The 72,089-nt window shown below is 37.1% G+C and overlaps 4 protein-coding genes across 4 annotated transcripts; 2 read left to right on the top strand and 2 right to left on the bottom strand.

Annotated features, from left to right (window-relative positions):
- Positions 1 to 15,321: 15,321 nt before the first annotated feature.
- On the bottom strand, positions 15,322 to 15,849 carry LOC138892850 (uncharacterized). The gene has a single exon (XM_070176597.1). The coding sequence runs from the start codon at positions 15,847 to 15,849 to the stop codon at positions 15,322 to 15,324; it is 528 nt and encodes a 175-aa protein (XP_070032698.1).
- Positions 15,850 to 26,978: 11,129 nt separating this feature from the next.
- On the bottom strand, positions 26,979 to 27,620 carry LOC138892849 (uncharacterized). The gene has a single exon (XM_070176596.1). The coding sequence runs from the start codon at positions 27,618 to 27,620 to the stop codon at positions 26,979 to 26,981; it is 642 nt and encodes a 213-aa protein (XP_070032697.1).
- Positions 27,621 to 41,482: 13,862 nt separating this feature from the next.
- On the top strand, positions 41,483 to 49,588 carry LOC104120866 (protein neprosin). The gene is made up of 7 exons (XM_009632736.4): positions 41,483 to 42,007; positions 42,116 to 42,202; positions 42,809 to 43,093; positions 45,067 to 45,237; positions 45,529 to 45,582; positions 48,175 to 48,321; positions 48,978 to 49,588. The coding sequence occupies exons 1-7, from the start codon at positions 41,786 to 41,788 to the stop codon at positions 49,353 to 49,355; spliced, it is 1,344 nt and encodes a 447-aa protein (XP_009631031.1). The 5' UTR covers positions 41,483 to 41,785; the 3' UTR covers positions 49,356 to 49,588.
- A 6,172-nt stretch (positions 49,589 to 55,760) lies between these two features.
- On the top strand, positions 55,761 to 60,703 carry LOC104087112 (uncharacterized). The gene is made up of 6 exons (XM_009591514.3): positions 55,761 to 56,033; positions 56,134 to 56,208; positions 56,911 to 56,999; positions 59,133 to 59,217; positions 59,617 to 59,698; positions 60,213 to 60,703. Exons 1-6 carry the CDS (start codon positions 55,854 to 55,856, stop codon positions 60,302 to 60,304), a joined length of 603 nt encoding a protein of 200 aa, XP_009589809.1. The 5' UTR covers positions 55,761 to 55,853; the 3' UTR covers positions 60,305 to 60,703.
- Positions 60,704 to 72,089: the final 11,386 nt, after the last annotated feature.

The raw sequence follows: 72,089 nt of genomic DNA, 5'->3' as shown, positions 1-72,089 counted from the left end.
TGAATATATGAATGCTCTTTATGATAATCCAACTATTGATGAAAATGATGATGAAGAAATACATATATACATCTTAAGATATACTATATATACTATACTATATATCCATCTTAAGATATACTATATATACTATACTATATATACATCTTAAGATATACTATATATACTATACTATATATACATCTTAAGATATACTATATATACTATACTATACTATATATACATCTTAAGATATACTATATATACATAGTATACTAGATATACTAGATATATATATAGTAGATATACATGTATATATAGTATATCTTAAGATGTATATATAGTATATAAATCGAATATAGCTTATATATAGTAAGATGTATATATATTATAGTATAGTATAGTATATATATAAGCTTATATATATATATATATATATATATATATATGTATATCGAATATATCGAATATAGCTTATATATCTTAAGTTGTATATATAGTATATACTATACTATACTATAATATATATACATCTTACTATATATATTATATATATCTTAAGATGTATACTATCGAATATGACTTATATACTATGTATATATAGTATAGTGTGTGTATATATAAGATGTATATATAGTATAGTGTGTGTGTATATATATATATCTTAAGATGTATATATAGTATATAAATCGAATATAACTTATATATCTTAAGATGTATATATAGTATATACTATAATATATTATACTATACTATATATACATCTTAAGATATACTATAATATATATACATAGTTTATAAGTCATATTCGATATATATATATATAGCTTATATATCTTAAGATGTATATATATCTTAAGATCTACTATACTATACTATATATATATATAGTATATCTTAAGATATATATATAGTATATTTTAAGATGTATACTATGTATATATATATATATATATATATATATATATATATATATATATATATATAGTATATAAATCGAATATAGCTTATATATCTTTATTACTATTATTTTCTCTAACTTCTACAAAACAAAATTAAAAATACAAAGTTTCTGTTGGGGCCGTTTGGGCCCGGGACCGGCCCACTTAACCCGGGACCGTTAGTTCGTAGTCCCGATCCCGAGCCAGTTTCATAAATAAGCCCGCGAAGCCCGGGACCATTTAGGATCGGACCGCATAGGACCGGCCCACTTAGGACCGGGCCCGCGAAGCCCACTTAGGACCGGGCCCAGCCTACTTGCCACCCTTAGGCTCAGTAGTTTCAGTTATGTGAGAATGTGCTTTTGGACTTATATGCCTGGTAATGTCCCTATGAGTGGGATTTATAACTCGGTGAGTGGTTGGATGGCAATGTGGTGAGTATGATGTGACTGCGGGATGTGTTCAGATGGTTTGGATGTGACGTGAAGAGTTTACTTGGGATGTGAAAAAGGACTATTGGATGTTTGATTTCTTTATTGATGTGTTGTACAATCCCGAGTTACGAGTGTGTTGGGGGGATCCTTCGGTTGTTCGTTTGTGGAATAAAGTGTATTCTTTTGTCTTGCATAGCGGTTGCAACCAGGATAAGGTCATAAAGGATGCCAGTTGAGGCTAAAAAAGTGGGTTGTCACCTGCACATGGATGTGTAATTCTTATGATGTTTTTGTGGAGAGTTTCTCTCTATCAATAGATTAGATGTATTGCAAATTGAGTTTGAATCGGTTGAGGAAGTTATCATGACTGTCACAGGGGTGAATGTGAGTTTAAAAGATGATTTGAGGTATGTTATGATTAGTGCTATATGAGTTCATGAAAGATTTGTCTAAATTACTGTGCGAGATCATGGTAGTTGTGTAGTAATATTGTGGGTTATCGGATGATGTGTTCTATGGCTTTGAGCCAAGTGAGGGAGTGTACTATCGACGATCATATTTCATGAATATGTGTTATATTAGCTGCGGTCTGAGACATATTTGTGGATAAGTTATGACTTGAAGAGTTTGATTTTGAAGATGAATTGAGTAAGGAAATTTCTGCATGGATGATGTATTACAATTTATGGCTATCTAGAAATCTCGAAACGACTTGGGTTTATTATTTGAGATGGATTTAATGTGCTAATAAAAAAGGAGTCACTCGATTGCATTAAGGTAAGGATTATTTCTTTAAGCGTTGGTCTGCTAACGGAGCACATGTCATTCAGATCGTTTTGGCGGTGCCTTTGGTATTTGAATAGGGTGGATGAATCTCGAGAAGGTTCTAATGGCTTCAAGAATCATAAGCGGTATCTGAGAAATTTCCGAATTTGTAAAATGATAAGAGATTTGCATTGGATGGTATCGGGACTGGCGATATTTCTATATCATTATTAATTCTATATTTTAGTATTTGAGAGGTTATAAAAATAGTTTCAGATTCAAAAAAGGCCCCTTCAGAGTGGGAATGGATGCTTAAAAGGGAATACAATGGCTTATGAGCTTTAGGTCGATATGGTTTCATGTTAGAATCTCTAGTGGTGAGCGTTGAGTTAAGGGTCGTAGTGTACTAGCAAGGAGAAATGTAGATTAAAGTTAATTCGGAAGGAACTCAAAGAAAAAGGATAGCTTGGTAGTAGATTGGATTTGCACGGTAATGGAGATTACCAAATACTTATGGTTCTTATGATATGGTGAGGCTTTGCCGGTATTTTGTGGCAATGCTCTTGGGTTTAGGCGACTTGCATGACTTTGTTGAGTTAGAGGGATTCAGTTCTGATGGTTTGGTTATGTGCATATGGGTTTCGAAGAGTTCTCAATGTCGACCTCAGGTTGAGATGTATATTTTCTATAGGTATGTGGGGTATATTACGTGTTGTGAATTTTTCCTGAATGGGATCAAGTGGAAGGTTTCAAGCTAATTGAGTTGGTATTATGCTAGTGACTCAGAGTTGATAATGTGGTTCTCGTATTTTTATATGATGGCCTGATAGATGCGGTACGTCGTGTGGGATTGAGGTTTGTATGTATAAGGTTGTAATTCAATTTTAAAGGGAAGGTCATGAATTTTAGACAACATTAACAGTCTTAGATGTTTAGATGAATGCTAGTACTACTTGGTATTATCTGAGAAGGGTGCACATTTCAGAAGGTGCATTGTGTTTTGGCTTACGGATGCTTCGTTGGTATTGTGGTGCTCTCCTGCTTGATCGACTGCTGATGTTCACATTTTGCTATGTGGCACGAAGAATGATAGAAGTATTTCTTGTGAGATGATTACAGAGGTGTTGGTCATTCGAGTGATGTAGTTAGGATCAGATATGGTAATTTCGGTATTCTCGTGATTTGGAGACTCAGACTCTTAGAGGCAGACTATTCCTTAGTTGTGGACTATAATGATATGACCCGAGTTAAATAGTTATTTGTTTGTGTTATGGAAATGTTTCAGTGGATCTTTGGGAAGGTGATCTATCTTTTTCGGGAGGATCGTAATTGATTGGAGGTCATAGGTAGGCCTATTGAGGATATATAGTCTACATCGGGTCGGGTTTGTTGACTCAACACTGCTATTATTGAGGGAGGTGTCATTCAGCAGTAGTTGTCACCTGCCCATGGATGTGTAATTCTTATGATATTTTTGTGGAGAGTTTCTTTTTATCATTGGATTACATGTATTGCAATATGAGTTTGAATCGGTTGAGGAAGTTGTCTTGATTGTCACAGGGGTGAATGTGAGTTTAACAGATGATTTGAGATATATTATGATTAGTGCTACATGAGTTCATGAAGGATTTTTCTAAATTACGGTGCGAGATCATGGCAGTTATGTAGTAATATTATGGGTTATCGGATGATATGTTCTATGGCTTTGAGCCAAGTGAGGAAGTGTACTATCGACGATCATATTTCATAATTATGTGTTATATTAGCTGCAGTTTGAGGCATATTTTTGGATAAGTTATGACTTGAAGAGTTTGATTTTGAAGATGAATTGAGTAAGAAAATTTCAGTATGGATGATGTATTACAATTTATTGAAACATGGAAATCGCGAAACGACTTGGGTTTATTATTTGTGATGGATTTAATGTGCTAATAAAATGGAGTCACTCGATTGCATTAAGGTAAGGATTATTTCTTTAGGCGTTGGTTTGCTAACGGAGCACATGTCATTCGGCTCATTTTGGTAGTGCCTTTAGGATTTGAATAGGGTAGATGAATCTCGAGAAGGTTCTAATGGGTTCAAGAATCATATGTAGTATCTGAGATATTTTCGAATTTGTAAAAGGCTAAGATATGAGATTTGCATTGGATGGTATCGGGACTCGCGATATTTCTGTATCATTACTAATTCTATATTTTAGTATTTGAGAGGTTATAAAAATAGTTTCAGATTCACAAAAGGTCCCTTCATGGTGGGAATGGATGCTTAAAAGGGAATACAATGGCTTATGAGCTTTAGGACGATATGGTTTCATGGTAGAATCTTTGTGGTAAGCGTTGGGTTAAGGGTCGTAGTGTACTATCAAGGAGAAATATAGATTGAAGTTAATTCGTAAGGAACTCAAAGAAAAATGATAGCTTGGTAGTAGGTTGGATCAGCACAGTAATGGATATGATCAGTACTTGTGGTTCTTATGATGCGGTGAGGCTTTGTCGGAGTTTTGTGGCAATGCTCTTGGGTTTAAGCGACCTGCGCGACTTGGTTGAGTTAGAGGGATTCAGTTCAGATGGCTTGGTTAAGTGCATATGGGTTTCGAAGATTCTCGATGGTGTCGACCTCAGATTGAGATATATATTTTCTATAGGTATGTGGAGTAAGTTACGTGTTGTGAATTTCTCCTGAATGGGATCAAGTGGAAGGTTTCAAGCTAATTGAGTATGTTTTATGCTTGTGACTCAGAGTTGATAATGTAGTTCTCATATTTTTATATGATGGCCTGATAGATGTGGTACGTCGTGTGGGTTTATTATTTGTGACTAGTGCTATATGAGTTCAAGAAGGATTTGTCTAAATTACGGTGCGAGATCGTGGCAGTTATGTAGTAATATTGTGGGTTATGGAATGATGTGTTCTATGGCTTTGAGCCAAGTGAGGGAGTGTACTATCGACGATCATATTTCATGATTATGTGTTATATTAGTTGCGGTCTAAGGCATCTTTGTGGATACGTTATGACTTGAAGAGTTTGATTTTGAAGATGAATTGAGTAAGGAAATTTCTGTATGGATGATGTATTACAATTTATGGATATATGAAAATCTCGAATTGACTTGGGTTTATTATTGGATTTAATGTGCTAATAAAAAAGAGTCACTCGATTGCGTTAAGGTAAGGATTATTATTTCTTTAGGCGCTGATTTGCTAATGGAGCACATGTCATTCGGCTCATTTTGGTGGTGCCTTTGGGATTTGAATAGGGTGGATGAATCTCGAGAAGGTTCTAATGGGTTCAAGAATCATATGTAGTATCTGGGACATATTTGAATTTGTAAAAGGCTAGGATCTGAGATTTGCATTGGATTGTATCGGAACTCGCGATATTTCTATATCATTATTAATTCTACATTTTAGTATTTGAGAAGTTATAAAACAATTTCAAATTCACAAAAGGTCCCTTCAGAGTGAGAATGGATGCTTAAAAGGGAATACAATGGCTTATGAGCTTTAGAACGATGTGGTTTCATGCAAGAATCTCTGGTGGTGAGTGTTGGGTTACGGGTCGTAGTGTACTGGCAAGGAAAAATGTAGATTGAAGTTAATTTGGAAGGAACTCAAAGAAAAATGATAGCTTAGTAGTAGGTTGGATCAGCACGGTAATGGATATGATCGGTATTTGTGGTTCTTATGATGTGGTGAGACTTTGCCGGTGTTTTGTGGCAATGCTCTTGGGTTTAGGCGACCTGCGCGACTTGGTTGAGTTAGAGAGATTCAGTTCTTATGTCTTGGTTATGTGCATATGGGTTTCAAAGAGTTCTCGATGGTGTCGACCTCGGCTTGAGATGGATATTTTCTATAAGTATGTGGGGTATGTTACGTGTTATGAATTTCTCCTGAATGGGATCAAGTGGAATGTTTCAAGCTAATTGAGTATGTATTATGCTTGTGACTCATAGTTGATAATGTGGTTCTCGTGTTTTTATATGATGGCCTGATAGATGCGGTACGTCGTGTGGGATTGAGGTTTGCATGTATAAGGTTGTAATTCAATTTTAAAGGGAAGGTCATGAATTTTAGACATCATGGACGGTCTTCGATGTTTAGATGAATGCTAGTACCACTTGGTATTACCTGAGAATGGTGCACATTTCAGAAGGTGCACTGTGTTTTGGCTTACGGGTGCTTCATTAGTATTGTGGTGCTCCCCTGGTTGATTGACTATTGATGTTCATATTTTTCTATGTGGCACGAAGAATGATAGAAGTATTTCCCGCAAGATGATTAGAGAGGTGTTAGTCATTCGAGTGATGGAGATGGGATCAGATATGGTTATTTCGGTATTCTCGTGATTTGGAGACTAGGAGTCTTAGAGGCAGACTATTCCTTAGTTGCGGACTATAATGATATGACCCGAGTTAGATAGCTGTTGGTATGTGTTATAGATAGGTTTCAGTGAATCTTTGGAAATGTGATCTATCTATTTCGGGAGGATCGTAATTGATTGGAGGACATAGGTAGGCCTATTGAGGATATATAGTCTACATCAGGTCGGGTTTGTTGACTCAACACTGCTATTATTGAGGGATGTGTCATTCGGCTAGAGTTGATCTTGTTCGTGTTCTGATATGTTCTATGTGTTATTTTGCTATGCTACAATGGTTTGTGATCTGTTGGTTATTTGCCCATAAGATGCATTTCTGTTTGGGCCTCGCGGCAAAATTCGAGCGTAACGGTTAGTGATTACCAATTTGATTAATTAGTAAAATATCTTTTTGAGGGGAAGAAAGGGTTGAAAGTGGAGGATTTAGAATATATAAGCAAATGATAGGTTATTTTTTAAGCAAATCCACTAGGCAGAATGCCTAGGGATAGTTTTATTAACAACAAAAGGCACCACAAAGGAAAAGTATAAGGGGGCAAAAGATACATTAGTGTGGCATCCATTTCCTTGGCAAGATGATCATCCATATGCGCCTCCAATATCTCATGAGGGCGAAGTCGCACGAGCGAGAATGATCTCACAACCAACCGGGGTATCTCCCAAAGGCAAAAAGGAATGACAACAACTATTGATCTAGACCTTATCCTACAATTCCTATTTAGGCATGAACAACCCCATCTACTAGCAAGCTAGTAAAATATAAGAACTTGAAAGAACTAAGTATTATATTATTATAATAGAGTTTATAACATATTCTATGACGATATTACAAATGATGATGCTAATAAAATGGTAAAATAATGCAAGAATGAAGCTAGTGTCAAGCTCCTTCTTCTTCAATCTTATGAATTCTTCAACTTATAGCACCTTAACTTCTTCTTCAACTATCTTCAAAATATTTTCAAACTCCATCATTCCTTCTTAGACCTACTGGATCTGGTGGAGATGGTAGAGACTGCCCCATTTTGCTTTGCAACTCTCATTATGTTACCATCTCAACTCTTCTTCCTTGTGTGTGCCTTCTTCTTCTTCTTTTCACTATGCATATAAAATAAATCTCCGCTTCTAGCATCCTCTGCCCTACAATGCTCTAACAACCTCTCCTTCTTCGTAAATGCGAAACCCTAAGTTTCCCTGTTGTGGATGATTGGCAAGTTCTTGTGCAACCAAATCACCTATTTCATGTCTCTTCGCAACTATTCAAATAGGTTTAATTATGGAGGGTTGAAATTAAGCATTAGTGTTAAGCTTCTTACCAGAAAAGTACATCTCTTGTGCATTCATCTTTGAACCAACCGAATATGTAATTTTATGTGCTTTTGGACTCTCCGAAGCATCCAAGAGTGCCCTATCATAGATTGAAATATGCATAGCCTTACTTGAATGCACAAAAGCAGGCCCATTGGTAACCTGATCTCACAATATAGTAGCACCACCTGGAGAATTCTTAGGAACAAAAATATGAGCTTTTGAGTTAAGCTTACTTTTTAACACTTGTACATGGAGAGATTATGTGGCTTGGAATTGTTGGTGATCCAATTGAATGTAAGGATTCATCTTCACTTTCTTGATCATCAATAGCATTGAGCTCATCTTCCTCAACTTGTCAGCCCACATTTTACGTTTTGGCAAGACGCTATCACCTACTCGATCCTTATGTTGATTCTCACAGATCACCTCCCTCAAAACATGATTTTCCTCTTTGACCACATCATTGTCATTCCCTGTGGATAGTAAAATCTACCCATATTCACCACCACGCTCACCAAATGACTTCAAATATTGGGAAGGCACTTCATGTGTCGAGGGGTTCAAAGTGACCAACGGGTTGCTTGATCATAGGGTTGGCATTAATCATCATGGAAACCTAAGTTTACATGATAATTTTTCTACTTTTGGACTAGAAAAATACAGCATAGGAATTTTTGCGCGATGTAATTGATCACCCCTCAAAACCTCAACCAAGTTATTCTCTGAGGCATTTCATCGAACTCGCACATTCTTTGTTTATGTCTCCACCCTTGACTTCAATAGTCACATCAGCACGTCTAACTTTAAGAGTTAAGCCCTTATTCCAGCCTGGACATCTCTAGAAATTTGGGTATCAACAGGACGATAAATGACATGTTGTGCAATTGCTAATTGCATTGCCTGTTGCCTAACCTTACTGTTACCATCTGCTACTTCATTCAAATTATCACGAACTGCACCTTACCTTCAAGTGTAATACCAGCATGAGGATTGGTCGTGTTTGGATCTTTCAGATCCCTAGTAGCATCCTGCATCTATAGCCAAAACCTAAGAAACCCTATCCAAAGTTGTTTCGGCTGGAACTTAGCATTAATCTCAGACAAAACTGCTGATTATAATGCCTTAAAATCCCTTAATCCTGACAAACAACATCTGGAACTGTTATATGCTGCATCAAATTCTGGCATGCTCATGAACGGCCTCTGACGCTCTCAAACCCTATGTAACAGCTATAGCAGTACGATCATTCAACTCTACTGTAAAATTATAGCATAAGGGTTTTCTACCATCACTAAAGTATCATCTTTTTTGTCTGTAGGGTTAGTTTATTCTCCAACTCTTCTATCACCCTCATTCAATCCACTCATCTTATTCATAAGTTGTTGCAAATCCCCGCTGAATTTCTCCCCAATCATTTGTTCCCGACGACCCTCAACTTCTTCAATCTCAACATCATCATGAGTTTTTTTCGAGTGAAATCGACATGTCTTCTCATTATAGCCTTGGTGCTTACAACAATTTCAGTACAAAGGTAAATTGTCGTAAATAATTTTCCGAAATTCTTCCATAATTGTACCAGAAGTTTTATCCTAACTTTGCAACCTTACACGTTTTAGGTGTTTGTCAAGTAGGTCTACGATCACCTTAACCCTAGGTCTGAATTTAGTTTGCATTTCTTTATCAATGGCAATAGGGTTTTCAACTTCCAATGCAATTGACAACAACGAACGCATTGCAGATAAATCCGATGACAAGTTTGGCAAAGAAATCCAAACCACTGTCATTGTTGTTTTCTCCTTTGGATTAAACCTATCATCCACGGGACGACTTTATATTAATGCTCATCACCATTTCATAGAAAATAATTTACTGAAGGAGATAGAGCATGTACATAATCTTCATATTGATCAAACCTTAAAAGAAGTTGTCTTTGGTGCGAGTAACCCTATAAGGCAGCCATCTTTAAAACCAAGGTGCTTTGGTAGTAACACTCGTAGTTCTTTGAGATCTGGTGCACCTGGGGGAGCTTAAGCTCTACCGCTTAATGTAAGCCCTCCTCCATGGCAAATTCTTGAAGTTCCTCCATGGTAAAACTCAAAGTTTGCTCGCCAGGTACATATTGAATTGATGCGTGTTACGACTCAAAATCCTAACATGTCGTGATGACGCCTATCGTGGTACTAGGCAAGCCAACATTTAAAATATTTCCAACTCTTTTAACAGAAAATGAATTAAAGCAGTTTAAGCAATAAAAACTTTCATAAACGGGATAGAAACCCAAAATACAATGCAGAAGTTTCCAACCACCGGGGTGTCACAGAGTACATGAGCATCTATACATCACAAGTATGGAAAATATTGTCTATGATAATTTGAAACTAAATACCATAAGTGGAAAGATAGTGAAGGAGAAACAAGGCCTGTGAAACGCCAAGCAGCAACCTCGATAGTCTCCGAGAATCCGAACTCCATAACTCTACAACCGTCGCGACAGGAAGCACCTGGGTCTGCACACAAGGTGCAGGGTGTAGCGTGAGTACAACCAACTCAGTAAGTAATAAGACTAAATAAAGAACTAAAAATAGTGGCGATCTTCACAATTATAGTTTAATTACAGTAATTTCAACATAGGAAAGTAGGCATGCTCTCAAGTTCGATAAATTAGGTAAAACAGTTACTCCATGATAAGTTTAAGTGAAATAGAGTGTATATCTTTCAGAAATTTCAAGACAGTGATACATGGCAGCTAAGTGCAACAATAATGAAATAAAATGCATCATTTCAGGGCCACAGTCACTCAACTCTCCTATTCACTCGGAACTCGGCACTCAGTAGGTACATGCGCTCACTAGGGGTGTGTACAGACTCCGGAGGGACTCCTTCAACCCAAGCGCTATAATCCGCACGGACAACTCACGTGCTATAGTATAATATTTGGATCCGCACGGATAACTCATGTGCTGCACGAAAAACTTACGTGCTATAATATCAATATCTCACAATCAGGCCCCCGACCTCACTCAGTCATCAATCTCTCCAGTCTTTTGGGCTCTCAGTGATCATGAAAGTCAGCCCCAACAGAAATGATATAATGTATCAACAAGGAACAATAGAGACTGAGATAAAATAAATAAGTAAAATTGTGACTGAGTACAAAACAATAATTTAGCAGATATTTCAACATGTACACGACCTCTGCGGGTCCCTACAGTGCCAACACATAGTCTAAACAAGATTTGTGGTTTAATTTCTCTACTACATGGAGAATGTACAGATAACAACAGATTATTCAACTACACGGTTCCACAAAATTTGACCACGTCATAATTCCTACGGTGCACGCCCACACGCCCGTCACCTAGCATGTGTGTCACCTCAAAACCAAATACATGACACATAATACGAGGTTTCGTACCCTCGAAACCAAATTTAGAACTCTTACTTACCTCAATCCGAGTAAATCTCTACTCCAACACACCTTTGCCTCGCGAAACGGCTTCTGAATGCCTCGAATCTAGCCATACACAATGCGATATAATCAATACGGGCTAAAGGAATCAACTCTATAAGAAATTACTAATTTATTAATCAAAATCAAAAACCGGCTCAAATCCGACCCCCAGACCCACGTCTCAAAATTCAATAAAAGTCACAAAATTCAAAAGCCCACTCAACCACGAGTCTAACTATACCAAATTTATCAAAATCCGACACCAAATCGTCACCCAAATCAAACTCTCCAAATCCCTACCCTCAAACTCCCAATTTACACCTTAAATACATACCAACTAGGTGGAAAAATTAATGGGGAAGCAAGATTATTGATAAAAAATAAGCACAAGGGACTTACCTCAAGAATCCCCTTGAAAACCCTCTCAAGAATCGCCTAAAACGTGCTTGAAATGTTTGAAATGAATCCAAAATCGCGAACCCTTGTGTTAATAATCTGCTCAGGCTTTCCGCTTATGCGGACACTTAATCGCTTATATAGCGTCGCAAAAGCGACATCACCCACACATCTTCGGTACATACCTCTCCTACGGTCCCTCACTCCGCTTCTGCGAGCATCCAAGACGCTTCTGCGGTCCTAGCTCATCTGCCAACTTCCTATTCTGTGGTCCTCCTGCCGCATCTGCGGTCACGCAGATGCGGAACTCCCTATTGCACCTGCGCGCCTTCCACTTCTGCGCACCTCTCGCCGCACCTATGACCACGCAGGTGCGGAAAATTCCTCGCACCTGCGACCACCAGTACGCTCCCCTCCAAAACCCGCACCTGCGCTACCCAGCTCGCACCTGCATTCAAAGCTCAGCAGGTGCGGTTACACCAGTAGAGGTCCATCTTCAGCAAACACTCAACTTTAACTTTTGATTTGTTAACCATCAGGAATCAACACCATGCCACTGGGACCTCAACCAAACATACCAACAAGTCCTAAAACCTCATACGAACTTAGTCGAGCCCTCAAATCACATCAAACAACTTCAAAAATACTAATCGCATCCCGATTCAAGCCTATTGAAACTAAAAAAATTCAACTTCTACAAATGACCTCGAAACCTATCAAAAGACGTTCAATTGACCCCAAATTTTGCACACAAGTCACATTTGACATTACGAACCTACTTCAAGTTCCGGAATTGGAATTCGACCCCTATATCAAAAGGTCCACTCCCGGTCAAAATTCCCAAAAATTCAACTTTTGCTATTCCAAGCCTAATTCCACTACAGACCTCCAAATCATAATCTGGACACGCTCTTAAGTCCAAAATCACTCAACGAAGTTAACAGAACCATCAAAACTTTATTTTGAAGTCGTTTACTCATAGATCGACATCCGGTCAATCATTTCAACTTAAGCTTTCAACCTTGAGACTAAGTGTCTCATTTCATTCTTAATTTACTCCGGACCCAAACCGACTACCTTAGCAAGTCACATAACAGTTATAAAGTACAAAATGAGCAGTAAATGGGGAAACGGGGCTACAACTCTAAAAATGACCGGTTGGGTTGTTACATTGCGTCTGTGTTTGGTTGTGATTTGTGCAACATGTGTAGATTTAGATGATGGTTCTCCCACAGCCATGGGACGAGGAGAGAGCGAGGAAGCCATGGAAAGCTCACATCGCCATATCAGTCGCCCTAAAGAGAGAAGAGAATGTTTTTTGGAATTTAGAGATTAGATGATGGGTTCATGTCCCGTCTCTGTAATATTTTGTTTTACCAAATTATTTTAGAGTAACTTTATTAACTAGTAATTAATTTTTGTATTTCGCTCTTTGGGGAGTGAGAGGCAAAAGAGCTCTCAAAAGTGATATGATATTTCCTTTCCTAAGGTAGGGTATGTAGGGCGACAAGTATTCATATGTTGCTCGATCAAGTCATATAACTGACTGGTCAAACAAAGATGAAAGTCAACTATACTGATCCGTAAATATCACGTGAAAAGACTCTCGTTCAACGGATTTAAGAATTTTCTCTTTTAATCTTGTTTTTCTTTTTTAGTCGGGATTTAATGTCTAGTAGTTATTGTTGTTAAACACATTATGTAAGATGTTTGTATATATATATATATATATATATATATATATATATATATATCGTTTTAGGGATAAATGTGATATTTAGAGAATTTGTAATCGAGAACTCCTTACTTGCCTTAAAAGACAAACTATTTCCTATTGCAATGAAAGGGCAAAAATAGAGCAAAATGAATAATTAATACTGAGTCATTTTCTCTAGTTTAAATTTATACTCAGCCCCTTTTGGAAATTCATTAGGCTAATCTACCTTTGTATTCAACTTTCATCTGTAATAGTACCTAAATTGTTATTTGATCAATTTTCTTATTGATAATTTTTCATCTGCTGATATCATCTAGAGTTATCAATTTTTTTTTAAAGATCGTATTAGTTGAAACCAGAATATGTTATTATTAATCGATAAAACAAAGAAATAAACTAAAGATGATATCCATTTTTACGTGCAATCACGTTGTCAGATATTTCGCACTTTATATGAACGGTAAGACATTAAATTTTAATTTTATAAAAAACAGTCGAACAAAGATTACTACTCGGGCACGTTATTGTTAGTGCAACAACCAGACAAGAGGGACTTCTATAATTATGAAAATTAAAAAGAACACTGTTGCAAATTACGTCTTGTATAACATGCTCCTTTTTAAATTTTTAGAAGTAAACAATATTATATTACGCCAGAAAATTAAATAATGTGTTCAAAAGACCTTGAAAACTCATTTAGCATTGTCCCAAAAAATAGCTCAAAGTGCGTTTAGGTTGAGTAATAACTTGAATACCTAAATTGTAAGAGCAAAAAATCACTCCAGTATATCTAAAAAAAAATTATTTGAACCATCGTCACATATATATAATAGCCAAAATGGAACATTATAAGGAGGGGGACTTGCTGCCTTAACCTCCATGACAGAATACACCAATAATAACAAGTGGTGACAAGCAATTTAAATACATTTGCTGGTCCTAAGACCTTCCACTTCTATGTCATTGAGACTACGTGAACTGATAAAAGTCCCTTTCCTGTGTGGCTCAACAAGAGCTCATATCCTCACGGGGTGAAAACACCAACCCGAATACTTCTTCTGCCTGATTCTGAATGATGGAAGCTGGAGTTTATTCATTCTTAGTGCTTCTCTCGTTGTTGGTGGTAGTTGAGCTTCTTCCAAAAATAGTGTGTTTGTCTGCAAGGTGGTGGCGTGTTTAGCAAGTGCATCTGCCACCTCATTTCCTTCTCTATAACAGTGTTAGATATGAATTCCTCTCAACCTGACCAATTTTTTGATACTTTTAACTGGTTCCTGCAGTCTCCATGGAATTGTACAACTGCCATTGATCATTTGCACGACTAGTTGTGAGTCCAATTCTAAAATTAGACCTTCAATATTCTGATTACAACACCATTTAACTCTGAAGAGGGTTGCAAATACTTCCGGTGAGTTGTTAGTAGAGAATTGGAGAGGATTGGAGAATGCCATTCTCATTTTCCCAATTCTATTTCTAACAATTCCACCAGTCCCTGCCAAGCCTAGATTTGCCAAGACTCTACCATCAGTGTTGATCTTCCATTTATTGGTCCCAGGTCTGGTCCACATAATCATTAAGCTTCTAAGTTTTGGTCTGTAGTTTTCAGCAACGTGTCAAACTTTTCTCCAATCCCAATTATTCTCCAGTTTAGTGAATTTCCTTCCTATTGCAAATTTAACCTCCCATAGAACTTGATGACAGATTCTTGCTACAGAAGTGTTCCTCTGTCCATATTTCTTTCCACACCTGGCTTTTCATAACTCCCAACAGACAATAATCGGCGTGATGCGCAAAATAAACTTATGGACGACATTGTTGGGCTTCATACTCCACCACTAGTTTAAAATGTGAGCAATGCTCCTATAATCTGTGATGATACCCAGTGGACTAGAAAACTTATCCCATATTATGCGTGTTATTTCACCTCTAGAAAATATATGCTCCAATGTTTATGTTGTTGGATCCCTACAGCATGTGCACCTAGACACAATATTTAGTTTGAACCTTTGAATTATGTCATCAAGCGGAAGTCTTTTCTTAATCATTCTCCATGCAATTAACGACATCTTGAAAGGAACCTGCTTTACCCATACATTGGCCAAGTCAGGAGACTCTGCGTTCCTCCTTCTCAAGTACTGGAAAGCTACTGAGCAGGAGAAGTTGCTATTTGTTGTTAAACTCCAGATGCCTTGATCTTTGATCACTCTGTTGCCAATGTGCACTGTAAGTAATTTTTGAACCACATGATTTGGCACAACCTCCTGCAAAGCTTCAACGTTCCATGTGTTTCCCTCTATGAATTTGTTGACTTTCGTGTTCCCAGGTTTGCCATTTCCGTAATAAAAATTGGCAATAGGGCCAATTGGGGTCCAATTGTCCCACCAGAAAAGCAGATTTCCGTCACTGACCTTCCAAAAAATATTTGGTTCTACCTTATCTCTGATGTGCATTAGCTCTCTCCAGTAATTTGAGTCCATGGGGACTCCAATTTTCGATAGGGCATTGGATCTAGGACAATACTTATGGAGCATAAATTTACTCCATAAGTTGTCTTAGTTTCTCAATCTCCACCATCTTTTTGGTGAAAATGCATGACATATATCTTTTAGGCTTTTAAAACCCATTCCACCCTCTTCACACGGAAGGCACATATTTTTCCAAGAGCACCAATGATAGCTATTTTTTCCTTCTTTCTTTCCCCATAAATAATTGGAGAAATACATCTCTACCTGATTGATCACTGTCTTGGGAGGTGTCAAGGTTGCAAATAAGTGTAGGGTCTATGATTGTAAAATGTGCTTAATAATTATTGCTTTCCCGCCTGATGACAAAAATCTGCTTTGCCATCCACTGACTTTGTTTAGGATTTTAGTGGCCAAATCTGTGAACAGTGATATCTTCTTCCTACCTATGTATATAGGTGTAACGACCCGACCGGTCGTTTTGAGAGTTATAATCCCGTTTTCCCCATTCCTACTTCTTTTTGTATTATTCAGCTATATTATGTTATATCGGGTTAGTTGGTTCGAGTCCGGAAGGAACTCGGAGTGAAATGAGATACTTAGTCTCATAATTAAAAAATTGAGTTAGAAAAGTGGACCGGATATGGACCTATGTGTAAACGACTTCAGATTTGAATTTTGATAATTCCAATAACTCTGTATGGTGATTTTGGGATTAGGAGCGAGTCCAAAATATTATTTGGAGGTCCGTAGAGGAATTAGGCTTGAAATGCCGAAAGTTTAATTTTTGAGAAGTTTGACCGGGGAGTTGAGTTTTTGATATCGGGGTCGGAATTCGATTTTGAAAATTGAAATACCTCTGTTATATCATTTAGGACTTGTGTGCAAAATTTGAGGTCAATCGGACGTGATTTGATAGGTTCCGGGGTTGTTTGTAGAAATTAAAAATTTCAAAGTTCATTAGGCTTGAATTGGGGTATAATTCATGGTTTTAGCATTATTTGAGGTGATTTGAGGATTCGACTAAGTTCGTATGATATTTTAGGACTTTTTGGTATAATTAGTTGAGGTCCCGAGGGCCTCGGGTGAGTTTCGGATGGTTAACGGATCAAAATAATTGAACTAGAACAGCTGCTGCAATTTCCTTCTGTTGGAAAAATTTTCCGTCAGAATCGAGCCCAAAAATCGAGGGCCACGATCGAAGCCCAAATCGAGTCCAGGGTCAAGGTCCACGATCGAAGCCATGATCGAGCCCAGAGTCGAGGGCTACGATCGAAGCCATGATCGAGCCCAAGGTCGAGGGTCACGGTCGAAGGCCGAGTCGAAGACATGATCGAAGGCCTAGGATCGAGAACCATGATCGAAGGCCTAGGATTGAGAACCAGGATCGAAGGCCTAGGATCGAGAACCAGGATCGAGGACCAGGATCGAGGACCTCGATCGAAGGCAGAACCGAGGTTGTCTGGGCAGAATTATAAAAATAGGGACTTCGTTCCATTTGCCATTTTTGACAAATTGGAGCTTGAGGAGAGGCGATTTTTTGATATATTTTTAAGGAAAACTTGAGGTAAGTCCCTTGTGATAATTTCTACTCCATAATATTGAATTATCATCGAATAATCCGACTAGATTACATGATTTTGAGGTGTAAATCGGAGATTGGAACTTAGAAATTTGGAAATAAGATTTGTAGATTTGAGGGTCGAGTTGAGGTCAGATTTTGGTAAAATTGGTATGGGTAGACTCATGGTTGAATGGGCTTTTGGATTTTATAACTTTTATCGGGTTCCGAGACGTGGGCCCCACAGGCGATTGTTTTAGCCAATTTCGGGTTTTGGTCTAATTTTGTAGTTTTTCTTGTGGAATTCATTCCATTAGTACGTATTGATGGTATTGTACTGATTGTGAATAGATTCGAAGCATTTGGAGGCCGAGTCCAGAGGCAAGATCATTGCGGGATAGAGATTTGACCGGTTTGAGGTAAGTAACGATTGTAAATCTAGTCCTGAGGGTATGAAACCCCGGATTTCGTATCATTCTACTATTTTAAAGTGACGCACATGCTAGGTGACGGGCGTGTGGGCGTGCACCGTTGGAGATTTGTGACTTGGTCTGTCCTGTAGCAACTGTAAAGTTGCATACTTTGTTGAAACTATTTGATACTTATATGTTTTAGAAAGAATTTCTGTAAATTGGGTTGAATGCCATGTTTCGGCCTTGCGCCAATGCTGTTTGGACCCTTAGGGGCTGTTTTTTACCATCCTCTCACTGTTTTTGAATGAAAATCTATACTCAGTCATGTTTATACTTGTTTACCGCATAACTCAGTTTTATGACTCTATTTTGATGCATATAAATGTTTTGGGCCGAATGCCCTATTTTACTGAAATGCCCGAGTGGCTTGATTTGTGAGGATAAGTGGGGATCGGGGCTGCCCGCCTGCAGCATACTTTATGACTGAGTGAGGCCGAGGGCCTGATTTGTGAGGATGAGTGTGGATCGGGGCTGCCCGCTTGCAGCATACTTTATTATTATCGCACGCGAGTTGTCCGTGCAGATTATAGCGCTTGGGCTGAAGGAGCCCCTCCGGAGTCTGTACACACCCCCAGTGAGCGCAGGTACCTACTAAGTGCCGAGTGACTGGGAGGCATGAGTGATTGTGAGGCATGCCCGAGTGGCAAGAGTGATTGTGAGGTATGCCCGAGTGGCACGAGTGACTGTGAGGTTTTCCCGAGGGGCTGTATATGAGTGATGTTTTGCCTGAGGGGCTGTTTATGATTTCATCATTTTTGCTCACCTTTGCATTGAGCCTTTGTTTGAAAAACTGTTGGAAAAATGTCTTTAAATGATTTTTACTGGATCTGGGTTTAAACTAGATAATTTGATTCAAATCTTGATTTTTTTAATTAAAACAAAGCATGTGGTATTTTACTGAGATTTTCTGATATGAACGTTATATGCTTTATTGATCGTCACTACTGCTCAGTCTTTATTTATTGTTATTACTTACTGAGTTGGCGTACTCACGTTACTCCCTGCACCTTGTGTGCAGATTCGGGTGTAGCTGGATACGGTAGCGGTTATTAAGTGTTCTGGTTGCAGATTGTTTTGGAGATAGCAAGGTAGCTGTTTGGCGATCGCAGCCCCTACTCTTCTCCCTCCTATCTTTCTCTAGTTGTATTTAGCTATTTTCCGGGCTGAGTTAGCCTTGATATTGTTAGACAGATTGTAGTATATTCTCATAACTAGTGACACCCCGATGTCGGGCTTTTCTTTTCCGCACTTCTATTTTTATTTGATTTGAACTCTTTAAATGAAGGTTTATGCTAAATAAACTTGAAATTATCTTTAAAATGAAAATATCGATTTTGTTTTGGAAATGAGTCGGCTTGCCTCGTTCCACGATAGGCGCCGTCAAGACAGGGGTTAGTTTTGGATCGTGACATATTGGTATCAGAGCCTAGGTTACATAGGTCTCACGAGTCATGAGCGGGTTTAGTAGAGTCTTGCGGATCGGTACGGAGACATCTGTACTTATCTTCGAGAGGCTGCAGAACCTTTAGAAAACTTCACATTCTTTTATTCTATCGTGCGAAAATGAGTCAGCTTGAGACATAACTCTTTGAATTCCTTCCACGCATCTCGTATACGCACATGAGCGCTCGGTATCAGTGGTGCATCGCCGGCTTGTGATTCTATGAACAAGGTTGAGATGTGTATTCTGTGTTATGGTGGTGGGCTAGTCTTGAGGACTTGAGGCCATGGTTAGACAGCAGCTTAGGCACGGTAGCTTCAGTTGTAACCTATACATTTGGACTCACATGTCCGATAATGTCCCTACGAGTTGAATTGTGGCTCGATGAGCAGTGGAATGGTTTTGTGGTGAGTATGACGTAACTACTGGAAGTGTTTAGACTATGTGAATGTGACGAAAAGTGTTTCTTTGAATGTAAAGGAAGGCCATTGGGTGCTTGGATTTTTGTTTTGATGCGACGTACCGTCTCGAGTGTGAATGTTTTGAAGGATCTTTCATGTTGTTAAATTTTGGGGCACATTAAATTCTTATGTTTGTCAATGAGTTTGAACTCAAGAAGAGTAAGTGGTTGTGTAGTAATGGTGGTTGTGAATGGGTATTTTGATGTTGATGGCTCGGGAAAGATAATCTTTGAAGAGACTTAGAGTTGGTAATATTTTATTGGTTCAGGTGCGACAGAAATACATTTCGATTTGATGCAGCAGTTGGGTAGCAAAGTATGAGGGAAGACATGGCGGGAAGTGTTCGCGGTGGTTGAAGTACTAGCAGGTCAAGTAGGAGAAGTAGAGGTTGAGAAGTTTCTTAAAGGAGATGGTTTAACCGAAGTAAGAGTGGCAGATTAGCATATGAATTCACTAGTAGGGTAGTCGTGTGCCTTGAGAAAGTGTAGAATGGTTTGGAATCGTGTTAATATGTGAATCAGCCTACATACTCTGCATACTCTAAATTGAATATGGCAGAAAGGAGTGTGTTTGAAATGAATAGAGGCGTGAAGATCTGATTATTGTGTCAGGTGCAATATGACTTGAGTTCGGAAAGTATTGTTGACGTACAGTTGATGTCAATAGGGAAAGTGTAGACTTATATAAATGGTGGACGAGCATGAACTCAGGGGAATTTACGAATTTCGTGGTTGTTGCACTCAGTGCAGTGTCATTGGAAGATATCGGTAAGGAATTCCACATGTGGGTTATCTCCTGTGTGCAGCTAGCAGTGGTGTGATATTGATGAAGCTTTTGTGAGGAATATTACTAACTACCCGGTAGGAGGTCACGTGTGTAATTTTGGTTGGAGATTCAGAATGTTCATGAAAGGCTTAATAAAAGACTTCGAGAAGTCTGGCAGGTTAATGGTGTGAGACCTTGGTAATTGAGAAGGAGAAATCCTTACGGGTTCTAATTTTGTATAATTGCAGCTTAAGGCTAAGTGGGGGGGGGTCTGATATCGACGAGTTGATTGCACGGTTATGGGTCGTATTAGTTTCGGTTCGGGGTATACCGGTGAATCAGTTATGACTTGCAGAGGTCGAGATCGAGGATGACTCGGGTAAAGGAATTTTTGGACACAAGTTGTATTACACTCTATGGTTATAGGAGGACCATAAAAATAATTGGGTGTTTATTCACAGAGAATGTAGTGTACATGGAGTGGGAATTTGCTCGGTTGCGTAGGAGTGAGGGTTACTCTTTATTTCCTTAGGTGTTGATGTGCTAATGGGGCACATGTCTTTTCGGTCCGTTTGGTCGGTTAATTTGAGAATGGTTGCAATGGATTCGAGATTTATAAATATGGCTAGAAAACTAGGAGTCGCATTGAACAGTGTTGAGACTTGTTGCATCTCATATCATTGTGAATTATGCATTTCAGTATCAAGAAGGTGAAGGAAACAGTTTTAGGTTCCTATAAAGTCTCTTCGGAGTAAGCATGTTTGGTTGTGGAACCTTTGGAATACATAAAAAAAAAAAAGGTATTCGGTGGCTTATAAGCCTTAGGGCGGTGTGATTCTATGCTAGAGTTCGTGGGGCAAGTTTTAGTTAAGGATCGTAGTGTTCTAATAAGGAAATAAAATAGCAATTTGAAGGCAATTTGGAAAGGACTTGGGGAAATAAGACAGTTTGGAAGTAGGTTGGGGTAGCACATTAATGAGTATGATCAGTTATTTGTGTACTTATGATGTGGCTAGTATCTACAGGTGCTTCGTGGCAATGCTCCCGAATTTGGCAACCTGTGTGGCTTGGTGAAGTTAGAGGAATTCGGTTCAGATAGCTTGATTATGTGCAAATGGATTTCAAGTGTTCATGATGGGTTCTACCATGGTTTAAACCGGATAATTTCTACCGATGTACGGAGCGTGTTGTGTGTTATTATTTCCTCCTAGAAAGAAGCAAGAAAGAGGTTTCTGACTAATAAGGTATGTAATTGCTAGTGACTCAGAGTTGATAATGGAATTCTTATGCTTGTCACATGATGGCATAATAGATGTGGTGTGTTGTGCGGGAATATGATTTACATGTACCAGATCACAGTTCAGTTTTGAAGGGAAGGACATAAATTCTTAGGCAGCATGAACGGTTTCCGATGATTAGGTAAATGATATTACTATCTAGTATAGCTTGATGAGAGTGTACATTTCAGAAAGGGGCAATGTGTTTTGATTTATGGGTACTTCGCTTGTATTGCGACACTCTCCTGGTTGATCGACTATTGATATTCAAACTTTTGCCAGGTGGCACGGAAGAAGTTTCAAAGTATTTCTCGTGGGAGGATTGTGTATGAGAGAGGTGTTAGGCATTCGGGCGGTGGAGGTGGAATCAAATAGGGTGATTCATGTGTTCTATGGAATTGAAGATTGGGAGTTCTCACGAGCAGATTGCATTATGGTGGTGGACTGTGAAGTTGTGGTCGGAGCTAGCCAGATGGTATGATTCTGTCATTGTGGTCTTTCAGAGGTTGTTTATCTATTGGTGGCTGACCATAGTTGATTCGGGGCCCATTGGTAGGCCTAATTAGGATGCGTATTCTACACTGAGCCGGATTGTTTGACTCCATACTGCTATTGTTGAAGGATGTGCCATTCGGTTGATGTGAAGCTTATTCGTGCTCGGAAATGATCGGTGAGTTACTCTTCTATGCTATGAGAAGTTGGGATTCGTGGTTATATGCACATATGGTGCGGTTCTATTGTGGCCTTATAGCGAAATTTGAGCGAGAATAGTATTGGATATCGCTGAGTTGATGATGTATTGGTCGTGTTCTTTCGGGTTTTATGTGGCATGGTGTCGTTTGCTTCTCTGTGGTTATAGTAATGCACTTTGGGTACTTGATGTCGAATTAGTGCATGGTTATTGATTTTTTTGCAGGGTGACTTGAGGTGTTTTATATAGACCAGTAGTTGGATATGGTCGCGTATTGCAGCAGAGTATGAACATGCTACAGAGATATCAAGATGCCTCAAGCCAAGAGATCAACAGAGAGAAGAGCTTTTTCCTAAATAAAGAACACTCTGATCCACTCACCAACAGACGAATCAGGAAGTGGACAGGGAACATGTATGCAAAATTTTCCTTCACCTACCTAGGTTGTCCTATTGTCACGACCCAAAACTAAACCCTGTCATGATGGCGCCTATCGTGGAACTAGGCAAGCCGACTCATTTCCAAAACAAACCGATATTTTCATTTTAAAGATAATTTCAAGGTTATTTAGCATAAACCTTCATTTAAAGAGTTCAAATCAAAGAAAAATAGAAGTACAGAAAAGAAAAAAGCCCGACATCGGGGTGTCACTAGTCATGAGCATATACTACAATCTGTCTAACAATATCAAGGCTAACACAGCCCGGAAAATAGCTAAATACAACTAGAGAAAGATAGGAGGAAGAAGAGCAGGGGCTGCGATCGCCAAACTGCTACCTTGCTCTCTCCAAGAAAATCTGCAACCAGAACACTTAATAACCGCTACCGTGTCCAGCTACACCTGAATCTGCACACAAGGTGTAGGGAGTAACGTGAATACGCCAACTCAGTAAGTAACAACAATAAATAAAGACTGAGCAGTAGTGACCAGCAATAAAGCATATAACATTTATATCAGGAAATCTCAGTAAAAAACCACATCCTTTTTTTTTTTTTTAAATCAGGATTTGAATTAAATTATCTAGTTTAAACCCAGATCCAGTAAAAATCATTTAAAGACATTTTTCCAACAATTTTTCAAACAAAGGCTCAATGCAAAGGTGAGCAAAAATGATGAAATCATAAACAGCCCCTCGGGAAAAACATCACTCATATACAGCCCCTCGGGCAAATCTCACAGTCACTCGTGCCACTCGGGCATACCTCACATTCACTCTTGCCACTCGGGCATACCTCACAATCACTCATGCCTCCCAGTCACTCAGCACTTGGCACTCGGCACTCGCACTCAGTAGGTACCTGCGCTCACTGGGGGTGTGTACAGACTTCGGAGGGGCTCCTTCAGCCCAAGCGCTATAATCTGCACGGACAACTCACGTGCAATAATAATAAAGTATGCTGCAGGCGGGCAGCCCCGATCCACACTCATCCTCATAAATCAGGCCCTCGGCCTCACTCAGTCATAAAGTATGCTGCAGGCGGGCAGCCCCGATCCACACTCATCCTCACAAATTAAGCCACTCGGGCATTTCAGTAAAACAGGGCATTCAGCCCAAAATATTTATATGTATCAAAATAGAGTCATAAAATTGAGTTATGCGGTAAACAAGTATAAACATGACTGAGTATAGATTTTCATTCAAAAACAGTGAGAGGATGGTAAGAAACAGCCCCTAAGGGTCCAAACAGCATTGGCGCAAGGCCCAAACATGGCATTCAGCCCAATTTAGAGAAATTCTTTCTAAAACATATAAGTATCAAATGGTTTCAACAAAGAATGCAACTTTACAATTGCTACGGGACGGACCAAGTCACAAATCCCCAATGGTGCACGCCCACATGCCCATCACCTAGCATGTGCGTCACTTCAAAATAGTAGAATGATACGAAATCCGTGATTTCATACTCCCAGGACTAGATTTACAATCGTTACTTACCTCAAACCGGTCAAATCTTTATCCCGCAATGATCTTGCCTCTGGACTCGACCTCCAAATACTCTGAATCTATTCACAATCAGTACAATACCATCAATACGCACTAATGGAATGAATTCCACAAGAAAAACTACAAAATTAGACCAAAACCCGAAATTGGCTAAAAAAATTGCCTGTGGGGCCCACGTCTCGGAACCCGATAAAAATTATAAAATCCGAAAGCCCATTCAACCATGAGTCTACCCATACCAATTTTACCAAAATCTGACCTCAACTCGACCCTCAAATCTACAAATCTTATTTCCAAATTTCTAAGTTCCAATCTCCGATTTACACCTCAAAATCATGTAATCTAGTCGGATTATTCGATGATAATTTAATATTATGGAGTAGAAATGATCACAAGGGACTTACCTTAAGTTTTCCTTGAAAATATATCAAAAACTCGCCTCTCCTCAAGCTCCAATTTATCAAAAATGGCAAATGGAACGAAGTCCCTATTTTTATAATTTTGCCCAGACAACCTCGGTTATGCCTTCGATCGAGGTCCTCGATCCTGGTTCTCGATCCTAGGCCTTCGATCCTGGTTCTCGATCCTAGGCCTTCGATCATGTCTTCGACTCGGCCTTCGACCGTGACCCTCGACCCTGGGCTCGATCATGGCTTCGATTGTGGCCCTCGACTCTGGGCTCGATCATGGCTTCGATCGTGGCCCTCGACCCTGGGCTTGATCTGGGCTTCGATCGTGGCCCTCGATTCCTGGGCTCGATTCCTGGGCTCGATTCTGACAGAAAAAATTTCCAACAGAAGGAAATTGCAGCAGCTGTTCTAGTTCAATTTTTTTGATCCGTTAACCATCCGAAACTCACCCGAGGCACTCAGGACCTCAACCAAATATACCAACAAGTCCTAAAACATCATACGAACTTAGTTAAATCCTCAAATCACCTCAAACAACGCTAAAAATAAGAATTACACCCCAATTCAAGCCTAATGAACTTTGAAATTTTTAATTTCTACAAACAACTCCGGAACCTATCAAATCACGTCCGATTGACCTCAAATTTTTCACACAAATCCTAAATGACATAACACAGGTATTCCAATTTTCAGAATCGGATTCCGACCCCGATATCAAAAAGTCAACCCCCCGGTCAAACTTCTCAAAAATTAAACTTTCGGCATTTCAAGCCTTATTCCTCTACGGACCTCCAAATAATATTTCGGACTCGCTCCTAAGCCCAAAATCACCATACAAAGTTATTGAAATTATCAAAATTCAAATCCGAGGTCGTTTACACATAGGCCCATATCCGGTCCACTTTTCTAACTCAAATTTTCAATTATGAGACTAAGTATCTCATTTCACTCCGAGTTCCTTCCGGACTCGAACCAACTAATCCAATATAACATAATATAGCTGAATAACACAAAAAGAAGTAGGAATGGGGAAAACGGGGTTATAAATCTCGAAACGACCGGTCGGGTCATTACATCCTCCCCCTCTTAAACATACGTTCGTCTTCGAACGTGCCCAGAGTTGTTCCAAAAGCCATCAAATCGCTGTGTAGCTTTCACATGCACATACCCGGGGGTGATCCCACATCACCCTATCCCATACAGGTCCGATAGCACAGCATAACTGAAATTTCTCAATTCAACCTAGACCATATGGGCTGAGGAGGGGGACACTAATTCTAAATACTTTCATAGTGTCATGAGAGAGAGGAGAAGAAAGTCCTAGATCTACAAAATTAAAAACGAACATGGGGAGTGGATAGAGGGAAATAGAAATATTGTGGATGCTGCTGTGAATCACTTCAGTAGCTTATTCTCACAACCTCCAAACAATAGCAGTATGGGTATTTTGAGAAGAATCGAGGTTGTAATTACTGATGAAGATAACGAAAATTACTAAGTAAGGCCATCTGTGGAGGAGATCAAAATTGCCTTATTCTCATTGGATCCAAATAATGCAGCTGGGCCTGATGGATTCAATGGGCACTTTTATCACAAATCATGGGAGACTATCAAACATGACTTATGTGAATTTGTATGGTCTTTCTTTTCTAGGAATAGTCTTACCAAATTCTTCACTCATACATGCCTCGTTCTCATTCCCAAAGTTAATGCTCCTAACTCTTTATCTTAGTATAGGCCTATTAGCATGTGTAACTTCTCAAACAAGATAATTTCTAAAATTTTGGCGTTGAGCATTACACCTCTATTGACTAAGCTAGTCTCGGAAAATCAAACTGGATTTGTCAAAGGTAGGCTTATTACTGAGATCATTCTTCTCACTCAAAAAATTATTCATGGAATCAGGAAGAAGAATAGAGGAGGGAATATTGTCATAAAACTTGATATGTCCAAAGCCTACGACAAGTTATCTTGGGCCTTTCTCACGACGACTCTAAGAAAGATGGGCTTCTCAGAGAAGACAACAGACTTGATTCATAATCTAGTTGGTAATAATTGGTATTCCAGCTCTTCCAGAGGTCTAAAGCAGGGGGACCCACTATCTCTAGCTCTATTCATCCTAGCCGCTGAAGCTCTGTTTAGAGTTCTGCCTCAACATTGATTTCTGCTTTTTGAGCCAAAAAATATACTCAGCTTGAGATTTATGCAATGTCTGCCTGTTGCGATCACAATCATCTAAGTCAAATGCATCTTCAGCTTTCCTGTTATCCTCTTCAAGAATCTTCACTTTCTCGAACACATCACCAATAGACTCCCTAGACCACTGACTTAGAATTTTGGATAAAGCTTTTATTTTTTGTTGCAGGATCCACATTGAATTACCTCTTACCTCCATACTCCAAGTTTCTTCTATTAAGGGAATGTACTCTGGTTGTTGAGTCCAAAAATTTAAGAATTTGAAATACCTGATGAACTGATCATTATCATTAGAGCACCTAAACAATAGTAAGTTATGATGAGAACCAGTTTTAGCAAGGTGCTCCACGCTGCTTTTCTGATATTCCTCAACCCATTCTTCATTAATCAATATCCTATCCAACCTCTTCATGATTCTTCTCCTCTGCTTCCTCCCATTGCACCAAGTGTATGGGTTGCCAGTAAAGCCCATGTCCGAGACACCACAGTCCTCCATACAACTGATAAAGTCAGTACTTTTATTCAATATGTGAGGAACTCCATCTTTCTTCTCTTCAGGTGTCATAATTGAATTTAAGTCCCCCCCCCCCAAAATGGCCCACGGACCATTCACCTGAGAATGGATAGTTCTGAGTTTATTCCATAATTTTCTTCTCTTCACTGCCCTGGATCTAGCATACACAGTTGTGCACCATATATTACACTTCCCTAGCTAATTTATTTTAACGGTCACTTGTCTGCTCTTGCTAACTACTTCACAGTGAAGATTGACCCTCTAAAAAAATTCATACTTTGTTACGCTTATTAGTTATACAGTGGTCTAACCCTAACCTGATCTTGAAAGCATCAATCTAGTTAGCATCCAAAAAAGGCTTTTGTAGTGCCATAAAATCTATTTTATGTATTTTGACTAGTTGGATCAGTCTTTCAAAAGCACATTTTGACTTTATACCCCTTATATTCCATATAATGATGTTAATCATTAAAATAATAGGGGTATTAAAGATCACTTATTTTTACCAGAAGGCAGGCCACAATGGCCTCCTTTCCTTTTGTTTTTCTTCGTCTCGGACCCTCTTGGCGATAGTCTTTGCTTCTCAATGACATCTTCCAGTTCTTTGCACACTGGGTCCATAGGTTCTGTGAGCTTGGGTGAAAATGCTTCTATCAAACTGTCAGCCACTTCTTCTTCCTCGTCTGTATTATTCCCTTCTGATTATCCGTTATCCATGTAATCACTATCTTCCCCCTCATCACTATAAGGATCCAACTGTTGTTTCCCCTTCTGAATGTCTGGACCATGTCTATGGTGGGTTCCTAAATCGTTAATTACCTCCAGGGAGCCCAATTCTATTATGATTTGGCCTCCTTTCCCTTGTATGTCAGCGGTGTTCGCACTAACTGGAGCTAGAAATTCCTGATTAACGACATGATCCTGTATTTTTGCATTACCTCCTTCCTTGTTGTTGGTAACTGATTGAACATCGCTAATAACCTGTTCGGGCTGATCAGTAGGATTCCCTGACATGTTTAACTTGCCAAGGATGTTGTGCCTATTTACTCCATTCTTCAGATTTTCAGTTGCTACCTGTTTAGTCTTATGTTTGCTCCAAAGCATGCTTTTGACTTTAAGCAGACGACCAACCTTCTTCTTAATCACCTTCTTCTTCCTCTTCCTGTTGTTAGTATCTATTCCCTTTTCATTTTCAGGGTTTGATTCCTTTTGTTGTTGTTTCTCATGAGTTTGTTCTGTCTCTTTTATGTTGTTGTCCTTCACCACCTTGTAGACTGCTTCAGTTGCCTTTCCAGCAGTCTTTCCATTCTTCTTTCTATTCCTCCTTTTCTTTTTGACTCCACTTCCTTGTCCAGTTTCTAGTAATGTATTGCATTTTGTGGAATCTGATATTTCCATCTTCTTCTGAGCATGTGGCTGCAATTGTAGTTCTCCTCCATTCCCTTTGCTCTCTTCTTTGTTGTTCTCCTGATTTGTTAATTTCCTTGCCTCTACCTTACAATTTTGGATGTTGTGACCTTGTAGTTTACATGTCTTGAAATATGCTGGAACCCCCTCATACTCCAGCCTCTGTTCATGTCCTTTTAAACCTGCTCCAAGTCCTTCCAATCCAACAAAAACTGAATTTTTGAGTGGCTTCGAGAGATGTACCTCCACTCTAACCTTTATCATATTGGGTCTAGATCGACCAACTGTGGCCAAATATTCTCTTAGTGGTGTACCAACTTGAGTGAGAACCTGTTTAAGGTACTCCCAATTATATAAATGATATTTCAATTCTGGTAGAAGGACCCAAACGGGAGCTAAGGATGTCTCTTCATTCGGGTCGAAATCCGGAGACCATTTGAACATTCGCATAAGATTACCTGTAATTCCCAAGAATCTTCTGAAGTAAACTTCATTGAAGTCTGTTTCTGTGTTGAAGTCAATGAAGACGTGCCTATAGTCATAAACACCAATCCTCACTTTTCCTTTCAAAGGAATTTGCTCAAGAAATTTTGCCCTAATTTCTTCAATTCTTGGCCTTCCATAAGTGAATTTTCTGACCAATGTAAGCTTGCAATCGTCTGCCATCACTCTGTAATAGTCTTCTGCTTTAAAGATTACCGCCAGAATTCCGTTATGGGTCTTTGCCTTGCTACCACCGTAGAACTCTGTTTTTGCGTGCTCGAGCTAGGGATTCCTTTAAGTGTTGCCATATAGTGTCCTGCTGGTAGATTCGTGTCCGTGAATGTATTTATCACAACTGGGGGGTCTTTTGGCTGGTCAATATGCGCCGGTTGGCCGGCTGCCGGCGTGTTCATCAAGTCGTCGCGTGAGATTACGCGTTTCTATTTTGAGAGAGGAAGTTACTGTTCGCCTTAATATTGCTTCAACACATAAAATATTTACCAATATATATTATATGAGAATAGAATTTAGCTTAAAGCACTATGAATACACTGCTCTTAAGAATATTTTGCACAAGCTCTCCCAGTTATGTACATGCTAATTTAACGGCAAAATAAAAATATACATACATAAAAGTAAAAAAAATCCTAAAGGTGGACTTGGATTAGACCTCACGTCAATTTTTGCACAAGAGAAAAAATCACCCCATTTTACTTTGCAGCCCAACTCCTGAGTTAATTATAAAGTGAAAAAGCTTGCTCTTCTTAATCAACGAGGGACTTTTCCTTTTGAGATACACGCTAATTTCTTTCAATATACATCAAATTAATCAGCTACATTTCCAATCTCAAATATTTAGGATTGATTAAATCCTCTGTATAAGTTATGATCTATTAATGTCTACAATGAAATATCATAACTACAACATTTTGACATTGATCATCGACTTACTGTCATTCTTTCCTTCATCTGATAATAAAATTAAGAATACTACTTTGTAAAGTTCACAATATTTAAAGGATCTTTGAGTAATAAGAGAAAAAATAATTGGACTCCAAGGAGAAAAAAAAATCAGCAGCATATGAACCGAAGGAATGAGCTGGAAAGACAAACAAGGAGGATAAAAAGGTTTTAGATTTCTTACATGAAAAGCACAGCAATCTTAATTACTTAAAATTCATTTTATGGGACCCATATCATATGGAAACTAACGTAACCTCTCCTCCACCCTTGCTTGTAGAAAAGAAAAAATCTGAACTTTTCGTTTTGCTAAAACATATCCAAAGTCACCCAACGATAACGATAATTCAAAATTTCGGAACTTTGCACAACAAACTACTAAAAGGCTAAAAACTAAAGGAGGAATAAGATATGCTTTAGGCGCGTATAGAATCAAAATTAACACTAAGCATAAATATTACTCATGTTGTTGAGTTATTATTGTTATACTGTTTATTATGCTTGTATTGTTTATTATTATTGTTATTTTTATCAATATTGTCGTTACTTTGAATATACCTAATTATGAATCATGAGAATGTTATCAAAATTTTAAACTTTTAGATGAACTAGTCACGTAATATAATTTTGGATTAAAGCAAGTAAAAGTTTTTTTATAAATCTCATCATCATTTATCTTTTAAAAGAAGTGCACGTTATGATTCTCGTCATCAATTAATTACGTACATTTTTAGATGAGTTACCACAAAATTCAATGTTTTAGACCAATTATTTTGCAAATGAAAGCGTGGACCATCATCTTCGTGAAAAATGCAAGGGAAGCTACAATATTAACTCATCCATATATACCATCGAAAACAACTTGTATCACGTACATAGAGCGGCAGTTGCGGAGCTAAAACACGTTCCGATCATTCTAGAATGGCAACTTTATTGGTAACATTAATGAAGATGGTACCACTATCTTGGATCACAAAAAATTTATGCACCTCTAATGTTTGAACAAAATTTATATCAACTATCACTTAATTAATCACATACAAATCAAATAGATAAGAATGAAATAACGCAGAGAGTTTTAGCTAATTCTATGTCCTCGATGCAAAAGCATAGAATATTTTCCACTATGAAAGAAAAACATATATATATATATATATATATTTGATCCTAATTACAATCTATTGTCTTTAAATACCCTAAGTGTACATTTTTCAAACCAACTAGGCTAAAGGGCATAACTGATTTTTGATTTAGGTCGCGCAACCTCACTCTGCTCGCCATAGGATCGTGCAACTCTCTGGATCTATTGCTCTGGGCTGCGCATTTGTCTCGCATCCGTCGGGTCACCATTCGAATCAACCAGCATTCAACATATTATTAGTTAAACATAGTTAAGTGAAATATAACACGTATATTTTTGCTTTAGTTTGTATCTATTAAATAATATTGTATATGGGTAGAACCGAGCTCGATGCTCGACCGAGCTCAAGGCTTGACCGAGCTTCTGGAATGACGATTGAATGGAAATCGAAGTCACGAGTGAAACCGGTCCCGATATCGAAGTTGAGATATCCGACATGATCGGCCGAGATCGGAATCAAAATTGCTATCGAAGCCAGTCATCAAGACCATCAGACCTGCCTTCGAGTTTGTCGAGGGTGTAACCAGTCCCGTTCTTAATGGCCTCGGAGAAAGCTTCGCCAGCTCGGCCGACAAGGGTCCATAACTCTTGCCACTAACTGATTATTATAGCATAAATCACGGTATTAGTGGAAAAGATGACCAACGGTCATGCTTTTCTATAGAATAATGTCAAAAAGGGGATATTTCCCCCTATAAATAGAAGATACTAAGTTATTGATAGCCATGGTAACAAACTCATAAACAATATATTGTTAACTTTTATTCATTTCTCTTTGTCTCTCCGAATTTCATTATTATTGGCTAAAGAGAAATCATAATGCTCAAGGTTTGCTCAATTTGCGAAGAATATATCTATCTTTTTATTGTTCATTTCTACGTTAATCTAATTTTCTCGCCTTTGTATCAAATCATACTACGTATCCTTAGAACCACGTATAAATTCAACTCTATCCATTTTTCGGATAAACAGTTTGGCACCCGATCACCGTGGGGCTAAGGATAATTGTGGTTATTTGGTACGAATCTCTGTGAAACACACTATTTTTACACTTGCTCTTGAAAGTGTCTTTGATTTCAGGTTAAAAACGACGAACTCTCAATTAATGGCCCTGCCTATCGATAACAAAGCTGGCCTTCAAGATGAGAATAATAACCTGACGCCCGGGGATGAAAGTCCACTCTTCGACCCCATTGGAACTTGAGCCGTAAATCCAATTGACGTTAATTCACATATGGCCATTGAGGCGAACCAGCGTTCTGACCCTGAAAATAGCATTCATGGTGGAACTCGATCTGCAGTTCGAAATACCCAAAATGCTGGAGAATACGGGATCAACCTGCGTAGGATTTTCAAAATGTTACAAGCTCAACAAGTAGTGATAGCTCATTTGCAGAGCGAAACCCAGGCACTGAGCAGGCTCGAGCCCGGTCCACCCCAAGAAGTCACCCACAAAACGGGGCCAACTGTAGTAAGGTCAAATGAACAAGAATCGGGGACTAATCCTGAAATTATTAAGATGCTCGAGGAACTGACAAAACAAATAGAGTCAGGAGAAAGGAGGATTGAAGCAAACGACAAAAAAATAAAAACTTATAACTCCAGGGTTGATCAGATCCCAGGGGCACCACCAATATTGAAGGGCTTGGATTCCAAAAAATTCGTACAAAAGCCCTTCCCCCCAAGCGCAGCTCCAAAACCGATCCCCAAGAAGTTCTGCATGCCCGAAATTCCTAAATATAATGGAACGACCGATCCCAACGAACATGTCACCTATTACGCATGTGCCATTAAAGGGAACAATCTAGAAGACGACGAGATCGAATCTGTATTATTAAAGAAGTTTGGGGAAACCCTATCAAAGGGCGCAATGATATGGTATCATAATTTACTGCCTAACTCTATTTATTCTTTTGCTATGCTTGCAGATTCTTTCATAAAAGCACATGTCGGAGCCATAAAGGTCGAAACTAGGAAGTCGGACCTTTTCAATGTAATGCAAAAAGATAACGAGATGCTAAGAGAGTTCGTATCTTGTTTCCAAATGGAATGAGTGGATCTACTATCGGTCACGGACGATTAGGCCATTCAAGCTTTCACTCAAGGACTGAACGAACGAAGATCGATGTCTTCACGATAATTAAAGCAAAACTTAATAGAGTACCCTACCACTACATGGGCCGATGTGCACAATCGGTATCAATCAAAAATCAGAATCGAAGATGGTCAGTTCGAGTCCCTTCGGAATCCATTTATCTAGCCAGGAACCTCGAAATAACCAAGAGAGACACCGACCACGAGCCAGGGTCAAGCAGGGATCAATATCGGCCATATAATGAAGATCGGAGGAGCAGCGCACCCGGTCGGAACCATTTGAGAAACGAGAGAAGAAATGATCAAGGTCGAAATAATCAGGGGTCATGACCAAAAATGACTTTGACGGGCCCATCAAGCCTAAGGAAGCACCGAGGCTATCGGGCCTAACAATTGGAATGTAACTCACCTGAAAACGATGTTACTTCTGAGGTACAGCCCCGTTCGTTTCTCTTTTTTATGCTTCAAAACTAACAATTCTAGGTAACCAACTCGAGGGTGACGATCTAGAACAGCGGTTCGGTGTTAAATGTTGTGTCATCAGTATCTGAGGCCTCTCTATCTGATCAACCTCGAATACTGGGGGGCGCCACCCTCGGAGATCAGCTGCAACAAAGAAAATGATTTATGTTAAAAGGTCCTCGAGAGGACAAAATTATTGTATGGGCCAAAACAGTCAAATGAACAGTGCCCGCGTAGATTGCTCAAGCCTTAAGCATAAAACATGTACGCATGTAAAATTATTTCATACAAGAATAAAAAGAGGTCCCTCCAAGAATTTATTGCATCGAGCCCAAGGGCTGCCATTACTTCGAGTTCGAGAAATCATTCTCAGTCGACTACAAAGCTTAAGGGCTACATTAATTTGAGTTCGAGCAAACACTCACTCGACCACAAAGCCTAAGGGCTACATTAATTTGAGTTCGAGCAAACACTCACTCGACCATAAAGCCTAAGGGCTGTTTTTATCTCGAGTTCGAGCAAACACTCACTCGACCATTAAGCCTAAGGGCTACTTTTACTTCGAGTTCGAGAAATCGTTCTCACTCGACTGCTAAAGCCCAAGGGCTACCTTATTTCGAGTTCGAGCAAATCCTCACTCGACCATAAAGTCTAAGGGCTACCGTAACTCGAGTTCGAGCAACCATTCTCACTCGGGGACTATCTATTGAGCCCAAGGGCTGCCATTACTTCGAGTTCGAGAAATCATTCTCACTCGATTACAAAGCCTAGGGGCAACATTAATTCGAGTTTGAGCAAACACTCACTCGACCACAAAGCCTAAAAGCTACATTAATTCGAGTTAGAGCAAACACTCACTCGACCATAAAGCCTAAGGGCTTATTTTTATCTCGAGTTCGAGCAAACAATCACTCGACCATTCAGCCTAAGGGTTACTTTTACTTCGAGTTCGAGAAACCGTTCTCACTCGACTGCTAAAGCCCAAGGGCTACCTTATTTCGAGTTCGAGCAAATCCTCATGCGACCATAAAGCCTAAGGGCTATCTTAACTTGAGTTCGAGCAATCATTCTCACTCGGGAACTATCTATCGAGCCCAAGGGCTGCCATTACTTCGAGTTCGATAAATCATTCTCACTCGACTACAAAGCCTAAGGGTTACATTAATTCAAGTTCGAGCAAACACTCACTTGACCACAAAGCCTAAGGGCTACATTAATTCAAGTTCGAGCAAACACTCACTCGACCATAAAGCCTAAGGGCTATTTTTTATCTCGAGTTCGAGCAAACACTCACTCGACCATTAAGCCTAAGGGCTACTTTTACTTCGAGCTCGAGAAATCATTCTCACTTGACTGCTAAAGCCCAAGGGCAACTTTATTTCGAGTCCGAGCAAATCCTCACTTGACCAAAAAGCTTAAGCGCTACCCTAACTCGAGTTCGAGCAACCATTCTCACTCGGGGACTATCTATCAAGCCCAAGGGCCGTTTCGATTCAAGATCGAATTATTACCTCGAATATGGGACTACGTATCAAGCCTAAAGGCTACCTTAATTCGAGTTCGAATATTTACTCAAGGATTACCGATCAAAAGCGGTCGAGGGAAGTACTTACTATCAATCCTTACCATATCAACCTTGGACCTTCGAATACAACTGCATAATTTTATGCTAAGGCGCTTTGACCTTTGTATAAATCAAGAAAAAGACAACAGATTCAGAAGCCATGGAAGGGAAAAAGTTTTATATATTCATCAAAAAAAATTTACAAGAGCGGCATGGCCCGATGAAAGTTATTTACAAAGGCCGAAACGGCCTCAACAGAAATACAAACTTGTTTAAAAGCCTAAGGGGTCTGGGCACCTTCATCTTAGGAGCAACATCTCCGCCCTCGGGGTCTTTTTTCACTTTCAGATTCACTCAAGCTCTCAGGCAACGAAACACAGAGATCAGTAAATACAAGCTTTGAAGAAGATGAATGATTAGAAGATAAGAGTAAAAGTAAAGATTGAGGTCTCATATCGTTTCTTGTCATTTACTCTCCAAAAAATGAGGGGACTGTCTGTATACGGGTTAAACCGAGCTCGAGGCTTGACCGAGCTTCTGGAACGACGATTGAATGGAAATCGAAGTCACGAGTGAAACAGGTACCGATATCGAAGTTCAGATATCCAACATGATCGGCCGAGATCGGAATTAAAAGTGCTATCGAAGCCAGTCATCAAGACCATCAGACCTGCCTTCTAGTTTGTCGAGGGCGTAACCAGTCCTGTTCTTAATGGCCTCAGAGAAAGCTTCGCCAGCTCGGCCGACAAGGGTCCATAACTCTTGCCACTAACTGATTATTATAATATAAATCACGATATTAGTGGAAAAGGTGGCCAACGGTGAGAAAGGCTCATGCTTTTCTATAGAATAATGCCAAAAAGGAGATATTTCACCGTATAAATAGAAGAGACTAAGTTAATGATTGCCATGGTAACAGACTCATAAGTAATATGCTGTTAGCTTTCATTCATTTCTCTTTTGTCTCTCCGAATTTCATTATTATTGGCTAAAGAGAAATCAATCCCATAAGGCTCAAGGTTTGCTCAATTTGCGAAGATTGTATCTATCTTTTTATTGCTCATTTCTACGTTAATCTAATTTTCTTACCTTTGTATCAAATTATACTACGTATCCTTAGAATCACGTATAAATTCAACTCTATCTATTTTTCTGGTAAACATTTATATTATTTGATTTAGTGTAAATACTATCGCATATAGTTATTATTTTCCAAGACGTACTGATTAAAATGATTCTGGCTGGATTTCCATGTACCTACGTACAAATTGCATCAATTAATGCAGCTGAACATATTACCATATTTGAAACATTAGAACAAGATATTACATCTGTTCAAGAGGAAAATCATGGTGTGACAAGACATTGTGTCAAGGAAGTAGTCACGACTCACGACTCACGACTCACGAGAAGTCGTAAACTTCTGGTGGAAATATAATTAAGAAAATAAATGTATTTTTGATTTAATACTTATGTTTTTAGATGAGAAGGTGACACAATTTAACATAATATTAGAGGGTACTTTTGGGTTCAAGTCTCACCGTCACTTAATAGCAAAAATAACTTTCACTTGTTTGACAGATAAAAAGAAACATGCTGGCTTGTGAGAGAGCGTGTTAAAAATATAATTAAGGAAAATCTTGTATAAATATCCCAAATAAGTTCAAACTCACCAACCCCGAGCCATTAATCATAGACTTTTCAAAACTAGCCAAACACATATAAAATTGAAAATCCAAATAAATAAGGTTCTTCCTCTCCAAGAATCACATGCAAATAACTCCTTCCATATTTATAAGCGTGATCAACAATATTAGATACAAGACGGAAAGAAAATTTCATGGATAAGGTAGCAAATAAGGTGATGAAATACAAAAAATATATATACAAGATTCTCAAAATCTAAGCAAAAAAGGATATTTTTCAATGGGTATGGTTGAAATTCATTGAAAACATATAGATGAGTCAATATACAAACTTTGAGGAAGATTGGAGGTGTTTCAGACTGATTTGGTATCAAAATTCGTAGTTAAAATCGAGTTCAAAATTTCTTCTCTGCGACACATGTATCACACACAGAGATATAAATGGATATACATGTGATACATATTTTATATAAATATGATACGTATGTGATACAGAAATGATACACAGATTATTTTTTTATGTTTCATCTTCTACTTCGAATTTTCAATTCAAATCACCTTAAAACTCCGCCAAATTATCCCAAAGCTGAGATTCAAACTCCTTAAGATGTACTCAATCTATTCTAATAATACACACTCAAAAGAAAGCAAACTTTTGACCTTGTTTTAGCTACAAATAGCTAATTGGCTAATATTGATAACATTTGACTAATATTAGTAATATTTAATGAATTGGCCAATTTTTGTAATAAGTTTCTTATAAATGGACATAGCTGGTAGTTTCCCTATAATTTAAAGAAATGAAAGTATGCTTTTTAATAGTTTTTGTATAAATTTATAAAAAAATTAACAAACATCATATTAACATAATCTCATCTCTTTTTGTTTGAAAAAAGTAACCCAGCTAGAAGATTAATTTATACCAAGCTTTGAAAGACGTCGTATTACACCTACTAAGATCAATTCATGAAAATGGGCGAATATAGAATTATTTATTTGAGAATCTGACTTGGTTAAAGAATATTCAAGCAGATATACAAGAAAATGTTATTTCAGCTAGCGTGTGTTCTGGTAGTCCAACATTTAAAAAAAAAAGCGAGTCAAATTCCAGAGTTCCAGATTTGGAGAGTTAAAGAAGCTGACAAATCTTCAATATTTTTGTTTGAATTTGAATGAACAAACAGACAAATAAACAAAAGGGTATTCGAGATTCCAGAATAGAAGCTTACACTTATAATTAATGCTCCATTAAAATATTGTAAAACTTGAATGCGTTAATATTGTAAATCTTATTATTATTATTATTATGATATATTTATTGATTGCTGCATTAATAATATAATAACCAACTAAGATGCAACTCTACGCCATGGAGATGCGTGAAGTGAAGCATGGATTAAGGGACTTCTTCGGTCCCAATGTTCGGAAACAAACAGAATAGAAGAAGCCTTTCATTCCCCCAATAAGGTTGAAATTTCAACAACAAAAAAAAGAATATATATATATTATTATTATTATTTTTTTTTTTATTGTTTTTCAGTTTCTTGGCTTTCTTATTATGTATTCATACTTCGAGGTTCAAATACATTATATATAGTTATTTATGTTTCGTCGCGTATATAGCTCAAAACTCTTTCACATACATGTTTTTGACTTATTAGTTTCAAATTTCAATCAGTAAATTCATTAGTGAATTTTTTTTTGAATGAATAATTAGAGGAACACATAAATTGGATAAAGAAATAGTTAGTGTTACAACATCTACGCTCTACATTCAAGTGAAAATAGAAAGTGGGGTGCTTCAGCAAGAAAAGAAGGAAATCATAGTTTCCTCAATTTATTTCCATTCAAAAATGGATTTAAGTTTGTTTTTATTATTAGTGCCGTTCAATATATGATAGCTAGTAAGTTACCTTCTTGTACCAGGTTACAATTAATGTTTATAGTAGCAATTTATTTGCAATTGTATTATAACTGTGACTTGATTGTTTGAATATATATTTAATTTACACCATCATTTCATAAAATTTAAATTTTTAAAAAAAATCTGACGCTGAAATGTGATAGAACCTCAAATAAGACAGGATCCATAGAATATTCAGGGCATAATTACAAACAAAATTAAAATGTATATTAATTGATTTACTGGGATTTCTTAAGATTGTATATGTCAATAAATTGGAAAACCTACCAACTTTGTGGGTGTTCTTTTTTTCTTTTCTAAGTAAATTACATTTTCATATGGAGTAAATTCTTTTGTAAGACAGCTTAAAATACCAACAAGATGATAAAAAAGAGCTAGGGTTTTAAATAGGGACTTTAAGATCCAATAAAATCTAAGTAGTAGTAAATTCAAGGATCAAGTCAAACTAAAGAAAAATCAAAATTCCTAGATCAAGGCATTTTTTTCCAAGGGATTGAGGAATAAAAACTACTCCTATAAACACTGCCAACTCATACACAACAGGCAAATTTTGGCAAGGCAGCATATCCCTCCTTAATTAGCCTTTTGGTAGAACTTTCATTCAGTGGGGTCACTGTTTCCCCATATTCTTTAATTGTAGAATAAATGATTAGGCAGTCCTCATATCCTTTTCATAAGCGGTACATATGTTTTTTTATTTATTTACACTATACTTGAATTTTAGGTAAAGAAAAGCCTACAAAAAGAGAACTCAGAGCTGAAATACAAGGTTTATAAGTTTATTAATATAAAAATAAAGTGAAATCTAACCACTAGCAGATTCTCAAGTAGACTGCAGATAAATTAAAGATTAACCAAAAATGTCTTTCTTCTCTCCCTCTTACCAACCCTAATATTATATTAACATTAACAGGAGTTGTACTGTCAAAATCATTTTAATAACGTCTTTACCTCAATAAAAGTTATCCCAACACTTTCAATTCCTTTATATGCATATATGTAGCTCAACAAATATATATATGTTGCCTTTCAAGTCTTCTTCTCACCTAACTTTTTTTAATTTATTTTAATTATCTTAATGGGACAGTCAACACGATTTGTGTAGACTAATTCGGAGATCTACTAGAATTTAGAAAAAGAATTACAAGTAACACTATCAAAATGTGAAATAGAATTATAGTAGCGAAAAAAAGGGAGAAGAAGAAGCCCCGATTTTCATATTAAATCAATAAATACATGACAAGTGTCTATCATATGTATTTTTACTATATTATTTACATAATATATATTAGCACTTTCATTATTATTTATTCATGATAAAATTAATGTAATTTCGTATTAACATCGTATGTGGTTCTTTTTAAATATTAACGGTGTAAATATTTATTATTAGTGATTTTAACCTTTGATAGCAGTCAGTTATTATCATATTTACCTGATTATCAATTAATACTTTTTAAGAGAATACCTATACAGTCAAACCTCTCTATAACAGTCTCGTTTGTTCCAGATAATTTTAGATGTTATAGCGAATTGTTGTTATAGAAAACGCATATTATAACATAATATGAAATTTGGTTCCGAAAAAACTTGACTTTTATAGTGAAGTGTTGTTATAGAAGGATGTTGTTATAGAGAGGTCTGACTGTAGTTACCTTATAAATTATCTGACTGTATAAATATCTTTTACACCGTCAATACAAATAACTTTGAACTCTTTTTTTAAAGAGAAAGAAAAAAGAAAAAGAAAACAATAGTAGATAGCTAAGCAAGATAGCAATTAAAAAGGGAAGACTATACTGAGAAGGAAAACAATTAAGCAAAGGTAGAAAGGAGAGTATTAATGGTGAAGATTGTGTGGTGGCAGAGAGGCAGATGCAAATATTCAAGTAGGTTTGAACTGTGAGAAAGCAAATTAAGTAAGGTGCAATAAAAGAAGGTGCGTGGGAGTGGGGATTGTTGAGAAGATGGGTAGGTCTGTATGATTTATTATTCCCTCTTTACTTTACTACTACTTCCCCCCATTAACTAAGCTTCTATCAACTCAAAATAATAAATATACTACCTATCTTTAATTTTTCTTGTTAATCTTCTTCTTCTATTAGTAAAAACTTTCTGCTGCTTTTAATTCCTTCGACTGGTCAGATCATCATGTAAAAAAACAATGTTTATCTTTTGACTCTCTGTCTATTTATATAAATTGTATGCAGATGTTGTTGTTGCTGCTGCTGCTTCTCTCAATCATCATCATCATTACTCTGAAATTCATTTAGGGTTTTGTCCTCAGTATATTAAATTTTCTTTCACCAACCTTTCTTTCTCAGCATTTATGCATTGTTTGAGTGTGTGAAAAGAAAAGGATGTTTCAGTAAAGGTCATTTTCTGAGTTTCCTTTTCTCTTTGCTTAAGAGAAGGTCACTGTATTTTTTTCTAGTAATGGTGGTGTAGTTTTTAATTTTCTCTTTCATTCCTTTCCTTTTTTTCCCCACTCATACAAACTTTTGTTCTTTTCATTTCCTTTGTGCACTGAATGAAATGGACACTGTTGGAAGGAAGAGAGAAGTTCTTCTTCCTCTTCTATTAGTACAACTCTTGTTTTGGTCTTTCTTCTTTTTGTGCCAAACATCTAAAGCAGAAGCTGCCATAATTCCAAGTAATTTGAACTACACAAAGTATAGACAAGTTAGCAACTTAAGACTTGAAAGAATTGAAAGACACTTGGACAAGATTAACAAGCCTTCTGTCTTCACCATTGAGGTGATACATCTTCTTTGTTTTTTATTTTCTTTTATTTCTTGTACTGTTCATTATGTATTTCACGTGGGATATTATAGTGATGTTTGGATTTTCTTTTAAAATTTTCAGAGCCCAGATGGAGATATCATAGATTGTGTTCATAAAAGAAAACAACCAGCTTTAGATCATCCTCTTCTCAAGAATCACAAGATTCAGGTAAATACCCCTCTTTTTGTTTGATGATAATACCTAAACCTAATAAATTAAACAGTACAACACCTACTTCTTCTTTCTTTGTGGGATTTGTTGCCGGGCGGAGCTACATTATCCCAAGGGTGGTCAAACCATCATTCGTCAAAAAATTATGCCGTATATATGTATATGAAATATTGAATTTTAGAGGTATATAACTCATATTGAAAGGCAACAGATCAGTTGAATACTTTTCATCAGAAAACTATATATACTATGTATATGAAAAATTATATATAGGTCAATATTTACTTTTTTTTACTCGTATAATAATTTTATTAAATTTTAAGTGCTCCTAGTGAAATTTTTAGCTTTGTCACCGCTTGTTGCTCATTTATAGCGAGTATTAGTATCGGAGTAATTTTCAAATATTAAACAAGAAATAGCTAGCAAAAATGTGGCCTTTTCCTGTTTCGTGGTGCAATAATAAGTATTTCAACTACCAACCATCTTTACTTTCACTTTTGTTTTTCTTTTCTTTTACTCACAAGCAACAAGCTAAATCATTATTGTATGGAGCTCATGATTAAAATAAAATTTTAACTCAAAATCATTGCAATGTAAGTACAGAAGGTTCCACCCGAGATTCCAAAATTGAAGATGGTAAAAACAGATGCCGTGAGAGATGTAAGTAACAGTAGCAAAAGTGATGAAAGATTGGGTGCAGTAAATTGGCAGCTATGGCACAAAAATGGGCAGCGCTGCCCTAAAGGAACGGTTCCGATACGGCGGAGCAAAGTACATGATGTGCTCAGAGCAAAGTCTTTGTATGATTTTGGCAAGAAAAAACGCCATGGATTACCTCTTGCTCGTCGTGTTGATGCTCCTGATGTTGTCAGTGGCAATGGCCATGAGGTACGTACTAAAACTTACTTTTGCCCATCTTTACATTTTTCTCTTTTTGCTGTTCTATATATGGATATATGGGGGAGCATTTTGTCTAGTCATGTCTCAGTGATTAATGTAGTCTTTGTGTACTTAGACATGCCTCTTTTAATTTTACCCATCTTTACAATTTCCTCTTGCTGCTAATTTTTGTATAGGTTAAATTATATAAACTATTAATGTTGTAAAAGAAATTACATCATCAAGTCATCTTTATCTATTAATTGTAGAATGTAACTTCTTTTAATTTCAAAGTTACAAATCTCACGACTCATATAGATATGGAGGTGGAGTTGGGGAGCATTTTGTCTGTCTTAGTTTTTGACGGCAAAATTATTCAATTCCCGTATTAGTGGAAAAATGAGGATTCAATAAAATAGTTAAGTTGCGCATAAAATTGATTCAGTGACCATCTTTATAAGAAAAATAATATGGGAATAGACCAAATTCAGGTACTATATATTATTTACTTGTCCCAACTATCATTACATTTAACTAGTATATATATGTGGATTAAACGATCCACTCCAACCATACATATAGGAATTAGGGATTGCTTGTGATAAAGAAACCTATAAAGCACTTAATTAATATTGGGGATGTGTTGTTGTTGTTTGAAGACGATGGAACTATAGAAGTTAAGGACAGAGTAATATTTTGCATGAACGTGTTACAATTAAAGAACAATGTACAGCGTTTGTTGGGTACATCTTTTCATTAATGAATCCACTATTCAGGGTAGTTGTATATAAGGTGCAAATGTCCCAAAGTTAAACTACTTAAATAGTACTCCCTCCGTTCACTTTTTACTTGTTCACTATTAGCTTTGCACACATCTTAAGAATTAATAAATAAAATGTATAATTTATTATTATACCCATATTAATTGGTCTATTGTTTTAATAGATTTAAAAAATGATTTGGAATAAGTAATTAATGTTAAGGGCTAAACAGGAAAAATAAATTATTTTTCTCTTGATATGCGAAAGTAAACAAATAAAAATAAAAATTTATTTTTGAAATAGTGAACAAGTAAAAGTGAACAGAAGGAGCATGTAATAAGCTATTTTAAGGTAGAACCTATGTTATGATCAGAGCATTAGATGGGAAGTGAAATGAATTTCGGGGTTTATTCTGTAACGCCACAGACAAGTGTATATGTAGGCACTTTAACATATGTTATCTGGTAAACTGCGCGACTCATGTAATAAACCGTGTTAATTAATCAATCAGTAAACAATCACATATATTAATGTCTTTTGTTATGTCCTTTCCATAATGTAATTATTAGTGTCAAAATTTAGGAAAAAACTATTCGAGGTTTAATAGAGCACTATTTTGGGGTAGTTATGTTAACAAAAACTCACTTATTTTTAATGCCGATTTTATAATCCATTGCCCTACCTTAGCCTAAATGCAAATCTTGTACTAGTAGCTAGAGTGTCTCAAATTTTGATAAGTTCATATTAACCTTTATGCAAGTATCTCTTATTTTGTAAAGATAACTTGTCTTGTCACCATATTTTGGTAGGGAGATAATTCATGTGAGATGATGATAATTATCTTAACATCATTTCCTATAACCTTAATTATCGCAACTATGATGAGGTTGTTGCTAGCTGTTTCTCAACAAATTAAGTTATCGAAACTTCACTTTCTTTCTTGTGCATTAATTACTACCAAATAGCAATTATTAGTTCATGTGAAACTTAATCTATAGATGATGAAGTAAACTGTAATGATCCTTGTTTATCCGAGGTAGAATCTAAGATTTAAAAGTTGTAAATCAAAGTGCGAGTTTTAAAATTTTATTTATTTATTTTAGACAAAACTATAACTTTTGCCGAAGCTCAGAATTCTGGTATATATATTATTATATGTTGAATTCGGTTGGCATCTTTATAAAATTCTGAATCTGTCATTATTACTAATAAAATTTGTAGCACGCAATAGCATACACGGGAACCTCGCAAGAAATATATGGGGCAAAAGCAACAATAAACGTATGGGACCCATCAATCGAGGTGGTCAACGAGTTCAGTCTCTCTCAGATTTGGGTTCTATCTGGATCTTTTGACGGTTCTGATCTTAACAGCATCGAAGCTGGTTGGCAGGTACTCCGTACTCCTTCCCACACACTATCCCTCCTCTTTTCTCTTTTGTTTTCTGAAAAAACAAAAAATTAAAGACTCGTTTCAATTTTCTTTTCAGAAAAAGAGAAAAATGAATTTAATGTTTTACTCTTTTCGTAATGTTATGTTTTTAAATTCATATTCACATTCTGCTTTATTTTAAATGTAAAAAAATATAGCCTTTTTCAGAAGAAGATATTTTTAATTTTATGCCGCTGAGGTAAGAAGAAAATAAATTTGAATTACTAAAGCTTTGATTCTTCTACTAGTCAGGTTAGTCCGGAGCTGTATGGTGACAGCAGACCTAGATTGTTTACATATTGGACGGTTAGCTTTCACTCCCTTCCTTTTTCTTCTTATTCTAATTTATTCATACCATTTAAATTCATCAAATAAACAAACAAATGAATTAATATCAAATGAACTTTATATTTATTTTACTTCAATATATATCTTTGCCATCTATTGTTACAATCAATGAAGAATTTAACTGACTCTTTAAATTCGAAGTAGATTAAATAAAAGTGTAGCTTTTTATTTTTTTGTCAAGAAACATCTGCTAAGAATGAAATTTATTGATTTGGACAGTTCTTCTCAATATTTAGCTTTTAAGTGAGAGAAGAGTTCCATAAAGTATTTATGTAAACCCATGTTTTGTCTATGAAATTTAACCACTTAATTAAGAGTTCCATTAGATTAATTTTAATTTCAAAAGGAAGATGGGAGATTCTTCCTTGAGGTAACACCTAATTAAATTAATAATTAATTATCAGTTTACTATTGGGAATCAAATCAGAATAAGCTCAAAGTCAACTTTGCCTTGGGTCAATGGAAACTTCCAACCTTTTTTTTTATTTGGGGAGCTTCGTACTTTGGAACTTGGAAGTTATCTACCTAATAAATTATGTCCCCTTTGGCTATTGAGATTTTTTCAATATACCATATAATTAATTAATTCACAACTCCCCATTCTATTGCGGACAAAATTGTAATCTGAATCTTGGCACATACAGAGGAACATAGGAAATTAAAAGAAAAATCATACCCCATGAATAAATTAAGGACAATAGGGTAGCTGGAGAAGGAAAAAAAACGTATGAATGACGACAGATATACATTTATAAGAGGAAAACCAACTTTGACTTAGCGAAAATGTTCAAAGCACCACCTCCATCAATTATCTTGATGTCGAAAGTAACTTGAATACAATAATAACAAAGCTTAAATTGCATATATTAACAGTATAAAAGAACATTATCAAGTTGTTTAAAAGATAATTACAAGTAATGTTCATAGTTAATAACAATTGTAATCTAAAAAATAAGGTAAATTAAGTGTAACAATAAATCATAAGTGTAATATCTTTTACAATATCAATATTATAAAGTTAACTCCTTAATAATATAATATGAAAAAGCAGTTTTTTCATGTGATTGTTCAAAGACCAGCTACTAAGAGTATTAGGTAAGAAAAAAGAGAGTGAGGGTATAGAAAGAAAGAGGAAAGATTAAAAGGATTAAATTGAAACAAGTAAAACTTAGAGCACTAGAATGGAAATAAAGTGAAAAGGGAAAAGAGAGGATGGAGAAGACAGAAAGGCAATGAAGCACATGAGTGGTTAAGAGTCAACATTTAAAGAGCACATTAACCATGCAATGCAATGACTATTGGTTTCCCACAGCTAGAGAGTAGAGTGGTGTAAATGCAAGTGTGGTCCAAGAAAAAAGACTATGCAAATTTTTAACTTAAAGTTTTCTTCTTTAATTAGTACATGTGGAGCTGTGTAATGGTAAGGAATCCCTCTTGGAATCATGAGCAGTAAATACTTACTCTGGTCCACAATAAATGATTTTTTGGTCCTTTTTTATGGTCCAAAATATTTATTTTTTTTCAGATTTTAAGAATGAATTAATTATTTTTTTCTTACATTGCTCTTGAAGTAAATAATATTGGAGTATGTGTTAGGAGTGTTTATGTGAAGAGATAATAAAGATTAATATGATTAATTTTATTCTTAATTAATATTAAAATGTGAATTTTTTAATCTATGTGAAAACAATAAAAAAAATTATTTATTGTGGACAGTAGGGAGTACAAATTATTGGGACTCCATTTTTCTTCCCCGTGTCTTTTTTTATCCAAATCTTTCATGAATTCCTTAGTTGTACTACTACTACTTGATAGAATTGTTATTTATTGCACTAATAAATATAAAGGCAGGGTAGAGAACTTTGATGGATAACATTAACTACATTGACAAACACCATTCATAAAAATTTGAACCGTCTTTTCTGGCGCAATGCATGCTAAATAATTAATACCTTCCTCACAAAGTTGTTGAACACTAACAAAGACAGGAATAGTAAACAAACATAAGTGAAAAGTGAGAAGGAAGTAGAACTAGCCATGATCATAATAAAAGTCAACCCGGCGTACAAAAAATCTCATATTTTTGTGGGTCCAGAGAAGAAATGTATTTCAAGAGGGTATTATGTTGGCGCAAGTATCTCTGTCTGATTTTTCTCAGTTTGAACTCGTGGTCATAGATCATAGTATTGATCAATACCTATTTGGACTAATACATGACTTGTATATATGGTTAAAGGGCTCATTTAGTTTACGACTAGTTATGTGGAGATTATATTGTAGAAATTTGTTATTCGATGAAAAATAATGTTATGAGAAGAATAGTAATTCAGAAATCTTTTATGCATGAATTATAATACATGGATTGTTAAGTATAAATGACCTAATCCTTAGATACTCTTATCAGTAGATACCTGAGTTTCAGAGCTCCTTTTGATTAAGCTTTTTATGATAATATTATCTTTTTTATGAAAACACATACACTTAACTATATATTATAATTATAAGTTAGAAAGACTAATGAGTACGATGTATTTGTTGGTATATGAACAGAGTGATGCCTATCAAGCGACAGGATGCTACAATCTACTATGTGCAGGATTTGTGCAAACAAATAGTAGAATTGCCATTGGAGCTGCAATTTCTCCAGTTTCTTCTGTGGAAGGAAATCAGTATGATGTCACCATTCTCATTTGGAAGGTCCCTTCTACTTTTCCTTGCTTTCTATTAAAATTCAATTTGCCTTTCTAGGTTCTAAGTACATATAAAGTTTTCACACCATAAGGTAAAGTATGTCTACAATAACAGTTAACTCTCATAGTAAACTTGACATGATAATATTATGACCAAGCTAAATTTTCTTTTTAGAATCACAATTCAATGAAGCAAGCGACAAATGCTATTATGGTCTGTCTTAAGCAGTGTCGTAGCCACACTATGTCAATGATGGTCAAGCGAATACTCTTTGCTGAAAAATTATAGTGTATATATAAGTCAAATACTATGTCATCCGGTTATATATTATATTTTGAATCTCCTTAATATAGTTGAGTGAGACATTCCAGTTGTCCAGGGTGTTCAAAGTGATGTGTTATTCACGGGTTCAAAGTTATCTGCCTACTTTGTTTGCCAAAACTAAACAGAGACCACCGTGTATGATCTATTAGTCTCTTTTTCAAATAGTTTATACCTTTTATTTGTATTTTTGGCTACGCCACTGATCTTAAGGTATTATATATCTCTCTAGAAAAGGATGTCCTGCTTATAAAATAGTTACGTAGAAAGAAAAGAAGTTTCCATTTTTACAATCTAAAAAATGTTAAATGTCTTATTGTTGTTAATTTTGTCAATTTTAGGATCCAAAGCTAGGAAATTGGTGGATGGTGTTTGGTGATAACACGTTAGTGGGTTATTGGCCGGCCGAGTTATTTACTCATTTAGCAGATCGGGCGACAATGGTGGAGTGGGGAGGAGAAGTCGTAAATTCACGGGCCAATGGAGAACACACGTCCACTCAAATGGGCTCTGGCCATTTTGCTGAAGATGGGTTTAGAAAAGCAAGTTATTTTAGAAATCTTGAGATTGTGGATTCTGACAACAGCCTCAGCTCAGCCCAAGATATATCAATCTTAGCTGAGAACACAAATTGCTATGACATTAAAAGTGATTACAACATTGAATGGGGTACCCATTTCTATTATGGTGGGCCTGGTAAAAACCCACAGTGCACGTGAAATGGGCCGACTGTCTTTGATGAGGCAAAGTCTCTATCAGCAATTTCTTTTTTATTTTTATTTTTTTTAGAGATTTAAATGGAAAGGGCTTGCTATTTCCAACTTTGTTTATGCTAATTCCACATTGTTTTTGTTCTTGTGTCTATGTTTTGAGAGGAAAAGAAATGTATGTATCAATTAAATAAGACAAATAGCATTAAACAGGTAAGGAAATAGCAAATATTCGGTTGGAATGGCTACTAGTACAAAATTTATTATCGTGGTTTTGAATCTTATTAAATGTATCAATTTGCTTTTTCATTAATTGTCATTTGATCAGTTGGTTTTTTATATATAGTCAGACATCTCTATAACATCATCTCTATATAACAACACTTTATTATAAAAGTCAAGTTTTTTCGGAATTAATATTTATGTTATGTTATAATATATGTTCTCTATAACAGCACTTTGCTATAACATCCAAAAATATTCGAAACAAACGAGATTGTTATAAAGAAGTTTGATTGTAGTATCATTTCCAGAAAAGCCAAAGTATTACTCTGATACTTTATGTATTTAAAGAAAGTAAAATGGATATGGTACACAAACAAATTCAAAGTATTTCTCGCAATAACATTTGTTTGCTAAAGATTAAAATTGTTTTGCAATTTCAAATGACAATAGCACTAAACAGGCTTAGTCAAAGATACAGGCTTAGCAAAATGTAGGGGATTTGCGGTTGTACCCTATTTCAAATGTAATTTTCTAATGAGTTTTTGTTAATTCATGTTAAAGTTATTTAGTTCATTTGCTAAAATTTCATACTAAACATGCTTAAGTTATTTAGTTCATTTGCTAAAATTTCAGACTAAACATGTTTAAGTTATTTCATTTGCTAAAACTTTAAAGTAAACGTGCTTAAGTTATTTAGTTCATTTGTTAAAACTTCAGACTAAACATGCTGAAGTTATTTAGTTCATTTGCTAAAATTTCAGACTAAACATGCTGAAGTTATTTAGTTCATTTGCGAAAACTTCAGACTAAACATGCTTAAATTTTTGTCTTGCAATATCTAATTTTCTAATGAGTTTTTGCTAATGCATGCTGAAGTTATTTAGTTCATTTGCTAAAACTTCAGACTAAACATGCTTAAGTTATTTAGTTCATTTTCTAAAACTTCAAACTTATCATGCCTAAGTTCTTTAGTTCATTTACTAAAACTTCAGATTAAACATGCTTAAGTTATTTAGTTCATTTTCTAAAATTCTATGCCAAAACATGCTTAAGTGTTGTCCTGCAGTCTACAGTTTGTCAATAGTCCTGAAGGGCAAAATCGTCTTTTTAAAACGCTTTTAACAAAAATATGGATACGGATGCAAACGAAAAAATAAAATGGGTATAAGTTAAAAGGGGACGACCAAATAGGGCGCCCCATGCAAATTTTACAAAATGTAGGACACAATGGAAGAGAAATATTTATATAAGTGATACCAATTAGTTGGGTATTTTAGTCATGTTAATATGTTTATTTTTAGTTTTATGCTTTCTAGCAGTCTTTTAGTTATGTTAGAGATTTTTATACCAGTAAAAAATATTAAGGTGTATGTTAAGATTAAGATATTTGTATTTGAATACGCCTCTGAATATTAAAATTTATATTAAGACTTAAATACTAAAATTTGTCTTATTTAAAATCAATAAATGTAAATTAAAAAGATACTAATTAGTGTAATAATTAAACGAAATACTTTTTAAAAAATAATATGCTTTGTGGTGCTAGTTTTGGGTAATGGTGATAGTTGAAGTACTAGCTAGTGGCGAGGGACTAGCAATAATGGTTAACAACGATGATTGATATTAGGGGTGGCAAACAGGCGGGTCGGGTCGGATATGAGACGGATCGAAAACGAGTAATGATAAAACGGATAAATTATCCGACCCGACCCATATTTAATATGGATAAAAATTAGGTTAAACGACGGATAATATGAGTAACTATATTATCCATGATTTTTTGAATATGATCACTTTTGGGAGAATTCCTAGTCTCCCAAATTTGAGGGGTGAAATTAAAAAATAGCCAGATTTACAAGTGGTAATTGAAAAATAACCACAGTTTCAAAAGTAATTGAAATTTAGCCATTTTTCATGTAAATATTCCAACATAATATTCTGAAGTTCGAATTTTTTACATTTGAACTTCCAGCATAATATATTGGAGTTCCAGCATAATATACCGGAGTTTCAACATAATATACTGGTTCAGCATAATATGCTGGAAGTTCATACACAGGTGCTCCAATTTTCAGTATATTATGCTGGAACTTTTCGTGTTGCATCAAAATAGTGGCTATTTTTCAATGATTTTATAAACACTGGCTATTTTTCGATTACCAGTCCGAAAACTGGCTAGCCCTTGCTATTTACACAAACTTGAGGAACCACCAATTTAAGGTTTTACAAATATAAAAGTTAAAACCATTAGTTATCCATTTTCTAAATGGATAATATGGTTCTTATCCATAATTGACCCGTTTTTAAAAAAGTTCATAATCCAATCCATTTTTTTTATGGATAATATGGATGGTTAATTATTTTCTTTTTACCATTTTGTCACCACTAATTGATATGGTGGTAGTGTCACGACCCAAACTGATGAGCCCCGATGGGCCGTGATGGACACTCGGTACTTTACTTAACTGAGTACCAATATAACATATCTTTTTATTGTGCTTTCATTGGAAAATGGGCCAAACGGGCCGTCATGGGCTAACCAGAATAGACATAGGGGAATAATCAATATAGGACGACCCAACCTGATATAAAAAAAATTATACATGTGACATACGGTCCTCTAAGGCCAACATGATCATTTGTAAACTCAAAACATAGGCCGACAAGGCCATACAAGCATTCGTATACATGGCCTCTGTCTACAAGCCGCTAAGAGTACATACTTATCATAAAGGTCGGGACAGGGCCCTGCCATACCAAACAATACGCGTCTAAATCATACTGACCAAACAAGCAACTCCGGAACAAATAGAGCGCACTAACATCTTCCGCTGAGTTGATAGCCTACTTGGAGGACTCTCGGCCTGCCTATCAGGACCTGCGGGAATGAAACGCAGCGTCCCCAGGCAAAAGGGACGTCGATACAAATAATGTACCGAGTATATAAGGCACATAAATAAGTACATAACAGACATGGAAGAAATATAGAGTAAATGACCCAACTTGTAAGTCTGGATAACTCTGTAAATCATGCAATAATTATAGTGTCATGCATATGCGTATGAATGTCATGTCGTGCATAGGTACATATTTCATAACATCATCAGGCCTTTGAGGGCATCCCATCATATCATCTCGGCCACTGTGGGCAAAATCATCAACGTATACCAGCTGATTAGGTGGTGGTGCGTATATAACGCCATAACCTTTTCCATATCCCATATACATATATATATATATATATATATATAAACATATATACGCATACATAACGTCATCTGGTCATGGGTCAATGTGCATGTATAAATGCATGAAATGCATATGAAATACGTTAATAAAATCTTTCGGTACGCCATAAGACCATTATGCCTCTGATTAATATCATGAAATAAACTTTACCAACTTATGTATTTTTGAGACCCATGAATAGATGATAAAATAATATGACACATGGGGAATCAAGAACATAAGCATCTCTAATATTTCTATGAATAAAGTCATTTATGGAAGTTGTGCATTTGCTCGTTTCGTTTGTGTCGTATAGATCATGCCAAAAAGAAAGAAGGAATAGCCTTAATATACCTGGAGTAGGGAAAAATCAGTGTGATATTCTTGAGAAGGATTACACCGTACTCCCTTAGAATCGAAAAATCCCTTTGCTATTATAATATGGAGTGACTATCGTCCTTGGCTTTGTATTCTGTATAATTCGTTTGCCTAATGAACTTTGGTATTCCTTCAAGATAAGAGTTCTTTGCATTTGCATAACCCACTTACGAAATGGATTCTTGATATTCATTCAAGATAAAAGTTCTTTGCATTTGACATTTTGTATCACCCACTTTCCAAATGAATTTTGTAGGGATAAGTATTAAGCCTTCTCTTTCCATGTGTTATCTTAATAGATTTCCCAAAGTCAAGTCATCTCTAATCCTCCTCTACTTGCTGCCCGGGGGGGAGGGGGTGTCCCCACCTATAATTATCCATAAATCCTTAATTACATGATTAATCTTTCATTAAATCAATAATTAATCAATTACTCATATAATTAGGAGTTATCTCAAATTATTTAAAATACTACTTATTTTTAATACACCCTTACACATCATACTATTATGGTCATATGGTACCTTGTATGGCGCTAGTCCATAAATACCGGGGTATTTTAGCTCGGGCCATATTTTATCCCAAAATATCAAATTTCGACGAAATTTATTTTCTTCGATTTGCTTACCCTCTCACCTTCACGAATTTACTCATCACTTTTTCGAAATAGCATAATGCTTATAATCCTAAAATAACCTCAAAATAATCTCATTCACGGACTTACGTCGATTAAATTACAACGAAACTTTAATATATGAAAATGCAGGATGTAACATCTCATTCCCGAGTTTTTATCAATTCACTTATGACATATTTTCACGTACGAAAACATGGGGTGTAACAGGTAGTTGGTAATGGCTGTTAATAATTATGGTGGATGATAATGATTGCTAATGATAGTAGTGACTAATAAATGAGGTTGGCGATATATAGTAAGTAATGGTGGTAATGATTATAAATAGTGCTAGTGACGGAGACTGTTGATTGTAGTGATAGTCTATGATGGTGGTTGTAGTTGAGGATGTCGTTGGTGGGTGGAGGTTATTGATAATGATGGGGTGACGACGGTTAGTAGTCAAAATGAACGATAGCATCTTAACGGTATTAAGATATAGTTATAGGTCGTACCACAACACATTAAAGTGGTTGTAAAATAAGAAAAATATAAAGATTTAGTCATTAAAATCTCCGAGATCAAACCTAGAAAACAAACATAATTAATAGCTGAGAAATCTAATGATTAAATTCAAATGTTCATTAAGTGCAAACAAATGAGCACTAATTGAAGCTAATAATAATAATAATAGTATCTTACTATATGCTTTGGGCTTCCGCATCCAAGGTTCTTGTAAATATTAATAGTATGATCTAATGTGATTATCATTTGAACATAACATTAATCCCGCCTAGAAGTTTAACGAAAATTGCTATATAATAGAAGCCTTTTCATCTTACAAATATTTGAACATCTTCTTACAAAAATTGATCAAAATTAGCGTAGTTCACTCAAGTAGACAAAAAAATTTATAATAGGATATAGAGAGCACGTCATTTCTTATTCAACTAAAAGTTGATTTGTTCAATTAAAATTCATGGCATGAAGTACTAAATTCACATTAAATCACTAAAACTCACTCTTCATGGATTTTATTTTAAAAAAAATAAGGAGACTTTGAGTCACATCCCGAGTCAAAGAGTGTACAAGAGATTTAATTTTTTTCAATTACTTGGTGACGTTTGTGTTAATTTGCATGTATCTATGTTTGATTTATCATGTGTTATTTCACATTAGCACCACATTAAAACCTAAGCGGGTTAAAAACTTTATTTTATGTCCTTGTTAAAACACGAACCCATGCACCCCGGTTCATGTAACTTCATTAATTACGTTAAAATACAAAAGCCCCAACTTGTTTGATAGAAAAAGGGCCAAATGTTTTTTTTAATTATGTGAAGGGGATCAATTTTATCTTTCATTATACAATACATACAAAAAATACACTAAATGTATTCAAGTAATTTAAATATATCCCTCATTTATTATAGGGCTCTCCAAGGTAGATGGCCAACCTCATGTAACATTAACATTTTAGAGAGATGAACACCACACCACGTTGCATGCCACCTCCACCAATCTCAACCTATTTTACATCGTTCTCTTTGTTTCTTCTTTCACTACTAGCACTTAGTTAGCTAATACGATTAAACCTGGCAAGTGCACAGATAGTCATTCTCAACGATGCTATTTAAAGATTAGCCAACATTTATTTTGTCATGAAATTTTAAACCAAAAATCTTTACTTCAAGATATATTTGTCCTGAAAATTTAAACTGAAAAATAAAAATTCAGAATACACCAGCTAATTCTTAAATAACAAATCTTTAGAGTGGCTACCTAGTGTCATTTTTATCTAGTTTATCCTAGTATCTTTTACCTCCCATTAGCACTAGTATACTATAGACTACAACTATCAAAACAACCGATGAAAGGAAATGAATTAAGTTTTAATTTTTTTCCTTTGTTTAAACTTAAACCCTAGGTTCTCATAATACCTTTGTTACCCAAAGGCTTAAATATAGGGTACAAAATAAAAATTTTACAATCCCATGGACTTGTAATTCTGAAAAAACCCCAAATAGTTTTTCAGGTCTGCGTTTTGTAGCCGTTGCTGGAGAATGACGAAAGCAATGGAAACTGAGACTCAAGAGGTGGTGACGCCGGGACAAGTATTGGGTAAAGCGTCACAGTTGAAAGCCGGAAAAGGAGCTTCCGTTTCAACCGAACACGACACCGTTTACGCCTCTCTGACCGGTTTCCGTTCTCTCATACCTCCGCCTTCCGACTCTCCTGACCAGGTTTGCTTCTGAATCCTAGCAGACTAATCTATAATTATGTGGTTTTCATCACTTTCTGTTGACGATGTTTTCCTCTATTTTGTTAATATTTAATCATCAGAGACCAACAGTGGAAGTTACTGGTCATAAGTCCCATGGAGCTGTTCCTCAGCCCGGTTCCATTGTTTTTGCTAGAGTAAGTTTTCTTGGTTAAGACGACTATAATGGTAGTTTTCATGAATATTCTGCTCTTAACGTTTTAGTATTACCGGATTTGAATAGCTAATTTTTAAGTTGGATGAAAGTCATAACTCTTTCTGCTCCAGTATTTGCCTAAGAGTATAAATCATAAAGAGCTATTTAGAGAGATACATTGTCTCTATAAGATGTAAGTCTATCCAAAAACAGCTAGATGATATTTTGCGTTGCATAGATAACTCATAAACAAGAATGTTAAAGAATTTATTGAAGTGTTGTAATGTGGGAGCTGAAAATGCAGAGATGGGGCCTGAAAAAAGTTGGGGTTTGAAATAATGGTGAAGAGAGAGGGAGAAGAAGAGGAGGAGGCAGAGGCCATAACGGTGGGAAGGAAGGCTAAGGAAGATGAGTGGGTGAAAGTTTAATTGGGGACACGTGTCTTTTAATTAGTCTAATTAGAGACGTAAGTGTTGTAATTAGAGACATAAGTGTTCGCAAGCATGGTCATTAGTGAATAATGGCAATATTGAGCCCGAGGGCACAAGTGACCCCAATGACGGATGTTCTATTTCACATAGTTTTGGGGGGGGGGGATTTGCCCTTTTGCCCTTTTTTTTTTCATTATTTGATAGTCATTCCTTGGCCATTCATGACTTTGAGATAAGTTCTCCTTTTAATTATGTATATATCTTTTTGACAGGTCACTAAGGTGATGCCTAGAATGGCTTCAGCAGACATAGTTTGTGTTGATTCCAAGTCTGTGCGTGAGAAATTCACCGGCATTATTAGGTTAGTTAAATTGATTTCTTTTTCGGTTTAAAATATATGACCACAAGTTTAGGTTGACTCTTGACTAGTGATTTCATCAATAGTCTTATTCCTTATGTATTTTGGACAAAATGCTGAAGAACTCTGTTGAGGCGAAATACAGAGCCTTACTTCACAGAAAGTTGCTCTTGTAATGAAGTACTACACATAAGGAATATAAAGTATTACTGGTGTGACACATTTTTTTATTAATCAATGGTTGGTGTAGGTTAGTCATAGGAGAATGGCAAGATAGGGGTGGTGCTCTTTCACGCCACGATTTCGATGATAATTGCGCTGAAAAATAAATTGTATTAACTGGATGATTTTCTGCTTCAACAACAACAACCCAGTATAATCCCACAAATGGGGTCTGGGGAGGGTAGGATGTATGCAGCTTTACCCCTACCTTGGGCTGGCAGGGCAGAAAGACTGTTTCCGATAGACCCTCGGCTAAAGAAGGTGAAAGAAGCCCTGATAGCAAGTAATAGCAAGACAAATAATTAGTAAACTAAATCGAAGATAGCAACAGAGAATATGAAAGAGGTACCGATAACAAGTAATAGCAAGACAATATATTTGGAAAACTAAATCCAAGGCAGCAAACGAGAATATGAACGAAGTACTGTCAGCAAACTATGGAATTACCGATGGAAAGTAATAACAGAACAAGATATGCAAATATAGCAAACTAAGGAAAAAAGGGTACCATACTAGCACTAATACTATCGAACTATAGAAGACAAAGGGAAACGCACGACTACCTACTAACCTTCTGCTTCAAGAGGAATATTTCTGCCTAATATGGTCTTTTTGTCATAGGAGATAGATCAGAGCATGTTCTGGTAATATATAGTGTATATAATTGAGGCTCTATGTAGTATGTGGTCTTTCTATACTTGTTTGTACAGGTTGCACCCCCGAATGTACTTATTAATGAAAAGTACAATATTGACACAGATCATCTCATGCTTATGGTTGTTGGGCAATTCAGATAATAACCGTGGCTAAAAAGGTGTTAAGTTTGCTAACTGGTTTTTTCATGCTAATTTTGTACATAATATACTATTACCAACTGCTCCAAATGTCACAAAGTGCAAAATATGATAGATTTGCTGAAAGTGGTTGACGGTCTACATTTTAATTTGAAACCTCTGTTCAATACAATTATAATGATCGAACTGCACATTGTTGCATTGATGCTGTGAAAATGGGCTTTATGAGATGATCATAGGTCATAAAGTTACTGCTATTTTACGGACTGGTGTGTCATTTGGTTCAAAGTTAAATATATTATGTTGAAACTGAATAACGTAATTGTTATACTATTCAATTTTGTTTGTTTTTTCGTACATTTGTATGGAATATTGGGATATTCTCTTTGAATTAATCTTACAATCTGAGTAAAATTGATGCTTAATAAGGTCGTCGTATAGGTCTTGTGTTAAAAAGAAAGTGGGATAAAGGCTTCCCCAAAGAAGAGGGGGATTTGATACTCTAAATATTGCGTAGTGCCAGGTTAAATAGTGCGGGAAAATGTAGTTTAGTGGTTATCCGTGTAATATTAACATGTAATTTTTATTTTTGGAGCTGTCAAATTTCTCAACTTCATCTGTGAATTGTGTCACAGTAAGCAAAATGTATATCCCTTTATTACATTGGAGGTTGGAGGTTAGGATCTTTGGTATGAAGTTGCTCCTTTCCAATAAAGACCGCCCGGTTGGTTTGTCATGCATCCACCATAAAGCCAGTCTATTGCTCGTAGATCATGATGCTGCAGACCATTAAAAACCAATTTCCATTTTAACAACCCTTCTTATTGTTTATCTTGGTGCTCAAATCTCACATGGGGCTCTCTGTCTCCACCTTAATGAATTACATCTCTATGCTGAATTGCAGTAGTTGCTATTTTCAGATAGCAGTATGTTAAATATTGTACTAAATAGTATCAGAACTGAGCCTTAAATTTTAAGGTGTAAACTTACCAGATTACTAAGACTAACAGATTCCCCAGTCTTTACTCTGTTGACTTGCTTTATATGCACATTCATTGGTACTCTACAGTGCTGCAAGATTTTGGCTCAGAAAATCTAAAACTTCCTTTTGAATCAACAGGCAACAGGATGTGAGAGCAACTGAGATTGACAAAGTCGACATGCATTTGTCCTTCCGCCCGGGTGATATTGTCCGTGCATTGGTGGTAATCTCCTGTTAAACTTTATGACTAATACAAGATTAAATTTTTTGAGTGAATGCTGATCCCCAGAGGCCACCTAAGGCAATGTAAAGAGCTAGTACTATTATCCAGGGAACTGAAGTAAAAAAGTGCAAACAGGTGGATAGCATAAGGTTGAAATCCCAAATTCTGAAGATATTAAGTGCTTTAGCTAAGTGCTCTACAACCACGGGTTAAAGTGGTTGTAGAGGGCTGCAGTTGCATTTTAGTCCATCTTGAGAATCCATACGAGCCATTGGCCTTTCCTACCTAGAGTTGGCAATATTGGGGAATCTTAGTTGTTCTTGGAACTTAACTTGTTTGTGAAGTGTGTTGACTTGCTCCAGTATTAAGTATAATTTCTTTATATTCTTTCTTGAAAAGCTATCACTTGGAGATGCACGGGCATATTATCTGTCAACTGCAAAAAATGAGCTGGGTGTTGTATCTGCTGAAAGTGCAGCTGGTAAGGGTTTTTTCATCAACTATCCTGTTTGTTTGTTCTTTTTATTTTGATGATCCATATTCTTTCAACTTTGTCAGTGCTATTTAAATTTGATTCAGAACACGACTGACCCTCTCGCTTGCCAAAGTAATTCCACTTGAAATGATCGTCGTTGAGGACACTGCTAGATGATAAATTAAATTTATCAAACAGACATTAACCTGAGTAGTTTGGCATGTTAAATGTCTAGTAAATGGGTCAATTAGAAGTAAACTTTCTTGTGCATGCATTTTCTCCTAATGGAGAAAAATTGAATTCCAAAACATTATCATATGGAGGGATAGTTGTATGAAAACCTTTGCATTTCCATCTTGCTAGATGCTAGATGCAGTTTGAGTTGATATCATAGCCTGTTTAGTTGTAGAAGCTACTCTGTATATTTAGGAAAATGTTGTTTGTCAAATCATTACATGTTACGGATGGCCTAGGATTGCAGGGTTTAGGTTCCTAAAAGGTGCTTGGTAAACTTTTGCAGGTGGTACCATGGTTCCAATTAGCTGGACAGAAATGCAGTGCCCTCTAACAGGTCAAGTAGAACAGAGAAAGGTGGCCAAGGTTGAAGCTTGAGTTGGCTCAATTCAGATTGTGTTGCTCTTAACTGCAGCCTTCTGCCTTTACCTTTTTGAGGGAAGGAGAGCAATTTGTTTCGTTTAAATTAGAAAACTGATTTCCCCAAGGAATGCAGCATCTACCCCCCCCCCCCCCCCCCCCAAAAAAAAAAAAAAAAGAAATAAAAAAAGAGGGGAGGTGGGTGCAGGCGGCAACTGTAGCATTTTGCTTTTGTATCATAAGTAAAGTTTGATATTAAGTTGATTTAGTCCTTTCTAGTTTAGCATCAAATTTTGATAGTTTAGGTCAAGGAACCAAGAAGTCATTGTGTATTGAGCACTTTCAGTAGACCATTTTGTATGTGGTACATTTTTGAGAGGTTACTACTTGTGATTGAAAGAGGAAATTATATGGTAATGCGCTGGTCTCTCTCTTCTTATTTGTTTATTGCATTAGGCATTTTACTGTAGTGGAAACAGAGAGCAACTTGATCAGTAATTAGTTTCCCATGTAAATTTATAAATTCGAACTGAATAAACAACTTAATCTATTTTTTTTTGGAAAGAAATTACTCTGAATTGGTTGGACTGAAAAAGGAATAGGATCAAAGTTGACAGGTTGAGATTTATTATTATATATAAGCACGTCAAAATTGGGTGTTCATTTTGTTGTTTGATTCAATTTGTATTATTTCGACCCTGCCAATCACACGAATAACTCTGAAAAATCCAGATCCTTAAAGCAGAATCGTGGGTGGGGGCCGCTCGGTTTTTCTGTTTTCAGTTTCATATATGTACAACCACCCTATCGGAATAGAGTCAATTTGGTTTGGGATTTGCAGACGTACTCTATATTTGTGTCACATTTTAACTTGTACTCTATTTTTAAAAATTATTAATTTGATAGTCAGTTTGACAAAAAATCCGTAATAATATGATAATTATACCCCTGACAAAAGATATAAAACCCGCATCACGCATTAATCACGTGATTTGCAACCTCATTCGTAAAAAAATTCACATTGAAGCAAAAACTTCATGCTAATGCATGCTGAAGTTATTTATCCTGCAGTCTACAGTTTTGCATTAGTTTTATCTGAAACTTCAGTCTAAACATGCTGAAATTTTTTAGTTCATTTGCTAAAATTTCAGACTAAACATGTTTAAATTTTTGTTCTGCAGTATGTACTTTTCTAATGAGTTTTTTCTAATGCATGCTGAAGTTATTTAGTTCATTTGCTAAAATTTCATACCAAAATATGATGAAGTTTTGTCTTGCAGTTTACAGTTTTGTCATGAGTTTTATCTGAAAGTTCAGTCTAAACAAGCTGAAGTTTTTTAGTTCATTTGTTAAAACTTCAGACTAAAAATGCTTAAGTTTTTGTCTTGCAGTATGTAATTTTCTAATGAGTTTTTGCTAATGCATGCTGAAGTTATTTAGTTCATTTGCTAAAATTTCATACCAAAACATGCTGAAGTTTTGTCCTGCAATCTACAGTTTTGTCATGAGTTTTATCTGAAACTTCAGTCTAAACAAGCTAAAGTTTTTAGTTCATTTTCTAAAACTTCAGACTAAACATGCTTAAGTTTTTGTCTTGCAGTATGTAATTTTCTAATGAGTTTTTGCTAATGCATGCTTGTTTACCCGAAAAACGGTACAATTGAATTTGTTCAGTTTCTAGACAAGTGAATTAATTTCATCCAAAAAGTAATGAAATAACTGATGAAATATAAAATACTTAGCCTTAGAATGTAGATGGAATGACAGAACTGATGAATCCAGGAACAGGGTTTCCGGGCACAACAATGATGAGATCAAAAAAGCGAGAGAATAAAATTATATTAAAATGTTGTGGAGAATAAAGTGAAAGCCAGAAAATTCGTCCTCTTACAATGATAACAGAGCTCACTATTTATAACTACGTCTAGGAAAGGAGGTCCTAAGATCATGCCCTTCTTTAATGTCAATTATGAGGGCCATTGATAAAGATGTAACGTTAGACATAAATGCCAAATTCCTTGTAATGGGCCATCATCCTTAATGCTGCGAAATATTTTGTATTAAATGTTACCAAGCGCAAAATATTTAATACTCCTTTTATGATCGTTATTCCTTCTGGTGACAAGTGGAATAGCTATGTTCAGTGGCCATCCCCATCTTCCATTCCACATGTCCTTCCTTTAAGTGGCCACGTGTCATATCGTATTTTTCTCTATACAGATAGTCCCCCTGCTTTCCGGTGACACAATTTTGAGTTACCGGAAAGTTGGTAGAAAGCACCTTTTTAGCGAGAATTACTATAACTCCCTTTGAAGTTTTCTGAAAGTTGATTAGATGTACGTCTTTCCGCATTTAATGCCCCGAACATGCGTCATCCCACGATTCAACACAATTTTTTTGCCGATTATCGAGGTAATCATGGCCATGAATTTAGCCGCCAGAATTTTAGTTATACACATCGTCCTCATCTTATGTACTTCATAATTTCTCAAACTTCTAACTTGCATCTTTATTTTTCAACTTTTCTCTGATCTTCTTCGAACCAGAAATTTTCCTTCCTTCAATTTCAATGGCTTTCTCTTCAAAACGTGCTAGTTCTTCAAAGGGCAAGAACAAAACCGAGGATTTCGTTCCTCCAACAGTGGGTTCCATCATCTCAAGAAGGCTTAGTACTTTGAAGGATTTTAAAGAGAAATTTTCTACTATAACCCTCGTACATGGGATGTTAGTAGATACCCTTCTTCCAATCACCCTTCCAGTATTTCTGTTGTGAAGGAGGACTGCCGCTGCCCTGAGTTAGCTATTATTGCTCCTGATTTATCGGAGAGAGTAACCCTTCCTAAGGAAGGTTTTACATATTTCTTCACGTATCCTATTACATTGGGTGTATTTTCTTTGAGCAGAGAGCTTGATTCCGTAATTGCAGAGTTTTGCCTTCGCTACCATGTATGCTTGGCACAGGTAAGTCCTTCAGTGTGGAGGACGATCGCCTGCCTTCGGCGTTTGTACCAAGAAACTGGAGAGGAGCTAAGCCTAGCTCATATGATGAATCTTTATTCCCCCAAAATCTTCTGTGGGGGAATGATAAACCTTTGCAAGCGTAGCCACTATGCTTTATTGTCTAGCATGGATGATGACAACGACCGTGGGTGGATGGAACGGTTCGTTGCAGTTGCCACCAGTGACATTAATACAACAACAACTTCATCCTTTCCGGTCGCTTGGAACCGCTCTCGTAAGTTCCCTTTAATAAACTGTTTCCTACTAAATATTCTTTCATGCTCGTATCGATTATTCAACCTTCGTTTGTTACAGTGACTCAATGGATCCCACCGGTGATAGAAAGCGTGAACCGGTGGGTTCAGAATATCTTGGACATCACAATGCCCGAAACTCATTTGTGGAAAGAGTTGTCCCTTAAATATGGGTGGAAGGACAAAAATTATGGTAACTTTGAATTACCTTGTTTCCATTTTCTGTATATGAAGAACTTGGTTGAACCCTTCTTACTTGTTCATGAAATTAGGTCTACCTGCAGGCTCAGCTGATATTCCCGAGGAGGATGTTTTGGCCTACTTCGGGCGCAAACGTTTCTTCACGGAGTTACCGGCCAGAGAACAAGCAACCAAAGAGAAGACGTTCCTCTGTGGCCGGGGAAAAGAATAAGAGGGAAAAAGTTGATATCCCCGAGTCATCTCCGGTGGCGATGGTGACTGGTCCTCCTTCCGGGATGGTCATAGAGACTGTGATGATCGATAATGATGAAGAAGCTAGTGATGAGGGAGCTTCTTTACATAACTGACGATGATGTATCAGCACTTTGGGGAGAATATGATTTAGTTGAATATGCTAACTCCCACTTATGGGCCCCAATTGCTATAACCGGTACCACAGGGCTGAGTATCGGGTCCGTGCCGTCTTTAGTTGGCGAGCATCAAACAACCAGCACTACATTTGATGCAACTGCTTCTCGCTCTTTAACTCCATCAGCTTCATCTCTACCTTCACCACCACCAGCAACTGCTACATCATTTTCATCTTCATCCACTATTCCAACAATGGTTGCTACATCATCTCCATCGGCTGCACCTAACCATGAAGAAGGTGTCCCTCCTCCACAGTCCCCAGTTCATGAGAATTTGAGGCAAAATTATGCTGCCCCTTTTGAAAATCCACAAAAGAGGAGGAGTGTTACTCTTTCGGTCTCCACGGGTGCAACTTGCTTTCGAGGCTGGTGAAGCTTGCTAACTATCTGAATCCTTTGGCTTCGGAAAAAATACTGGGAGAAGATTCAAACACTCTCGGGGGAGTGTTTTTTGAACAATGCTATGCATAACGCCACAACGATATGTTCCTTTCTTCTTTTGTTATTTCTTCTACTTTCAAAAAATTGTACTCTAAGTTTTACCTCTTCTTATTTTGTAGGCCAATTTTCTTGCTTCTGAGGCCTTCAAAGGCTGATTCGTGAGAAGGAAGAACTTACTTCTGAACGGGATCAGCTTTTGGCGAAACGGGACCAGACTGTTCTCCGTCTCTCAGAACTGGAAACCAAGGCTACCTAGGTCGTTGTTTTGGAGGCCCGTTTGCATCAAAGTGAGCAAGAAGTGGTAACCCTTAGCCAAGAAATTGGGCCGTTGAGGGTTAGATTTGATGAAGCCAAGGCTAAATGGGCAGAAGTCCAGAACATCGTTCTTGCAGCAACCGATCGTGAGGCTGCCTCAACTGAAAGAGTGATTAACTTGGAGGAAGACTTAAAATCCAAAAGTGAAGAGCTTGCTGCTGTGGTGGTGAAACATGCCCAGCTAGAAGAAAAGTATAGGAAAACTATCGAGCATAATAGACTCTTTAGTTCAAATGTCAATGAGCTCGACGTCAGTCTTAAATCTGCTAGGTCCGCCTGGGAAAAAGTTTCCGCCGAAGTTACTCAACTCAAAGAAGAAATCAAGCACCGAGCAGCTTTCCTCATTGTTGAAAAAACTTATTCCATGTATAGGATGAGGAGAAAAACTTTGGAAGAGGCCAAGAATGGTATCATTGACATTGATGCCAAAATTGCTAAGGCCCCAGAGCTTGAGTTGGCTGCAAAAAATGGACTCCCGGCGCAGTCTGACGCTCCAGGTTCTTCTGATTCCGATTCCGAGTTCTCGTAAACTGAAGAAGGATCGGAAAGCGATGATGCCGAAGACCAAGCTAGGGAAAATATTGAGCCATCGGTGGAACCATCTACTACTCCAGGGGATGCATATACTTCTCTTCCTCCTGATTTCGGAGACGCTGCAGTTTAGCTTTTTCTTTCTTTTTCTATTTTGTACCTTTATCATTTTGACGCATCCTTGTAAATAAAAGCATATTTACTTTCGTACTTTCTCAAGTACTCTGCGCATGTTGTTCTGTTCGTGCTTTATTATGTGTAATCCTGGATGCTTTTTCTTCGAAGCATTTTGGTTCCAAGTATTATCCCTTTTTCGTGAGGACTTCCATGAGTATTTGTGCAAGTTTGCTTTCTGCATCTTCTTCGTATGCAGCTTCGAGTGTATTTTTCCTCAATGGCATTCTAGGTTCCGGGCATTGATTCTTCCGGAACCAACCCTTTAACGTGAGGGTTCTTATAAGAGAAGGCCTTCTTATGTTTACGGTGCTATTGAAGAGGACGTCTCATGTTCATTACGACACTAACATTTGAACTACTTATTTAACTTTCAAATGGCAAAATTAGCTCATCGTTCGGACAAGAAATAAGATAAAAATAAAAGGATTTAATTTTATTTAATTCCTTCTATTTTAAAAAGTACATAAGCATTTTGCTATGTAGAAAAGAAATTTCCATGACTTGTGGCTATCTTGAACAACTTGTTTCTATGGGGATGGTTGCGCAGTCCTCGGTCCCGATGAATGTATTCTGTTCCCGAAATTTCATTCCCTGGTTGACGTGGCATTCAGTGTTGTCGTATTCTCATATCATTCACCTACAGTGTTCGAATGCGAAGAATACGAATTAGAATACTGGAAGTCTTGTATCTTCGAAGATCCCACCAATGAATTGCTAGGTAATCCTTCACTCAGCAACATATCTTGTTTCCCTTAGGAAACCATACTATCAAGCGAAAGAATATCTAATAGTCCTCTAGTGGTTTGTGCTCGTGAATGGTCGGGTAACCTCCATTCGGTAGCAAACTTAACTTCCCGGTGAGCATTTGCTATCGAAGCAAAGATTATCTAATCGTACCCAAGTCGAAACTTGTTCGTTTGCCTTGTTATGAAAGGTCTTATCACTGCTGTCTTCGTAGTATGCTTTCCGTCGCTGCCTCATTAGAAACCTTGCCAGAAAAATACAATTGGAACAAAAACTAAACGAAGGGAAAAAGAGTGCAGCACATACTATCCGTTTGACTGTTGTTTGTCAGCAGTAATATCTTTTGAGGTGAGCCACGTTTCAGTTGTTGGGAAACTTGTCTCCGTTCTGGTTCTCCAACTCGTATGATCCTTTCCCAGTGACAGCTAAAACCCGGTAATGGCCTTCCCATGTTAGTCCTAACTTGCCCACATTTAGTTCTCGAGTGTTTTGAGTTACCTTCCTCAAGATCAAGTCTCCTACTTTGAAATAACGGAGGTTGGCTCTTCGATTATAGTATCGCTCCATTCTCTACTTTTGAGCCGCAATTTTGACATGCGCCAAGTCCCTGTGTTCCTCGAGAAGCTTCAAGTTGATTAGCATTGCTTCGTTGTTCGATTCTTCGTTCGTCTGGAAATACCTTAAGGTTGGTTCCCCTACTGTCACACCCCAAAACCGAGGAGCGCGACCAGCTCCCAACCGAGTGAACCCGACCGAGCAAGCCTGTTAGATTTCTTTCTACCCAAACTCATCCACAAATGAAGATAATACATATTTTCATTAATTAGACAAAACGTGATCATGTCTACAATACCAATTCATTACCAATAGTTTTCATTATTTTAAAGTCTCAAATGGGACAAATAATACAACCACAACATAACATAGTTTGTCTTTTCCAGCACCAATACACAACCCACACTATGTCTACGAAGCCTCTATAGATAAAGAAGAGTACAATGATAATGTCGGCTACAAGACCCCGGCTATACCTCAAACAGAATACACAAAGAACAAAAGATACATGACACCGGGATGAAGTGGGGCTCACCAAGTCAGCTAGGAAGAAGGTGTACTGCTATCACTGATCAATACCTCTTGCTGTGAAACCACCTGTATCCATTTAAAGATGCAGCGCCCCCGGCAAAATAGACGTTAGTACCGTCGAATAAGACTAGTATGAAAACCAAACACCAATTTAAGAATTTAGAAAAATAATATGAATATGATAAATCATGGCGACAATAGCATGATATAGCTAACCGTTTAAACCAGAGCAAGCTTATTAAGAGCTATCAATATCATTTATAGGATTTAATATGAGATCCTATGTAACCATATCCACACAAAGCGGCCCTACCGCCTCACCCGATGTATGCGAGTGGAGGTATAAGTACAATACCACAATTCTACTCAAGCGGCCCTGCCGCCTCACCCCAATGTATGCGGGTGGATATATAACCATAGTACCACGAACTTACACAAAGAGGCTATGCCGTCTCACCTCAATGTATGTGGGTGAAAATGCATCAATGATACCAATACCAACACAAGCGGCTATGACGCCTCATCCCAATGTATGCGGGGGGAAATGCATCAACAATACCAATACCAACACAAAGCGGCTATGCCGCCTCACCTCAATATATGCGGGTGAAAATGCATCAACAATACCAATACCAACACAAAGCGATTGTGCCGCCTCACCCCAATATATATATACAAAGCGGCTATGCCGCCTCACCCCAATGTATGCGGGTGGTGGTGCCATAACAATACCAAAACTATATACAAAGCGGTCGTACCGCCTCACCCCAATGTATGCGGGTGGAGATGCAGTCCCACAATACCATAATCTCTACACAAAGCGGTCATGCCACCTCACCCCAATATATGCGGGTGGAGGTGTATCACAATCACAATCTCTATTCCATAATCCCCACACAAAGCGGTCATGCCGCCTCACCCCAATATATGCGGGTGGAGGTGTATCACAATCACAATCACAATCTCTACACAACTTGGCATAATAACTTTCACATAAATCACGACTTGAAATTATAACATGTGGATACACAATCCATAGTTTGGAACATATCCTCAATTTATAATGCAATATGATAAGAGCATTTGAAACATGAATTGAACATATATCTTCATCACAAAACTTATCGGAATACTCGATTTGAAATCAACATCTCGGAACTTACAAGGGTCATGGGAATTCCAATTCTTAAAGAAGAGTTTAGCCAACATACCTCACTTGAGCTTCCTTACACTCTAAATGTTCCGGAATTCTTAGCAACTTCAATCTCTAAGATGAAGACCTAGTGAGTTTCCCTTCTTAATCTTCCAAAACGTGAGCAAAAATTGAAGAACACCTTCTCACTCCAGGGCACTCTCTCACTCTAAAATGTCAGATTCTAGCTCAAAAATGGCCCAAAGAGTGTATTTAACGAAATAGGGTCAGGTTTTAAAAACCCAAAAATGGAGCTCCGGAACATGTTCTGCGGTCGCATATGCGACCTCATAACGGATATGCGGACCACATATCGGTCGCATAATTGCAAACCAAATGACCAAAAATCTGTCTGTGTATGCGGTCACTATGCGGTCGCATAGTCGACCGCATAGCTGCTTCTTGAATGGCCCTCTCATGCTCACTTCTGCGGCCATTATGCGGCCCGCAGAGTGATTCTGCGGTCGCATAATGGATCGCAAAAATACATTTTCTGCCAAAAAGTTTTCTTTACCTTTCCGTGCATTGTTCAACCCCAAAAGTCCGAGCCGCTTAGAATTTCTATAATCCTCAACATGTAAAACCAATTAGGCGCCACAAAACATTATTTTCTTTTGCAAATTTTTACGGGGCCTTACACCTACTTCCACCGGTATTAAAGCCTCTGCGCCTTACACAAGGGAAAAAGGGATTTCTCTCGTGCTTGACTTGGTCGTTGTTCGGTAGGCCCATAGAACCCCAGGTAATTCTTTGGAAAAATTGCCTTTTGCTGCTTCTAATCTTTTCTTTAGATTTTGTATAATCACTTTGTTTGTTGACTCTGCTTGACCATTTGCGCTCGGATGATAAGGTAAAGAGGTAATCCTCTTTATTTTCAAATCTTCAAGGAACTTTGTAACTTTTGCATAGATAAACTGCGGCCCATTATCGGATGCAATCTCTTTTGGTATTCCAAACCTGCAAATTATGTTTTCCCACAGAAAGTCGACCACTATGCGTTCTCCGATCTTCTGATTAGGACCTGCTTCCACCCATTTAGAAAAATAGTCTGTCAAAATTAAAAGAAACCTTACCTTTCCAGGAGCCAGTGGTAGTGGTCCGACGATGTCCATCCCCCATTTCATGAACGGCCACGGGGACAGAACCGAATGTAGGGGTTTTGCCGGTTGATGTACTAGTGGTGCGTAGCATTGGCACTTATCACATTTTCGTACGAAGTTTTTGGCATCTTGTTCCATACGGGGCTTGTAATATCCTGCCCGAACTAATTTCAGCACCAAAGAATCCGCACCTGAATAGTTGTCGCATATCCCTTCGTGGACCTCTCTCATGGCATAGTTAGCTTCTGATGCTCCTAAGCACCGGGCCTTGAAAGGAAAACTGTACAATTGGCCTTTCTTGAAGCTATAACGTGCAGATTTGGCGCGTAAAGCTCTTGATGCTTTGGGGTCTTCGGGCAACTTTCCATGCTCGAGATAACCGATTATTTCGTTTCTCCACTCCCAGGCCAAACTAGTCGAATTCACCTCATAGTAACCATCTGTGTCACAAACTAAGTTCATCAGTTGTACTACCGTTCTTGATCCCAATCCTTGGACTTTTGTCGATAAGCCCAAATTTGCCAATGCATCTGCTTCCGCGTTATCTTCCCTCGGGATATGAATAATTGACCACTCTCGGAATCGTGCCAATAAAGCCTGAACTTTTACCACGTATTGCTGCATATGTTCTTCTTTGGTGTCAAAAATTCTATAGACCTGCTTCACCACCAACTGCGAATCACATTTGATTTTGATGATTTCAGAGTCAAGCCCCCGCGCCAATTCGAGCCCTACAATCAAAGCTTCGTACTCTGCTTCATTGTTAGTTAAAGGAATTGTTCTGATGGATTGCCTCAAGGTTTCCCCCGAAGTCCTGATCAAGACTATTCCAAGCCCGGACCCTTTTACGTTTAAAGATCCATCCGTAAATAAGGTCCAAACTCCTGATATCGATTCTGACACCATTATTTCCTCCTTGTCCACCAGAGGCAATGGTCCCGAACTGAAATTGGCCACGAAGTCAGCCAAGACTTGCGACTTAATTGCAGTCCTCAGTTTATATTCTATATCGAACTCGCTCATTTCGACGACCCATTTGGCCAATCTACCCGAGAGCTCGGGTTTATGAAGGATATTCCTCAGAGGGAAAGTAGTCACCACAACTATCGAGTGGCATTGGAAGTAGGGCCTCAGCTTCCGAGAGGCGACTACTAGAGCTAAGGCCAGCTTTTCCAGATGTGGGAAGCAAGTTTCTGCTCCTATTAAAATTTACTAGCGTAATAAATGGGAGTGTGTGTACCTTCGTCCTCCCGAACTAAGATTGCGCTTACCGCAACTTCTAAAACCGCGAGGTAGACTAGCAACGTTTCACCTTCTATTGGTTTTGAGAGCAACGAAGGGTTTGACAAATATTTCTTCAACTCCTTCAAGGCTTGCTGACACTCTGGTGTCCATTCGAAATTGTTTTTCTTTTTGAGTAGAGCGAAGAAGCGATGGCATTTTTCTGATGAACGGGAAATGAACCTGCTCAAATCTGTCAATCTCCCTGTGAGCCTCTGGACTTCTTTTACGTTAGACAATTGATCTGGGATGTCCTCTATGGCTTTGATTTTGTCGGGATTTACCTCAATTCCCCTTTGTGAGATTAGGAACTCTAGGAACTTACCCGAACTTACCTCGAAAGCACACTTCTCGGGGTTAAGCTTCATATTATACTCCCTCAGGATGTCGAATGTTTCTTGAAAATGCTTCAGGTGGTCACCTGCATTCAAAGACTTAATGAGCATATCATCTATATATACTTCCATAGTCTTTCCAATATATTTTTCGAACATCTTATTCACAAGCTGTTGATAAGTGGCTTCGGCGGTTTTTAACCCGAAGGGCATTACGTTGTAACAATATGTACCAAAATTTGTTATAAATGAAGTCTTTTCCTGGTCTTCTGGGTTCATCTTGATTTGATTGTACCCAAAATAAGCATCGAGGAAACTCATTAACTCGTGCCCAACCGTGACATCAATCATTTGATTTTTTGGCATTAGGAATGAATCTTTCGGGCACGCCCTATTAAGATCCTTATAATCTATGCACATGCAAAATTTATTATTTTTCTTAGGAACTACTACTACATTGGATAACCAGTCCGGGCTAACTTCATCTGATTTGAGGGAAGGTGTCGGTTCCAGTAATTGCTATGCCACACTTTCCTTTCCTTTGCTATTGGAGACCAAAATTGCATTCATTTCTCTTGTCTCCGGTTGATCACCCCTTTTCTGTTTAATCCCCTGGGGTGCCAGAAACTTTAACAATTGGTGATATGTTGAAGGCATAACTTTTATCTCGTGCAGTCATGGTCTTCCCAAGATGATGTTATACCTCATGTCTCTATCTACCACTTCGAAGAGAGTT

Source organism: Nicotiana tomentosiformis, chromosome 5 (assembly GCF_000390325.3).
Source record: "Nicotiana tomentosiformis chromosome 5, ASM39032v3, whole genome shotgun sequence".
Classification (NCBI taxonomy): Eukaryota; Viridiplantae; Streptophyta; class Magnoliopsida; order Solanales; family Solanaceae; genus Nicotiana; species Nicotiana tomentosiformis.
This window is presented reverse-complemented; position numbering and strand designations above follow the sequence as displayed.

Excerpts from the sequence above, each read along its gene's own strand:
- LOC104087112 (XM_009591514.3), top strand. The coding sequence starts at position 55,854 with ATGACGAAAGCAATGGAAACTGAGACTCAAGAGGTGGTGACGCCGGGA. Across the intron at positions 56,034-56,133 it reads CTTCCGACTCTCCTGACCAG|AGACCAACAGTGGAAGTTAC; the intron begins GTTTGCTTCTGA and ends TTTAATCATCAG. Across the intron at positions 59,699-60,212 it reads ATCTGCTGAAAGTGCAGCTG|GTGGTACCATGGTTCCAATT; the intron begins GTAAGGGTTTTT and ends AAACTTTTGCAG.
- LOC138892849 (XM_070176596.1), bottom strand. The coding sequence starts at position 27,620 with ATGACACCTGAAGAGAAGAAAGATGGAGTTCCTCACATATTGAATAAA.
- LOC104120866 (XM_009632736.4), top strand. The coding sequence starts at position 41,786 with ATGGACACTGTTGGAAGGAAGAGAGAAGTTCTTCTTCCTCTTCTATTA. Across the intron at positions 42,008-42,115 it reads CTTCTGTCTTCACCATTGAG|AGCCCAGATGGAGATATCAT; the intron begins GTGATACATCTT and ends TAAAATTTTCAG. Across the intron at positions 42,203-42,808 it reads TCAAGAATCACAAGATTCAG|AAGGTTCCACCCGAGATTCC; the intron begins GTAAATACCCCT and ends ATGTAAGTACAG.
- LOC138892850 (XM_070176597.1), bottom strand. The coding sequence starts at position 15,849 with ATGGACTCAAATTACTGGAGAGAGCTAATGCACATCAGAGATAAGGTA.